At 45.3% G+C, this 72,089-nt stretch overlaps 1 long non-coding RNA gene across 1 annotated transcript; it reads left to right on the top strand.

The window, feature by feature from the left end:
- The first annotated feature begins 30,356 nt into the window (after window positions 1–30,356).
- On the top strand, window positions 30,357–55,615 carry LOC120999969. Its single transcript, XR_005778706.1, has 4 exons — window positions 30,357–30,368; window positions 33,866–33,870; window positions 41,787–41,792; window positions 55,491–55,615. It is a non-coding gene; the product is annotated as an uncharacterized LOC120999969 (long non-coding RNA).
- The last annotated feature ends 16,474 nt before the right edge of the window (window positions 55,616–72,089 follow it).

Below are 72,089 nucleotides of genomic sequence, written 5' to 3'. Positions count from 1 at the left end.
TAAAACTGTTGACATGTCCAGTCAAGGTCTGAGTCTGGGAAGTCCAGCTCCACAGTGGAACGTCTGTGCTCTGTATACTCTTATGTGTGAACTGATCTCTATGTGTTGTTGCTGTTTTGTTGCCGGACCAAATAAAGCCAAGTTGTATTTTTATACCTCTGAATTTTGTCATTGCTAACCCCCATCCCATATATACCGATCCCAACAATATCTACGCCATTGGTTGGAAAATGGAATGATCCATCTGGAATCAGTGACTGGATCTGTTACTTAGTCCATACAAGCAGTACAGCAGGACCTACTGACATAAATAGGAGATCGGCTACTAGCAGGGGCGGACTGACAACTCATGGGGCCCCCCGGGCAATAGGAGATTATGGAGCCCCTGTGTCCTGCCCACCCTCAAGTCACACCCACACACAGCCCCAACCACATATTGCGCTGCCCACATCAACTACACTTGGTACAGAATTTCTCTTTACAAGCCCCCTCCCCCTTCTCCAACCACCCAGCACCCTTACTCACATAAAACAAGTAATTTATATATATAGCTTACAGTGAATTACTGTAAATACTTACAGTTCTGAAGACTCTAGTAGGCTCAGGATCAGTGCTCTGGGTAGGGGGTAGTTGGGCTCAGGGCTGGAAGTGGGCATCGCTCTGCAGTTCAGGAAAACTATAAGAGGCACCTAGGTTTTAGAGGGGGACAATAAGAAAAAAATATGTTTTCATTACAAATCAGGTAAGACCACCAACTAGACCCCCAATGTTAAACAGACCTAAGCTGACATCCCCAATCAGACCCCCAATGTAAATAAGACCCAATAAGACCTCAAATCAGACCTCAGCTCAGACCCCAATGTAAATTACCCCCAATCAGACCTCAGATGAGAGCCCCATGCCTCTCATCAGCCCCCATTATCAGCCCTTATGCCTCTCATCAGCCCCCTATTATGCCTCTCAGCCCCCATTTTGCGCCTCTCAGCCGCCATTATGCCTTTCAGCCCCCATTATGAGCCTCTCAGCCCCCATTATACCTCTCAGCCGACCGCCATTATGTCTCTCAGTCCCCAGATTATGTGCCCCCAACAGTAGATATGCCCAGATATGTGCACCCTAACGGTAGTTATGCCAGATTATGTGCCTCCTCACAGTAGTTATGCCAGATTATGTGCCCCTGACAGTAGTTATGCCCAGATATGTGCCCCCTCAGTAGCTATGTCAGATTATGTGCCCCCTCACAGTAGTTATGCCAGATTATGTGCCCCTCACAGTAGATATGCCCAGATATGTGCCCCCTCACAGTAGTTATGTCAGATTATGTGCCCCTCACAGTAGTTATGCCAGATTATGTGCCTCCTCACAGTAGCTATGCCAGATTATGTGCCCCTCACAGTAGTTATGTCCATATATGTGCCTCCCTCACAGTAGATATGCCCAGATATGTGCCCCCTCAGTAGCTATGTCAGATTATGTGCCCCCTCACAGTAGTTATGCCAGATTATGTGCCTCCTCACAGTAGTTATGCCAGATTATGTGCCCCTCACAGTAGTTATGCCCAGATATGTGTCTCCCTCACCGTAGTTATGCCAGATATGTGCCCCTCACAGTAGATATACCCAGATATGTGCCCCCTCAGAAGCTATGTCAGATTATGTGCCCCCTCACCGTAGTTATGCCAGATTATGTGCCTCCTCACAGAAGTTATGCCAGATTATGTGCCCCTCACAGTAGTTATGCCAGATTATGTGCCCCTCACAGTAGTTATGCCCAGATATGTGACTCCCTCACAGTATTTTTGACAGATATGTGCCCCTCACAGTAGAAATGCGCAGATATGTGCCCCTAACAGTAGTTATGTCAGATTATGTGCCCCTCACAGTAGTTATGCCAGATTATGTGCCTCTTCACAGTAATTATGCCAGATTGTGTGCCCCTCACAGTAGTTATGCCCAGATATGTGCCTCCCTCACAGGAATTATGCAGGATATGTGCCCCTCTCAGTAGTTATGACCAGGTATGTGCCCCTCACAGTAGATATGCCCAGATATGTGCCCCTCACAGTATATATGCCTAGATATGTGCCCACTCACAGTGGTTCTGCCAAGTTATGTGCCTCTTCACAGTAGTTATGCTAGATTATGTGCCTCTCGCAGTAGATATTCCCAGATTATGTGCCCCTTCACAGTGGTTATGCCAGATTATGTGCCCCCTCCCAGTAGTTATGCCGCCCAGATATGTGCCCCTCACAGTAGATATGCCCAGATATGTGCCCCATATCTGTATATATTGTATATAGAGTATAATGGGATTGTATATAATCCCATCAACTGGTCGTAAGTGTACTATTATATCGGGCATTTACTGCCCGTGGCTTATCTAAGGATGCCCGATTTAAGGTGGAGCATTATCTAGCACTTCATATAATAGTCCACTTACGAACAGTTGATGGGATTATATTTGCCATCACTGGATCGTTAGAAGTCTTTAGAGTCCTACACATCTCCCCTGATAATGTTATCTTGCTGAAACCTGCATGTAGGGAGCGGGACTAGAATAGGGCCATTCAGGGCCAGGCGACAGGGCAAGGTTTCGGACGGGGTCGCCCTTCCAAGGGCGAGTGCCCTGTGGTTAGGCTTCTACCCCCCAATAGTATCAGGGCAAGCCACAGACCACTTTATAGGGCCAACCAGGGCCTCAGCTGCACCCCGCCGTCCCTACAGCAGATGAGCGTCTACTTAGGAGTCCAACATCGTGGCATCATTTGGACGCATTCTGCACCCTGGACGCAGACTACAGAGCGGTAGGAGTACGGGTTTCTTTTAGGTGCCGCCGAGTACCCTCTTTAATTTATCTTTGGGTGCCGCCGTGCACGATAACCTGTCATACCGTCGCTCTGATCACCAATTGTTTGTATATATCTATGTATTTTTGGGCCTATTTTTTTAAATTCCAAAGTAAAAGTTATGTTTTAATGTAACTAAGAAATAACTAACCCTGTAACTTATGATATTTAATAGATAGTGATTATTACAATAGGACTTAGTCCACATAACTGTTTAACACAAAGGACTTTTACAAACTTTTGAACCCCTGGTCTAATTTGTGCCATTTGGGATATGTTAAATGTCTATGTGTACTGTAAAGAGTGGGACATTGTATATTTGAGTAGTGATGTCTGTCCTATTGTCTCCACGTGTGTATTGGTGATTTCCCTTTTTCTTGAGAGATAATTGACTTACTCCTTGGTTGTCTCCAGGACAGAAGGCACTGTGTATTCTCCTGCCTGTAATACAATTGCATCAACCCATTGTGTGAGGTAATTGTATCACAGGCAGAGGGGAGGATTTTGTGTGGGAGTGTCTGAGTGTATTGTACGTGTTTATTGGTTGTTTTTACAAAACCCTGTGGGTGGTAACCTTGTTGGAAAATGTGTATAAGTCAATTCTTGTGTGTTCAATAAAGAGTTCTATTTGTACCCGTCTTCTTGACTTCGGCTGATGTTTGGGGATTCGCATGCTTTATTAACGGAATCATCTTAAAAAGTTATTGGCATTTCGTATGGAATTCGTCTACTTCAACTGCCGAACGGAGCGCTATATTCACCTGGCTCGGGCGGTTCGGGAGGAAACCACTGAATGTGGTTTAAATATACTTGGTTTCCTTACAGGCATCAACACCAAGATTCGGGACCGGCTACTACTAGCCAAACCCGAATGCAGTGATATGTCCATGTCTGCAATTTTGTCCACTCTCTCCGCTATAGAGAGAGAGGGATAGAAGGAAGCAGGACAAGGCGGCTAAGGTCCTTGTATCACAGGAGCCTGAGAGAGAATGGAAGAGAAGGGATGCTCAGAGGCAAAGGTTTAGTAACTACAAGTGCCATAACTGTGGTCGAGAGGGCCACATCCGAAAGCACTGCCCGAAGCTTGTCGATAAACCAGGAGGCAGATAGCAGTTCATCCCAGACAACCCTTCCACGCCTGTCATAGGAATGGTAAGTGATGCCTATGAGTCATCATAGGACATCGGCAACTTAGTGTCAGCACACATCAACCTTTTTCTTGAGGAACTAAAACACCCCCTCCCTTGCCTCATTGACATCGGTGCAGCTAGAGATCTCAGGATCTTCGAGGCAATGTTCCCCTCTCTGGGGAGAGCACACCAACAGTAGGTCTCACAGGTCAGACAGTGTCATTACAGACCACCAAACCACTCCATTGCAGATTAGGTCAGCACACAGAAGCTATCCAGTCAGTATTGGTCTTGGATGACGTTCCCATCAACTTGCTATCGGAAATTCAGGTAATGATTGAGTATACTCCAATGGACGTTGTGGTGAGTAGTGCACTATCTAAAGAAAGATTGTGTACCATGGTAGCTTTATCCTACCTCACTGAGCCAACATGTTTTCTGGAGCTGGATGTATTGGCAGAGATTGATCCCAAAATCTGTGCGGTTGACAAATACGATGTGGGTCTCATGCTGGTGCCACCGGCTACAGTCAACATTAGGCCAGGGAGCGTTTTGCCCAGACTTCCACAATACCCTTTGAGCGTGGCCGAAATGGACAGTCTGAAAATCCAGATAGACCGTTATCTACAGATAGGGGTCCTCACACCAACAAAATCGCCCTGTAACACCCCACTGTTCCCAGTAGCCAAAAAGACAGCCAAAGGCCAGAAAACGACATACCGAATAGTACATGACCTAAGAGCTGTAAACAAGATCATCATCAGCGATGCTCCCATGGTGCCCAACCCACACACTCTACTGGCCTGAATACCACCAAATGCAAAATATTTCTCTGTCATTGATCTAACAAACACATTTTTTTTCGGTACCACTGGATCCCCAGTGCCAATACCTTTATGCCTTTTCATTCCAGGGTCAGCAACTCACTTGGACATGTCTCCCTCAAGGGTCAGTGACCAGACCCTCGGAATACAGCTTCAAATGAAAAATCGTTTTGGATCAGTGGACCCCAATGAATCCAGGGGTGACGTTGCTACAGTATGTGGACGACTTGCTAATTTGCTCTCCCACCTCAGAGGATTGTTATCAACATACTGTGTCACTGCTCAACCACCTGGCGGCAACAGGAAACAAGGCCAGTAAGGAAAAACTACAGTTTTGCAGGGAGAAATTTATCTTTTTGGGGCACTGTGTCTCTCAGGGAACCCGACACCTGATCACCCAGAGAGTCCAGACTCTGAAAGATCTGCAGAGACCGAAAAATCACCGGCAACTGAGGGCTGTCCTCGGACTGGTCAACTATTGCAGGGACTGGATACTAAACATCTCTTCTAAACTGGAACCCCTCTACGAGCTGACATCTAAAACACATTTCCAAATGTCAGACAACAACGGGTCAATCCTCCAGGATCTGACCCAAAAACTTTCTAAAGCACCGGCTTTAGGTCTGCCCAACTATGATCTACCCTTTTACCTGCGAAAGCAAGGGCCACGCAACAGGAGTATTGACGCAACTACATGTGTCCAGGTACCGACCCATCATGTACCTGTCAACTGCCTTAGATCCAGTTATCCGAGAGTCACCAGGTTGTGTAAAGGCTGTGGCCGCCTGTGCTGTACTAGTACAGAATGTTGGCAACATAGTTCTGGACTCCCCTCTCACTCTCTATACTCCCCATTCGGTGCAAGAGATCCTGAACCAAGTCCAAACCAAACATCTCTCTGCAGCCAGACTGACCAAGTACGAGGTAGCCCTCTTCACTTCTACCAACTTGACGATTAGACAGTGCACCATTTTGAATCTGGCTTCTCTTCTTCCTATTACCGAGGACAAAAAGAAGGGGGGGATAGTGGTGCTAATGACTGACTCATGACCGACGGGACAAATCTTTTTTCAGGTAACTACGTCGAAGAAAATCCCGACTGTCTTTCTCTGATGGAACTCGAGTCAGTATCAGTCCGGTAAAGGAGACAGCGATCCCAGATGCCAAAACGCTTTTGTCGATGGTTCCAGGTATTACACCCCAGACGGTAAGCTACACACAGGGTCTGCGGTGACAACAGTTAGTGAAGTGATGGAAAAAGTCTCTTTGAGCTCACACATGTTGGCACAGGAAGCAGAGCTGTGGGCTTTGGCAAGGGCATGTGAGTTCCACCGAGGCCAGAGGATTAATGTCTATATGGATTCGAGATATGCTTACTGGATAGCTCATGACTTTCGGCCTATCTGGAGGGCAAGAGGGTTTCTGACCAGTTCAGGTAAGCCAGTAAAGCACGCAGAACTGATTGATAGGTTGTTCATTGCTTTTAGCCTGCCGCACGAAATGGCCATTTTGAAGAATAAGGCCCATACTATGGAGATGACCATGGAGGCCACTGGGAACGCCTTGGCATATCGGGCTGCTAAGGAGGGTGCTTTGGATCCAGGGGGTGGGACCCCAATGCTTGCCATCCCTTCTTTTGTACCATTAGAGGAGTTTAAAAAACTGCAGTCTAAGGCAGAGATGCAGGAAAAGAGGAGATGGACGGCATTGGGGGCCATCCTGAGACACGATGATATTTGGGGCCTTGATGGCAAATGGTGCCTGCCAAAGTCACTTTTTCCTATGATGGCCCACTCATCCCATTACCCTGGGCACCTGTCAAAAGCGGCTATGTGTGCGCAGGTGGAAGAGCATTGGATTGCACCTGGGTTCTGCACTGTGGCCACCACGTTTGCAGCATCTTGCCTGGTGTGTGCTCTGCACAACCCCGGTAGGACTGTAAAGCCACCACAGCGGCACTCACCCAAACCAGATTACCCTTTCCAGCGAATCCAGATAGACTACATTACGTTAACAAGGAGTGGGCCGTACGAGCACGTCCTCGTCTGTGTAGACATGTTCTCTGGTTGGTCGGAAGCGTGGCCCGTCAAATGCGCCAATGCCACGACCACCGCAAAGAAGATCCTGTCTGAGATTGTGTGCCGTTGGGTCCTTCCTGAGAGTATCGAGTCGGATCGCGGCTCTCACTTCACCGGGCAGATCTTTGCAGAGGTGATTGGGTCGTTAACAAGAAACATCAGAGGATGGGACTAGAACCGAGATATTTTGGGCCGTTCCAGGTACAGCTGACGATGCCAACCTCACTGAAGCTCGAAGGACGAGACAACTGGGTTCACGCCAGTCATTGCAAGAAGCTGCTGAACCACAGGCCAGAATGAGGTGTATCGTTTTTACTATCTTGTATTTTATCAAGGGTAGTGATTATAAGCATCCTAATCTATTGTTTAAAATGCACCTCCAATTAGCTAAGGCAGCAAATAGGACCAATTGCTGGGTATGCTCGAAACCCCCTCCTAGTCACTACACCCCAGCCATGGCAGCAGTTTATGCCATATATGACGTCCGTATTGGCATGAAAAAGGACGAGAAGCTTGCCAAAACCACTAGAAGACATTTATCTATAGAATTTAACGACACATTCCTGGAAGGGAACATCAGCTATAGTTTTAATGTTAGCTCTGAATCCTGCTTGTTGTTAGACAAACCTATATGGGTATCAGGAGAGTGAGGCAGTCCCCAGATGTGCTCAACCTTAAGTTTGGCACAGAGAGTAAATTCATAGGGACCACTACCTGTGAGATAGGTATAACAGTCAACCTGACCAATGAAACTCCCAAGCGCCACAATGACACTAATAGGCCAGACTACATTTGATAGAAGGAAGGCTGTGATGTCCAGACCAAGAGAGCAATTCCCCAATCGATCATGCTCCTACTCAGCGCCCATGACTGTCAGAAAAATTCATCATGTGCAGTGCTGACAGGTCCCTGCTACTTTTTGTGTGGCTCTGCAGCTTACAAGGTGATTCCCCGTAATGCAAGAGGTTCATGTGTGTTAGTGAAACTCGTACCCGCTTTATATATTGCCGCTGATCGAGAGGATCTGCTATTGCGGAGGAGGGCAAGGATGCAGGCCAGGAATTGCAGAGAGCTGTTTTCCTCCCATGATCAGGTGTGGGCATGGTTCCCAGCTTGGACTGGGTGGGGTATCGAGTTAATGAAGCTACTGAACAACTTCTCGTCCATTGTGGATGAGACCGTTGCAGCAGTGCGGGAGATCACTGAAGAACAAAAGCAGATGAAAACCCTCGTCTTACAGGAGAATATGGCGCTGGATTATCTTTTAGCTTCTAAGGGGGGTTTCTGTGAGTTTATAGGAGAGGACTGCTGTACTTGGATCACAGATACCATTGATAAGGTCCAGGCCCATATGGATAAGGTCACTGTACTTCAGGGCAGAGCTAGCGCTATTGCTAATGAGGGATGGAATCCTTTCACGGCTTTGGGTGGTTTTGGGAATTTCCTGTTTTCCATAGGGAACTGGTTGAAGGAAGTAGGAGTATATATTCTCATGTTGTTCCTCTTTCTCTTTATCCTATATATCCTAGTGAGATGTTCCTGCTGTTTGATCGATCGGATTGCCCAGGCACGTGCAGATGATCACATCCTTATCGCAGCTCCCGGATACATTTCGGAACAATCTATATCTTTGTTGGAAAGGATGTCCAACTAAACGTCCATTGCCACGCCACACCTCCCCACATCAGGACCTCCCTCAGAGTCAACTCCCCGAAGAATCGAGCCGACGGATGGAGCATCATCATGGAGACAATGACGAGGACAAGCTGAGGAAACCAAAGATTCAGCAAGAGATTTAAAGAACACAGGGGACATATTACAAAGAGGAGGGAACTGTCGTGGAAATTTTTATTAGCATAGGATGACTATAATGGACTTTCTCTTTAGCTTAGGAATGTTATGTAGGTTTATTTTTTATATGCCTCCCTGTGTAAAGTCTGACCGGATTACGGTTATAAGAGAGTGTGATCGGGTCAGGACGTTACAAGGGAAATTCGATAGATCAGCACTCGGGTTCCTACTCCGCCATGTGAAAGCCGCCACCGTTGGTTTGAGGGGGATCTAATGGCTGCTGGCTCTGAGAGCAATGTTCTTAGTGAAAGCTACCAGCGGGTCCTCATCAGCAAAGGTGGGGTATAGCATGCTGATGCTGGTCTCACTGAACCATGGAGGCCCCAACATGCTGCGAAACATTGGTTGGTGGGACTGGTGTCCATGTGAATGTTATATCACCTTTCTTGATCGACCCTGTTTTAAAAGACCTTCCTCAGGGACTGATCCCCCCTTTCGGAACCATGTCTAACAGAGGTTCACTTTGTGTCAGTAGGAAATTTGTACTGGAATAAATGGATGTTGTCCGATTAGGGCCATATCTGTTTAAGTAAAGGCTGATTCATTTGGAAGCATTTGCACATGTTCTGGTGTGGTAGTGGATTGTGAGCATGTTTGAGCTCCACCCACCGACACTCTCAGGAAGTGTGCAAATGTGTACCTTCCAGTTCTGAAATGTATTCCTATTTGTCAAGGCATGATGTGGATTGTACCTGCCTATATGTAATATTATTGGGCGGCGATATGCAATGGAGGGCGGGATTAGCCTAGAAAAAGGTCTAACACATGTTAACAGAGACACAGAATTTCTTGGAAACTAAGCAGATTGTACGCGAGTCTTCGTTCATCGGTGATGGTTGCTTACATTTGCAAGTCTCCATATATCTAAAAGAGCTAATAGTACTTCACAAGGATCAGGATTTGACGGTACCAGGGACCTGGCCCACTACTACATTACCTAGATCTAACTGTTCAGTCACATAGCGATTCCATCTAGAAGCCACTTCTTCAGGTAGCTTAGTTAGCATCCTGTGATTTTCTAGATAATTGTTCAGTACTTCTAGTCCTCGTACATGTGGGATGGCATTACTGCATGCTTGCAGGAAGTCACCATACTTTTGGAGTTTGAAGTGTTCTTTAGGACCTATTTTAGACCAGTTATTCAGTTTCTCTCTAAAGGCTCCTTGTACTAAGAAAGGACGACCATATCTTGCATTAAATTTTTCCCAAGCTTGCTTGTAGGCTTCTTTGTCTTTTCTATAAAAGTTACCGTCAAGAACTTCCTTGGCCCACCAACATATCTCTGAAGTTAGAATAACTTGTCAACTGGACTAAAGCAATGATGATTAATGATCATTTCAAAACTTGCCTTCCACTCTATGAACTTCAGTACGTCTCCTGAAAATACAGTAGGTTCCGGAATGGGAAGTCTAGCTAGGACTGTTCTCTGTGGTCTTGCTAGGACAGTTGTTGTAACATTCTCCTGAGCATTGCCGTGGCATCTAGGAATAGAATCATCAGGATCTATTTTCTCACTTAGTTCTGAATTAAATTCTGAGTCCCTTTCTTGTTCTTTTCCAGTAGAGATAGAGGGTAAATCCACACACTTTTTTCCTAACACTGGATTAGGCCTCTCTTTGTCTTTCTGAGCGGGGATGGAAGGATAATGACTTATTTCTTCACTACATGCTGTAGACTTCCTTTCAATCTCTTGAGCGGATGAAGGAAAATAGAAGTCTTGTACACCCATCCCCCTGGAATCAATTCAATCAAATTAGACTGTATGACTCTACTTTCTAACAAAGTGACTTACAGGTGACAGTTGTTGAGATTCTTGTCTTCTCCTTTTGGTCCAGACCATCATGTGCATATGTCTTTAGTCAGGAGTGTGACACCTCCCCTGTCATATAAGAAGACACCAGGATTAATAGATGGCACACTATAGATGGGACTATTACAGATTTTACATTAGGGACAAGGAGACCAGGTTAAATAACTGACTTCACTCATTGCTTCTGCAGTCAATCCCCACCCTCTATAACAAAGAACCCCCCATCCACCTGCCCCTTTCACACTGCCATCCTGCAGTGTTTTCTAATACTGTGTCCATTTTGGCGCCAAAAATACTGTACTGCCAAGATAAAAGTACAAAAAGAAGCAGCTACAGAACTAGAAAATGATGAGACCTAATGCAGACTTTAGGCATCAAACCTCAGAGCAGATCCCACCCCAGGTTAGCCTCGAATAAATGTGGCTATCTACAATCCCCACCCCTCCATCCTTTAAATTAGATCTCAGATCAGATCAGAAAATTCATAGCTCCTATAACCGCCACTCCTCAATCCCTTAAATCAGACCTCAAAGTCATGGCCCTATATTAGACCCCCCTTTCATCAATCAGACCTCAGATCAGTCCTTAAATCATGACTTCTATATAACACCCCTTTCAATCACACCTCAGATCAGACCCCAAAGTAATAGTCACTATAACACTCCCCCCTCCATCAATCAGACCTCAGATTAGACCCCAATATCATGGCCCCTTTAACACTTCCCCTTATCAATCAAAACTCAGATTAAACCCCAAAGTAATGCCCCCTGTAACATCCCCTTCATAAATCAGACTTTAGAGCAAACCCCAAAGTAATGGCCCCTATAACATCTGCACTCTATCAATCAGACCTCAGGTTAGACTCCAAAGTAATGGCCCACTAAGGGCTCTTTCACACCTGCGTTATTGTCTTCCGGCATAGAGTTCCGTCGTCGGGACTCTATTCCGGAAGAATACTGATCAGGATTATCCTAATGCATTCTGAATGGAGAGAAATCCGTTCAGGATGCATCAGGATGTCTTCAGTTCCGGTACGGAACGTTTTTTGGCCGGAGAAAATACCGCAGCATGCTGCGCTTTTTGCTCCGGCCAAAAATCCTGAAGACTTGATCCGGACCCGGCCTTAAGCTAAACGTCGTTTCGGCGCATTGCCGGACCCAACATTTAGCTTTTTCAGAGTGGTTACCATGGCTGCCGGGACGCTAAAGTCCTGACAGCCATGGTAAGTGTAGCGGGGAGCGGGGGAGCAGCATACTTACCGTCCGTGCGGCTCCCCGGGCGCTCCAGAGTGACGTCAGGGCGCCCCAAGCGCATGGATCACGTGATCACATGGATCACGTCATCCATGCGCATGGGGCGCTCTGACGTCATTCTGGAGCGCCCGGGGAGCCGCACGGACTGTAAGTATACCGCTCCCCCGCTCCACGCTCCTACTATGGCAACCAGGACTTTAATAGCGTCCTGGGTGCCATAGTAACACTGAAAGCATTTGGAAGACGGTTCCGTCTTCAAATGCTTTCAGTACACTTGCGTTGTTACGGATCCGGCAGGCACCTCCGGCAACGGAAGTGCATGCAGGATCCCAACAACGCAAGTGTGAAAGAGGCCTAAAACAGATTTCTACCTCCATTGCATAAATCAGACCTGAGATCAGACAAAAAATAAATAAATAAAACCTACCTTTCCTGTTCCAGAAAGCACCAACACTCTGGAGATCCGGCACATTCCTCTTGTAGCTCTGTACTGACCAGGCGCCGTTCAGAGTGAGGTCACAGTGCATGACTGTGAGTACAACAACCTTACGCTGAATGCTGTCAGGACACAGAGGGCGCCCGGAGCATAAGACCAAGGAGCGGTAAGTAAGAACAGCCCTAGCAGAGTTACAGTAACCTCTCCCCGGCCTGTCCTGTCCATACGGACCATAAAAAAACACACATATAAACACTGAAATAAAGTTTAAGTATGCCCCCTACTTTAAAAATGCCGGACATTCCTGGCCGTTTTAAATATCATTGCTGGACTTTTTTTTAAACCTGAACAAGTTGACATGTGCAGGAAAAGGGTAAGTCTCATTGCTACCTGGGGTTCAGTGAAGTGATGTGAAGGAACCATGGAGCGATTATTTATTTTAAGTGCAAAAAATAAATAGCAGCAGATGCAGCCGCAGTTCATAACAAAGTGCAATTTCTACTCCCAGATCATAGTGGCAGGAGATGACAATCAGAAGGTAACTAGCTAACAATGTCTCTCTTTCCTGATTCCCTTTCCTACAGCTGTACTCTGGTACCTACATGTTTCCCATCACCTTGCAGCAGAGTCTGTATAGATTCCTTGCTTGGTCATTCTGTGGTCCTCATGGCCTAGAGGAGCATGAGATAGATCATTCCTCACTCTCTTTTTTTTTAACTGCTCTAACTAACTCTGCTCCTCCATTGGCATAAATTTGGACCAGCCAAGTTCTACCAATAGGGGAGGAACGGGATGGTAAGTCCCATTTCTGTTGCCAAACACTGCTAATAATACCCTATCGGCTGGTGTACAAGATGTATAACATGTCATTACATTACATTGCATTACACTACAACCATTTACAGTACTAGTACTCCCAAGTCTCGGAAACTACACCTGGACCATTTCCAGGTGCTTATCAGAAGGAAGTTTGGAGTCAAAACTCCCTTTACATGTCCTGCCACCACCAGATAGCCACCATCGCTTTGTTTGCATTAATAAGAAAACTGTACTGCTATGGACTGGAACTGTATCATCTGGTTACCAGTGAACCAGGTTCTGTTTGAGAACCCACGATAGTTGAGTTTGAGTATGGAGGCCTCATGGTTAACTCTTCAATCCTGCCTTTGCTGTGGAGCAACACACTGTCCCAATTGCTGGTGTGATGATCTGAAGAGCCACCGCATACGACAGTCACCCTTGCAGTGATACGAGGGACACTAATAGCAGAGCGATATGTGCAGGACATCCAGCGGACACATGTGTTCCTCTCTTGGCAAGGCTTCCAACTGCCATTTTTCAGCAGGATAATGCCAGCACACAGCAAGGGTTTCCCAGGAAAGTCTCCTCCAGATGACAACACTTACTTGTCCTGCCCTGTCACCAGATTTATCAAGAATTTATTGGACCTGCTGAGATGTCAGCTTCAGCAACCTACATACAGTCAGGTCCATAAATATTGGGACAGCGACACAATTCTAAATTATTTGGCTCTATACACCACCACAATGGATTTGAAATAAAAAAAAAACAAGATGTGCTTTAACTGCAGACTGTCAGCTTTAATTTGAGGGTATTTACATCCAAATCAGGCGAACGGTGTAGGAATTACAACAGTTTGCATATGTGCCTCCCACTTGTTCAGGGACCAAAAGTAATGGGACAATTGGCTTCTCAGCTGTTCCATGGCCAGGTGTGTGTTATTCCCTCATTATCCCAATTACAATGAGCAGATAAAAGGTCCAGAGTTCATTTCAAGTGTGCTATTTGCATTTGCAATCTGTTGCTGTCAACTCTCAAGATGAGATCCAAAGAGCTGTCACTATCAGTGAAGCAAGCCATCATTAGGCTGAAAAAACAAAACAAACCTATCAGAGAGATAGCAAAAACATTAGGCTTGTCCAAAACAACAGTTTCGAACATTCTTAAAAAGAAGGAACGCATCAGTGAGCTCAGCAACACCAAAAGACCCAGAAGACAATGGAAAACAACTGTGGTGGATGACCGAAGAATTCTTTCCCTGGTGAAGAAAACACCCTTCACAACAGTTGGCCAGATCAAGAACACTCTCCAGGAGGTATGTGTATGTGTGTCAAAGTCAACAATCAAGAGAAGACTTCACCAGAGTGAATACAGAGGGTTCACCACAAGATGTAAACCATTGGTCAGCCTCAAAAACAGGAAAGCCAGATTAGAGTTTGCCAAACGACATCTAAAAAAGCCTTCACAGTTCTGGAACAACATCCTATGGACAGATGAGACCAAGATCAACTTGTACCAGAGTGATGGGAAGAGAAGAGTATGGAGAAGGAAAGGAACTGCTCATGATCCTAAGCATATCACCTCATCAGTGAAGCATGGTGGTGGTAGTGTCATGGCGTGGGCATGTATGGCTGCTAATGGAATTGGTTCTCTTGTATTTATTGATGATGTGACTGCTGACAAAAGCAGCAGGATGAATTCTGAAGTGTTTCGGGCAATATTATCTGTTTATATTCAGCCAAATGCTTCAGAACTCATTGGACGGCGCTTCACAGTGCAGATGGACAATGACCCAAAGCATACTGCAAAAGCAACCAAAGAGTTTTTTAAGGGAAAGAAGTGAAATGTTATGCAATGTCCAAGTCAATCACCTGACCTGAATCCGATTGAGCATGCATTTCACTTGCTGAAGACAAAACTGAAGGGAAAATGCCCCAAGAACAAGCAGGAACTGAAGACAGTTGCAGTAGAGGCCTGGCAGAGCATCACCAGGGATGAAACCCAGCTTCTGGTGATGTCTATGCGTTCCAGACTTTAGGCTGTAATTGACTGCAAAGGATTTGCAACCAAGTATTAAAAAGTGAAAGTTTGATTTATGATTATTATTCTGTCCCATTACTTGTGGTCCCTTAACAAGCGGGAGGCACATATGCAAATTGTTGTAATTCCTACACCGTTTACCTGATTTGGATGTAAATACCCTCAAATTAAAGCTGACAATCTTCAGTTAAAGTACATCTTGTTTGTTTCATTTCAAATCCATTGTGGTGGTGTATAGAGCCCAAAATTTTAGAATCATGTCGATGTCCCAATATTTATGGACCTGACTGTATGTGCAGGATTTACAGGCCCAGCCGCTATATCTGTAGGTAAATGAGCAGCATCTGTATGCCTCCATACACAACTGTATGCCTCCATACACAACTGTGTATCTCATCTTGTATCCAGGCTAGAGTAAGTCCAACAGGGTCCTAGAGTCTGCTCTTCCACAATAAAGTTATCCTTTCCTTCTAATATTGTGATCACTTACATTTATCATCATTCCATTCCAACAACTCCTTTTTGGTGCACTATATATTTTTTTAGCAATGAGTATATTTTTATTTCATGTATATTGAGGTACTATTTGAAATGTCCTATATATTGCATAGTAATATTTTGGCACGACAACATATTTCTAGTTTTATATATGCAGAATAAAAGTTTTAGACTTTGCTTATTCCCTCTTAGGCCCCATGTACACGGCCGTTCCGTGCATGTAGTGCTTAAATTTTTAGTCCCCAATGCACGGGCAACATCCGTGGGGATTCCGCAGACCGATCCAGACGGCCGCAATATGGGCACGGCCGGACAACGGCCGTGTGCATTAGGCGTTAGGCTACTTTCACACTCGTGTTTTGGGCGGATACCTCATGGATCTGCACAAACGGATCCGTTACAATAATACAACCGCATGCATCCGTCTTGAACTGATCCGTTTGTATTATCTGTAACATAGCCAAAACAGATCCGTCATGAACGCCATTGAAAGTAAATGGGAGACAGATCCGTTTTCTATTGTGCCAGATTGTGTCAGAGAAAACGGATAATAACCCCCAATATCCTTATAACTTTATTAAAGGTTTACCAAAGCGGCATTCCTCTTTAAACATCACTGCTCTATATACATTTCTTTATTCAGACTAGATCTCTGATGACATCATCAGCATCCAGAAGCCCCGCCCCCTTAGAATACTGAAGCTGTGTGACATCACAATGCTGTGTCCAGGCTTCTCTGTGTTGGGGTGCACTGGATTCTTTTGAGGGTTAGTTGTTGGAGACAATGGATTTAAGAAAAATTGCTCTTGCATTTCTATTATTTTCTACATTTTCTGTACACAGAAAGCCCACAAAAACACCTGCAGGTAATGGATATTATCACCGGCGGTTTATCTTACGGAAAGGGGTCTAAATATTGTATTTATCCTTACATGATTACGGGTCCTAGAGGCAAACCTGGCTGGTATCTCTGTGGCTTGGAGCTCAGGTTATAGGAGAGTGGGCTGTGCGGCATTGTAGCTGAGACCCATTTACTTGGATGGCGCTGAACTTCAATATCATACACAACCTCTGGAACAAGAGGGAGGATATTTCAGAAAGAAAGCTGCAAGGTTTCTAATCTCTTACAATGCCTTAAATGATGACATTTTGTCTGTAGTGACCACTAGTGGGCACTTACTAAATACTGATTTATTGTTATCTTCTGTCTCCTCGTGTCCCCGTTTTGGGGCTCAGCTGCCGCTATCATTGATTTCATGTCTTTATTTTCCTTCATTCTTTCATGGACAGTGACTTTCCAAGGATCTGGGAGGACAACCCCAGGTCCAAACAGCGCGGGTGCAAATAACAGTGAGTAGTCAATTCCTTCCTCTCCTAATTCTACTCTCATTATCCTCTATCAAGCCCTGACTGTAGTGGAGGAGAACAGCCATTAAGCTGCTCTTTTGGCGATTGATCCTCTAAAGTGATTCTGGAACATATAATGATGTGCCCCTTATCCAGACGTTACCAGCCCACTGTCCAGCAATTACCCCCTCCATGCCCAGCCAAGCTGCCAGTGCCTACCTGCTGCTGTCCTCATGAAGGGCACTGCTGGCACCAGGAGGATCTAGAGATGTTGGACAATGTCTTGTAGAATATGTTCTCTATGATAAGAATTGATAACGAGCATCTTGTGTCTTTAGTACCAGTCATGTACCGCGTTGTCCTGCCGATATGCGTATTTCTATTGGTTGCAGCCGTGATTACCATCTTTTGCTGGTGAGTTTCCAATTTTCTTCTACTCTACACATCACATTATTCTCTATACACTGTACTGTCTGACCTACAGGAGGCGCAGTAACTACTGCTTTCAGGTTATAATACAGGGGCCAGATCGGGCAGGGATATAATCAGGTAACCACTGTCCCCCCTATCTCGGTGCTGTATTATGATATAACATAGACTACAGCACTATATCCTTCCTGCCTGTTACATACTGCACCTTTATAGCTCACACCCTGTAGTGGGGGAGGATGGGGGTCATAGGTATATTCTGATGGGGAACTGAAGATTGTCATCTGTAAAGGCTCATGTCAGGACATTTCTCTGTCTCACAGTCACAGGTACATGGCATGGCGCCGGCGTGAAAAAAAACAGGCAACTGATCTACAAATGATTCATGTGGAGAAGCCAGGTAATAATTTCTATATAATAACATATATAAGCGGGGTACAGGCAGAGATAACGGTTAACTACCATATCTGCTGATCACACACATTGGGGGTCCTTCTATTACCCCAGAATTCAGCAGAATTCAGAGATGAGACAGCTTATGTCTGCTGATTAGCTGCATCGCTATATTACTGCACTGCTCATAATATTAAAAGCATAGATTCTGTTATATCTACTACATGCTGATGGTTTCATTTTCATATTGTAGTTGTTCAAAAGCCAGTAGTAAACATTAAGAAAGATAACATCAGACCAGCCAAAGATAAGATCAAGAAAGAAAGGCCAATTATTGAACAACTAAAAGCTGCAAAAAAAGAGGAGGAGAAGATCACGAAAACAACATCCAAAACAGAGGAGGAGAACATCACAAAGATAACATGCAAAACAGAGAAGGAGATCATGAAGAGACCATCCCGCCTGAAACGCTTCCGTAAATGGATTAAAAAAAGGACCCAGAAAAATAACACCTGATGCAGCTGCCGGTCCATGGACTAAATGGATTTCATACCATCATGCCAATTAGTCCTAAAGCCCTGGAACACGATCTACAGTGGCCATATCTGTCTGTCTGTCCCTCTGTCTGTCTATCTGTATGTCTGTCTTTAGCCCTGTCTGTCTGTCTGTCTATCTATCGTAGAATACATAGGTAGATTGAAGACATCTGGAAGGGGTGTACATCTCACCCACATTTTTTAATGTAGGTGAGATGAAAAATCCAGGAAAGTTGGGTTTCCTCAGTAAAATGTTTTTGCTGAGGTTTTTAGTAACTTTGTTTTCCGGGCCTGAATTTTTTTGGAATGGTAGATAGGTTGGTAGTGGGATCTGCCATTCCCTCCCCCTCCAGTGCATCCCCCCCCCCCCCCCACCAATTAGCCCAGGTGATGCTGTTGCTGGGGCATAAAACTAATGACAAGTCCAGTCAAGGTCTGAGTCTGGGAAGGCACAGTAGCCACAGTGGAACGTCTGTGCTCTGTATACTCTTATGTATGAACTGATCTCTATGTGATGTCGCTGTTTCGTTGCCGGACCAAATAAAGCCAAATTGTATTTTTAACCTCTGAATTTTTTCATTGCTAACCCCCATCCCATATATACCGATCCCAACAATATCTATACGAATAAAGCAAGATGGGGAGCGGCACCACTGCACCGGCTGGGCGCACACAGAACACAACGCTGGCGTGGCTAAAAGAGGACACACACGTATGGAGGTGCTCAGCTGGACAAGGCAAATAAGATAGAATGCGTACTCAATATAGAAGTGAAGATAAGTAGCGGCACTCACCCGTGCGTTTAGAACAGCTTTATTGTTCAGAATTCACATGAGGCAGGGGGCGGACAGATCCAGAGCAAGCATTGAACAGCGGCGGCCGTTTCGCGCTACATGCGCTTCTTCAAACAGCCAGAAGAAGCACATGTAGAGCGAAACGGCCGCCGCTGTTCAATGCTTGCTCTGGATCTGTCCGCCCCCTGCCTCATGTGAATTCTGAACAATAAAGCTGTTCTAAACGCACGGGTGAGTGCCGCTACTTATCTTCACTTCTATATTGAGTACGCCAACAATATCTATGCCATTGGTCGGAAATTGGAATGATCCATCCGGAATCAGTGACTGGATCTGTTACTTAGTCCATACAAGCAGTACAGCAGGACCTACTGACATGAATAAGAGATCGGCTTCTTGCCGGGGCGGACTGACAACTCATGGGGCCCCCGGGCAATAGGAGATTATGGGGCCCCTGTGTCCTGCCCACCCTCAAGTTACACCCACACACAGCCCCAACCACATATTGCGCCGCCCACATCACCTACACTTGGTACAGAATTTCTCTTTACAATCCCCCTCCCCCTTCTCCAACCACCCAGCACCCTTACTCACATAAAACAAGAAATTTAAAAATATATATATATATATATATATATATATATATATATCTTACAGTCAATTACTGTAAATACTTACAGTTCTGAAGACTGTAGTAGGCTCAGGATCAGTGCTTTGGGCAGGGGGCAGTTGGGCTCAGGGCAGGATGTGGGCATCGCTCTGCAGTTCAGGAGAACAATAAGAGGCACCTAGGTTTTAGAGGGGGACAATAAGAAAAAAAAAAATCATTACACCTAAGGTCAGACCACCAATCAGACCCCCAATGTTAATCAGACCTAAGCTGACATCCCCAATCAGACCCCCAATGTAAATAAGACCCCAATAAGACCTCAAATCAGACCTCAGCTCAGACCCCAATATAAATTACCCCCAATCAGACCTCAGATGAGAGCCCCATGCCTCTCATCAGCCCCCATTATCAGCCCTTATGCCTCTCAACAGCCCCCATTATGCCTCTCAGCCCTTATTATGCGCCTCTCAGCCCCCATTATGCCTCTCATCCCTCATTATGCGCCTCTCAGCCCACATTATACCTCTCAGCCCCATTATGCCTCTCAGCCCCCATTATGCCTCTCAGCCAAACGCCATTATGTCTCTCAGTCCCCAGATTATGTGCCCCTAACGGTAGTTATGCCAGATTATGTGCCTCCTCACAGTAGTTATGCCATATTATGTGCCCCTCACAGTAGTTATGCCCATATATGTGCCTCCTTCACAGTAGTTACGTCAGATATGTGCCCTTCACAGTAGATATGCCCAGATATGTGCCCCCTCATAGTAGTTGTCAGATTATGTGCCCCCTCACAGTAGTTATGCCAGATTATGTGCCCCTCAGTAGTTATGCCCAGATATGTGCCTCACTCACAGTAGTTATGTCAGATATGTGCCCCTCACAGTAGATATGCCCAGATATGTGCCCCGTCGCAGTAGATATGCCCAGATATGTGCCCCCTCACAGTAGTTATGCCAGATTATGTGTCTTCTCACAGTATTTATGCCAGATTATGTGCCCCTCACAGTAGTTATGCCCATATATGTGCCTCCTTCACAGTAGTTATGCCAGAAATGTGCCCCTCACAGTAGATATGCCCAGATATGTGCCCCCTCACAGCAGTTATGTCAGATTATGTGATTCCTCACAGTAGTTATGCTAGATTATGTGCCTCCTCACAGTAGTTATGCCAGATTATGTGCCCCTTAGTAGTTATGCCCAGATATGTGCCTCCCTCACAGTAGTTATGTCAGATATGTGCCCCTCACAGTGGATATGCCCCGATATGTGCCCCGTCGCAGTAGTTATGCCAGATTATGTGCCTCCTCACAGTAGTTATGCCAGATTATGTGCCCCTCACAGTAGTTATGCCAGATTATGTGCCCATCACAGTAGTTATGCCCAGATATGTGCCTCCCTCACAGAAGTTATGCCAGATATGTGCCCCTCACAGTAGATATGCCTAGATTTGTGCTCCCTCACAGTTGTTATGTCAGATTATGTGCCTCCTCCCAGTAGTTATGCCAGATTATGTGCTTCTCACAGTAGTTATGCCAGATTATGTGCCCCTCACAGTAGTTATGACCATATATGTGCCTTCCTTTAGAGTAGTTATGCCAGATATGTGCCCCTCACAGTAGATATGCTCAGATATGTGCCCCCTCAGTAGCTATGTCAGATTATGTGCCCCCTCACAGTAGTTATTCCAGATTATGTGCCTCCTTTACAGTAGTTATGCCAGATTATGTGCTTCTCACAGTAGTTATTAACATAGTAACATAGCAAATAAGGCCGAAAAAAGACATTTGTCTATCCAGTTCGGCCTATTATCCTGCAAGTTGATCCAGAGGAAGGCAAAAAAAAACTGTGAGGTAGAAGCTAATTTCCCCCACTTTAGGGGAATAAAAAATTCCTTCCCGACTCCAATCAGGCAATCAGAATAACTCCCTGGATCAACGACCCCTCTCTAGTAACCATAGCCTGTAATATTATTACGCTCCAGAAATACATCCAGGCCCCTCTTGAATTCCTTTATTGTACTCACCATCACCACCTCCTCAGGCAGAGAGTTCCATAGTCTCAGTGCTCTTACCGTAAAGAATCCTTTTCTATGTTTGTGTACAAACCTTCTTTCCTCCAGACGCAGAGGATGTCCCCTCGTCACAGTCACAGTTCTCGGGATAAATAGCTGATGGGATAGAGCTCTGTACTGACCCCTGATATATTTATACATATTAATTAGATCTCCCCTCGTATCGTCTTTTTTCTAAAGTGAATAACCCTAATTTTGATAATCTTTCAGGGTACTGTAGTTGCCCCATTCCAGTTATTACTTTAGTTGCCCTCCTCTGGACCCTCTCCAGCTCTGCTATGTCTGCTATGTCTGCCTTGTTTACAGTTATGCCAGATTATGTGCCCCTAACAGTAGTTATGCCCAGATATGTGCCTCCCTCACAGTAGTTATGCCAGATATGTGCCCCTCACATTAGATATGCGCAGATATGTGCCCCCTCACAGTAGTTATGTCAGATTATGTGCCCCCTCACAGTAGTTATGCCAGATTATGTGCCTCCTCACAGTAATTATGCCAGATTATGTGCCCCTTACAGTAATTATGCCCAGATATGTGCCTCCCTCACAGTAGTTATGCAGGATATGTGCCTCTCACAGTAGTTATGTCCAGATATGTGCCCCTCACAGTAGATATGCCCAGATATGTGCCCCTCACAGTAGATTTGCCCATATATGTGCCCACTCACAGTAGTACTGCCAAATATGTACCTCTTCACAGTAATTATGCTAAATTATGTGCCTCTCGCAGTAGATATCCCCAGATACGGTATGTGCCCCCTCACATTGGTTATGCCAGATTATGTGCACCCTCACAGTAGTTATGCCCAGATATGTGCCCTTCACAGTAGATATGCCCAGATATGTGCCCCCTCACAGTAGATATGCCCAGTGTTGTGGAAAAATTATTGTTAGCCGTATGGTCGCCACACTGCTTCATATTATGAAATTCCCCCCCCCCCCCCCCACCTTGTACTTGTCCGCTGATCTGCTAGGCTGCTGCGCGGGCATGAGTTCAACTTCAGTCACTTGACAGCGCAACCCCATTCTGTGGCGCATAATCCTGCGAGACCCATGACCTCCCGCCGGTCTCGCGGGATTACGCACCGCACGACTGGGTTGCGCTGTCAAGTGACTGAATTCATGACCGCGCAGCAGCCTAGCAGATTAGTGGACAGACAAGTACAAGGGGGGTGGGGAATAGCATCCGGGGCCTGAAATGTTTTGACCTAAGGACGCTCCCACCCGACACCGCCGCAAGTACTTGGGGCGGTGTCGGGTGGGAGCCAGAGCGAGGCCCCCACCTGCGCGAGGCCTTAGGTGGTGGCCTAAGTGGCCTAATGGAAGAGCCGCCTCTGAACAAGCTGTACAGAGGACCACTGCCCCAGACCTTAAAGGGGTTTTCCAGCTTTAACCCCCTTTATAATTAGGCTCTGGAATATGGCATTTATGTAACAAGAAACACACTCATCTGCTCCCTTCTGCTCACTTCCAGTACTAAGGCTCCATTCACGTGTGCATATACCGATCCTTCTTGATATAGACATGTGACCACGGCAGCCAATCACCAGCTGTCACATGTTTGTATAGAGATGTGCCAAGAAGCAAAGACCGGCGGAAAATCCAGGAAGCATCAGAACTGGGATATTACTCACTCCTTATGTAAGTATTACTTTGTGTATTTTTCAAGCATTCTAAGTGGTTTTTAAATAACTAAACATCAGGGACCCAATGTAACACGAATGTTCCAGAGTAGGCATTTCTGGGATGTATTGTGGAAGATGCTGAGGAGAACGGGACTTGACTTATTAATGGAGAGTGAAATATTTTGAGGTATGGTGACTCCGTGGCTGGTATGTGTGATTTACAGGATGTTTTTGCTCCTGTTGCAGGCTGTGAATATATTATATATCTGCAGGGTGTATAAGCCTATCACAGCTGATTCCGCCTCACAGTAGCATGTAGAGCAGTGGTCTCCAAACAGAGCCACGTGTGACTTGCAAATCATGGCAGAACTATTATGTGTAGAAGCCTTGAATTATGACCATAAGCGACTATAATATTTGCAGACATATCCTAACCCCCAATAACATATTCTGTCCTAGTTCCTTAAAGGGGCTGTTCACCTTTGGAGGCCTTTCTGTCAGACAACTTCTCTCCATCCCCACATAACCTGGACCTGCAGAGGGAAGTGTACTTACCTGCTCCCCACTAGGTTTCACCTCCTTTGGTCCGTCTCGTGACATGGGGGTCACGGCACTGATGTTCAGTAATGTGAAGAGTGTTTCTGATTTTTTTTTTTATTATTATTATTATTAAAAAAAACTGAGTTCTCGTCTTTTCACCCAGAACACATTTGATTTTGCACTAAATGGGAACATATTCATATCTAGGCTATATCTGCTTTATTTGGAACCCCTATATTGAAAGGAGAATCATAGAGCATCTCAGTAAAAACCCACAGACTTCAATGGGAGTGTTTGTTCTGCATGAGAGACCAAAGCAGTGCAAGTCTCTAAGGTTTTTCCCATTGATCCATGGTCAGTAGAAAAACAAGGATGTGTGAATAGACACATTAAATCAATGGATACATGTGCTGTTTATGAAGAAGCGATATGTAAATTAGGGCTAATCCGAGGTTCAGGGGCGTGGATTAGGCCCCCCTACCTTCCCTCAAAGCTTTGTGAAGGGTCAGAGGTGCTCCAAGCCTTTCTGCTGCCTGAGGTAAAAATTGAAACAACCCCCCCATACCAAATTCTCAATCTAACCCCTGGGCCGGTTTTAGACAAAGTGTGGCTCTGGGCAAAATTGAAAGTGGGGCCCCAAATCCTGAAATATTGGACTAGCAGCATGACAGGACTTTGTAGGCATGGACAGCGGTTGCAACCACAGCAGCTGAGTGTAGAATGCCACATTATCTCTCTTTAGCCTTTCCACTGTAAACTGCTGATCCTGCAGCCTCTTTGGGTATGTTCACACAGAGTATTTTCTGTGCTTAAAAAAAAATGATGCAGAATCCGCATCAGGTTATTTTGTGTGTGTTTTTTTTAAACGCATTTTATAAAACACATTTTGATGTAGTTTTGGTGTGGATTTTCATTCCTTTCCAATTTCAATGGGAATTCTGGACATGGACCCCGCATTATGAATGGCCAGGGCACTTCTGTTTTTCCATGGTGCAGTTTATAAAACCACAAGTTGAAAAAAAGGGTCTGTCCCATCCAGGCCCCTGAAGTGAAGGGTGAAGGGAGAGCACAGTGCACATGCACGGTCATCCTCCATTATACTATGAGTGTTCTGGTAATAGCTGATATCCAGGGATATGTGGATAACACACTGTTATGGGAATCTGTAGATGACACACTGTTATGAGGGACCTGTGGATGACACACTGTTATGGGGGACCTATGGATGACACACTGTTATGGGGGACCTGTGGATGACACACTGTTATGGGGGACCTGTGGATAACACACTGTTATAGGGAACATGTGGATGACACACTGTTATGGGGGATCTGTGGATGACACACTGTTATGGGGGACCTGTGGATGACACACTGTTATGGGGGACCTGTGGATAACACACTGTTATAGGGAACATGTGGATGACACACTTTTATAAGGGACATGTGGATAACACACTGTTATGGGAATCTGTAGATGACACACTGTTATTGGGGACCTATGGATGACACACTGTTATGGGGGACCTGTGGATAACACACTGTTATAGGGAACATGTGGATGACACACTTTTATAAGGGACATGTGGATAACACACTGTTATGGGAATCTGTAGATGACACACTGTTATTGGGGACCTGTGGATGACACACTGTTATGTGGATCTGTGGATGACACACTGTTATGGGGACCTGTGGATGACACACTGTTATGAGGGACCTGTGGGTGACACACTGTTATGGGGGACCTGTGGATGACACACTGTTATGTGGATCTGTGGATGACACACTGTTATGTGGATCTGTGGATGACACACTGTTATGGGGACCTGTGGATGACACACTGTTATGGGGGACCTGTGGATGACACACTGTTATGGGGGACCTGTGGATGACACACTGTTATGGGGGACCTGTGGATGACACACTGTTATAGAGAACATGTGGATGACACACTATTATAAGGGATATGTGGATAACACACTGTTATGGGAATCTGTAGATGACACACTGTTATGAGGGACCTGTGGATGACACACTGTTATGGGGGACCTATGGATGACACACTGTTATGGGGGACCTGTGGATGACACACTGTTATGGGGGACCTGTGGATAACACACTGTTATAGGGAACATGTGGATGACACACTTTTATGGGGATCTGTGGATGACACTGTTATGGGGTATCTGTGGATGACACACTTATGGGGGATCTGTGGATGACACTGTTATGGGTGATCTGTGGATGACACACTAATGGGGGATCTGTGGATGACACACTGTTAAGGGAGTTCTTACTGTGATACGGCCACAATGTGGGACATAACTTTACAGATTCCTTTATTAGCAGCCCTGGTCTGCTTCCCCCAAGTACTGAAAAAACAAAACAAAAAAACACTGCAAATTTGGACTCAGAATCTAAATCTATACTCCAATGCCCCCCCCCCCTTCATTAACAATGCAGACCACCTAAACAATTCCGCCTTTATTAGTTTAACTAGAGCCCTCTATGGTCCAGACAGCCATGCGGTTATTGAACGCAGATTGGCCACGTCAAAAGCACCACACAAGCATGCCGTTTGGTTGTGCCCTCGAGTCCCATGGAGCCCACAGGACACATGGAGCTCACACAGGAGCACAGGAAGCTTACATACGAATCACAGAGAGCTCTCACAGGGGGCACAGTGAACGCACACAGCGGGCTCACACTGGAAGGGCACAGGAAGCACACACAGCGGGTACAGGGATCACACACAGGGAGCACACAGATGGGGCATAGGGAGCTCACACCGCGAGCACAGGAGAGTGCTCACAGAGGGGAAACAGGGAGCACACTTGGGGCAAAGGGAGCACAGACAGCGGGCAGAGGGGTGCACACAGACAGCGGGCACAGGGAGTGCACACAGCGGGCATAGGGAGCTCACACAGCGGGATCACACACTGAGGGGCATAGGAAGCACACACAGGGAGCACACAAAGGGGACATAGGGAGCGAACATGCAGTGGGCACAGTGAGCTCACACAGCAGGCACAGGGGAGCACACACACAGTAGGCCCAGGGAGCGCACACAGCGGGTACAGGGATCTCACACAGCGGGCACAGGGGAGCGCACACACAGAGGGAACAGGGAGCACACACAGCAGGTACAGGGGAGCGCACACAGAGGAGGCAAAGGGAGCTCACACAGCATGCACAGGGAGCACACACAGCGGGCACAGGGAAGCCCAAACACAGTGGGCACTTGGAGTGCACACAACAGGCACAGGGAGCGCACACAGCGTGCACAGGGAACTCACACGGCGGGCTCACCCGAAGGGGCACAGGACACACACACAGCAGGCACACAGATGGGACATAGGGAGCTTACACAGCGGGTACAGGGAGCTAAACAGCAGGCACAGGGAGCGCAGACAGCGGGCACAGGGGAGCACACCCACAGCGGGCACAGGTAGTGCAAACACAACGGGCACAAGATGCTCACACAGTGGGCACAGAGAGCTCACACAGCGGGCACAGAGAGCACACACAGCGGGCACAGAGAGCACACACAGAGGGCACAGAGAGCACACACAGAGGGCACAGAGACACAGACAGCAGGCACAGGAAGCTCACACAGCGGGCACATTGGAGCACACACACAGTAGGCACAGGGTGTGGCAGGCGCAGCACTATGAAGTGCCTTTTGCGCTGTGGCATTAGAAGAATTTTGATATCTCAGACTTTTAGTCTAACCAGACTGTCTGTTACTCTGTAATTCCTCTAGTGCCGTTCTATGGAAACAGTAGGTTTAGAGGGAACCTGTCAGTGGCAAAAACGACCCCAAACCGCCAGCAGTACTTTCAAGTAGCCGGCAGTGTGTTTCTAATGATGATTTTCTTTCTGCAGTCAGATGCGGTTAAAGCAGGAAAAAATGATCTTTTATCCCCTGAGTGCGCTATTTTCGAGTCAATCTTGAAGTCAAGCGGGCAGCGTCCTCCTTGCTTCAAATTAAGATAACTGCACCCCCTTCCCTGTCCCTTCGCTGTGACTGACAACACTTATGCCCGACAGCCGACTGGCTATGCCGAACAGCCGGCTGTTAGTCGGCTGTTGGTCATTGAGCTTAACTTACATTATACAATGAATTTTAAAGGCATATTATCTTTTCTACTTCTAGGAACACAATAAATAACAGTTGTGGTCGGGACTACTGATGACGAAAAACGTTGGGACATCTTGAAAGATCCGTGGACCTGACATGGCTGAAGTGTGCCCTTAGCCACGTGCGGGGTAAGCCTATAAGGGGGCAAAAAACAGACCAGTCAGGTAAAGAAGTGTTCTTTAAAGATTTATTATACATCGCAAACAACTTACAGCATGAGAGTGCGAAAGCCTTTTGAAATTTCAGACTGAGGATTGGGTACATAACGATTAAAACAGCATTGGCTACAGCATTGGATTTTAGATACAGCATTGGATACAGTCCGTCAATTAGATCGGAAAACTTTTTTTGACACAAAAATAAAAACAGATCAGCAAGATAAGGGTGACAATATGAGGATAATTTTACCATTTAACACACAACACAAAAAAGTAAGATATATTATTAATATCCAGCAGGACTGAACGCTGAGATTGAAATCTATGGTTTTCTTTAGGGTGGTGGGGCCCCCCATCGGGAGGGACCCGTGAGCTATCATTAGCGCGGGTCCTCCCCCGGTGAGCGGTCTTACTGCTCTACTCAGCCCACTATCTTATCTATCCCATGATGTATCGTGCTCTATTTTACAATATATGAATCAGAAGAATTGTCTAAGATATTAGACAAAATTAAATTAAAATAAAAAATAAAAATAAAAGAATGAGAAATGCAGGTACACTTTTTCTCCATAAAAATAATGCCAACTACGACTGAGAGTCAATATAACACATAGCTCTCATTCAATTTGAAAAGAAAAAAAGAAAAAAGATTTAAAACCACATGGAAACGATAAAAAAAACGCAACAATACCGCTCTTATACAGAAAAAACGCAACATTATCGCAAGTGTCGAATGTGTTTGGATTTTAGAATATAAATGAAGATGAGAGACATTACAATTTAGTATATTTATGATGCGATTAAAACTAAATTATGCACAGTGATAGGGATATATTGTGATATTTTTATATAGGATTTTAATTGTGATATTTTTATATAGGATTTCAATTGTATCACATTTTATACTTTCTTTGCAAATTTTTTTCATGCAATTTTTTTCATATACAGTAGTTGTTTTAACAATGTAACATTTTAATATTATATTTGGATATTGTTCCCTATAATTTAGGTATATATATATATATATATAGAGGAGATATAGATGTCTGGTACACAGCACTGTGAGCTCCCAAGGATTCCATTCCACGACTTCAGTATAGCACAATTTAATCAGAATGAAATACACCTGGATAGCTATGTATAAATTTGATCAGTTTTCATGGGAACATTAGCCACTGAGGAAGGAGTCTTAGTTAACTCCGAAACGCGTATGGTGAAGGATAACCCCATGAAATCATATATAGGATTGGGACACTGAAGCGCTTCAAGCTGAATACAAGGAAAGCAATCGGTATCGATACTTTTAAAGGAGAAATAAAAAATCGACAGCCGCAGTGAAACCTGACCTGCCGCTTAATTAAAACATCTGTGCAGGAACCATTTCAGGAAAACCACTAACACGGCACTCCTACAAGTGATCACCGAGGATCCCTAAACCTACAGAGAAACCTCCTGGTAGCCACACCACTGCCTGCAGTAACCGGACTACACGTGGGACGCCACGGTAGCTGCAGTATAACCGGCAAAGATTCAACAAACTGTGAGTAAACTTAAATGCCGAGTCAGTGTATGTGTGGACAGGGGTATCTGATACACTAACCATTTAAACAAAGAAATACAAGTGACTATACTACAATAGACTCTATCTGACTATACTGAAGTCCGTTCATGAGTTCTTCTCCTTAACCCCAGCATTGCCAACCGCGATTTGTATCTGGGCCATCTGCTGGATGAATAATACAATACATCTATACAGAGTTATAGAAAGCTACAATTAAATTGAGGAACTCACCAGAACTTATTCATCTACAAACCGGATTCCAAAAAAGTTGGGACACTAAACAAATTGTGAATAAAAACTGAATGCAATGATGTGGAGATGGCAAATGTCAATATTTTATTTGTAATAGAACGTAGATGACAGATCAAACGTTTAATCCGAGTAAATGTATCATTTTAAAGGAAAAATACGTTGATTCCAATTTTCACGGTGTCAACAAAGTTGGGATAAGTAGCAATAAGAGGCTGGAAAAAGTAAATTTGAGCATAACGAAGAGCTGGAAGACCAATTAACACTAATTAGGTCAATTGGCAACATGATTGGGTATAAAAAGAGCTTCTCAGAGTGGCAGTGTCTCTCAGAAGCCAAGATGGGTAGAGGATCAACAATTCCCACAATGTTGCGCAGAAAGATAGTGGAGCAATATCAGAAAGGTGTTACCCAGCGAAAAATTGCAAAGACTTTGCATCTATCATCATCAACTGTGCATAACATCATCCGAAGATTCAGAGAATCTGGAACAATCTTTGTGCGTAAGGGTCAAGGCCGTAAAACCATACTGGATGCACGTGATCTCCGGGCCCTTAAACGACACTGCACCACAAACAGGAATGCTACTGTAAAGGAAATCACAGAATGGGCTCAGGAATACTTCCAGAAACCATTGTGTGGCAAACCCAGCCACTGTATATTGTCATTCCTGTATGTACGATGTTATTGCATATGTGTATGCCACTTTAAAGAACCAAGCGTATATATGTTTTGTGTAATATGGTTCAGGTGGGCTGTAACGTTCCTATGCTGGCTGCATGAAAACCGCCAGCATTCATGCAATTGTATTGTATGTTATGTGAGGGTACCCAGTTAGCTCATTTTATTGTATTCATGTTGTCTGAGTGCCATTCACCTAATGATATGCACTCAGACTTGAGCTGTCTGGGAATGTGTTAAATGTCTATGTGTATTGTAAAGGGTGGGACATTGTATGTTTGTGTCATCAACCCAGTGTGAGGTAATTCTATCACGGACAGAGGGGAGGATTTTGTGTGGGAGTGTCTGAGTGTATTGTACGTGGTTATTGGCTGTTTTTACAAAACCCTGGGGTGGTAACTTTGTTGGAAGATGTGTATAAAATGCTTGTGTGTTAAAATAAAGAGAGTTCCTGTTTTACATTCAACATAGAGCCTCGTCTCATGTGTGTGGGGATTGCTATACGCTGTATACTCCCCTGGCTATAACTCCTAGCTCTTGTAAGAGCTTGCTCCTGGTTCCTGCCTCTGGATATAGGAGAGGTTCACCCACTGGAGCCTTGTCATAGGTCCAGGGTGGGTAGGAGACGGCGAGACCTCCACCAAGCTTCGGCGGTTCGTGGGGTCTGCAGTGCTGACGGGGTCAAGTGGAGTGCTTGGAGTCCTCTGGAAGCACTTGGAGCAACTATCGACGGAGGTACCCGGTCGGGGTGCTAGGCGTTCCGTTACAGTTCTTGGGAGGGAAGGATTGTATGCTGTACCGGCCTATTTGGATCATTGCCTGCTTTTCCTGTCTACCAGCGGAGACCTTGTGGATCGTGCTACCCCTCCGCTACACATTGTCAGTGAACACAATGCACCGTGCCATCCGCCGTTGCCAGCTGAAACTCTACAGTGCAAAGAAGAAGCCATTTCTAAGCAAGATCCACAAGCGCAGGCGTTTTCACTGGGCCAGGGATCATTTAAAATGTAGTGTGGCAAAATGGAAGACTGTTCTGTGGTCAGACGAGTCACGATTCGAAGTTCTTTTTGGAAATCTGGGACGCCATGTCATCCGGACCAAAGAGGACAAGGACAACCCAAGTTGTTATCAACGCTCAGTTCAGAAGCCTGCATCTCTGATGGTATGGGGTTGCATAAGTGCGTGTGGCATGGGCAGCTTGCATGTCTGGAAAGGCACCATCAATGCAGAAAAATATATTCAGTTTCTAGAACAACATATGTTCCCATCCAGACGTCATCTCTTTCAGGGAAGACCCTGCATTTTTCAACAAGATAATGCCAGACCACATTCTGCATCAATCACAACATCATGGCTGCGTAGGAGAAGGATCCGGGTACTGAAATGGCCAGTCTGCAGTCCAGATCTTTCACCTATAGAGAACATTTGGCGCATCATAAAGAGGAAGGTGCAACAAAGAAGGCCCAAGACGATTGAACAGTTAGAGGCCTGTATTAGACAAGAATGGGAGAGCATTCCTATTTCTAAACTTGAGAAACTGGTCTCCTCGGTCCCCAGACGTCTGTTGAGTGTTGTAAGAAGAAGGGGAGATGCCACACAGTGATGAAAATGGCCTTGTCCCAACTTTTTGGGGATTTGTTGACACCATGAAATTCTGATTCAACATATTTTTCCCTTAAAATGGTACATTTTCTCAGTTTAAACTTTTGTTCCGTGATTTATGTTCTATTCTGAATAAAATATTAGAAGTTGGCACCTCCACATCATTGCATTCAGTTTTTATTCACGATTTGTATAGTGTCCCAACTTTTTTGGAATCCGGTTTGTATAATTTTATTTCATTCATTGATCTTATTGATTTTATATGTATTATTTTATTTTATAGTATATATAGCATGCTAAATATATATGTTTAATAATGATTTTATGTAATACTATACACAATTTAGTTTAAATAAAATACACTGTTTGCATAAATTTTTTTCCATGTGTAGCTGATTGTAGGTGTGTCCTACTATTTCCTAAATTATTTTGTTATATGTCCCAATATTTTGGGGGATACCCCAATTTAAAAATAAAAAATAACACAAATCAGTGTTGGCTACCTATTCCTCCTTCACCGCCGCTTCCACCTACACCGCCATGTCAACCTACACCGCCACATCCACCCATCCACCGCCTCCTCAACCTCCTACTCCTAGATCCAGATTGTTATTTTTAATTTTTCTGTATTTTATGTTATTTTAAGTCATTTCCCTATCCACATTTGTTTGCAGAACAGTTGCCATGCTCTTAAGCACATTTTGATGCCTTTTGCAGCCCTCTAGCCCTTTCCAGGACTATTTTAGAGCCATTTTAGTGCCCAAAAGTTCGGGTCCCCACTGACTTCAATGGGGTTCGGGGTAAAGTTCGGGTCAAGTTCGGGTCCCGAACCTGAACCTTTTTTTTCAAGTTCGACTGAACTCGTCGAACCCGGTGTCCGCTCAACTCTATTTCTAAGGTTTTTTGTTTTTTTGTATTTGAGTTTCGGTTTTTATGTTAACATTTACTATTTACTTTTTACTGAATTTCAATGTATATAGCAAGACTTCCTGCAACTGAAGTTTTCTATGTTGTTTTTTTTCTCTCCTTTTTACAGGTCTTCTAACCCATATTTATTTTTCGGTTTTATTGTTGTAATCAATTTTTTTCCTTTTTCATATTTTGGCATCTTTTTTTTTTTTTGTCATTTTTGTCTATTTTTGTTTGGGTATTTCTTTGATTAATTTATATTTACATTTTTCTGCAGCTCTATATTCAATCTTAGCATACTTTTTTCTTCTATTTCTCTTTTCCAAGTGACGGTTTTACACTCCAGGACTCTTCTCTCTTTAACAACCAGAGGTTAACCCTGTATTTCATTTTACTTTATCAGCAGGAGATTGACTGGAGGAGCCACATTGAGCTGGAAAAAAGCGGGTCTTATTTATTGGGTAGCCGTTGCTGCCCAAACACAGGTGTAGCTTAGCTGTATGTATAGCCCTTTAGGAGGCATACTGGGAATCCAGCAAAAGGAGCTCTGGCTTAAAGGCCCTGTGGGAGTGGAAATAGCATTGAGAGTAGCAATAGGCCGCTCTCAGTGCACAAGATTTCTAGCTGTCCGATATAGGCTGTGTAAAAGTCGGGGTCGGACAGACGTACCGTAAGAAGGAGCCGGGCGGTACCCTCCGTGTATGGTCAAAAGCGTGACGCAGGCAACACTGGTAAGGCTTGGTTAACCAAGGATGGGTTGTGGCAAATCCATGTTCCGGGGGGGGGGGGGGAAATAGTCCCCTCGTGGGGTCAGACGGCTGCTCAGTACATTAGATCTAGTTATGGGGTGAAGGCTCTTAAAGAACAGAGTAGGTGGTCCAAGGGAACTAATTGGAGTAGCGCAATGGTGGCTGCAAAAGTCAATCATGGTAATTAAACAGGGCGTACAGAACCCGGTTTAAATCCGGAAGAACCGAGTGATGTACTCTTGGCCTGAGGGGTAAACTGAGTTTAGGGATCTGATGCAGGAAGCAGAGGAGGCTCTATCTGGGCTGACTTTTTTTTTTTAAATTCTGTTTATTTGGAGCAGATTCACAAAATACAAGGCAAGGGTCATGAACCCGCATAACATACATTAAGCACGCTTTCCCCCCCTGGCTTCTGAAGGAAGTCAGGGAGTCACATACAGTAACTTAAGGAACATGAATTTAATATACATGAATCTGACTGCATTTTTTATTTTAATTTAAAAGTAGTAGGAAACAGAAATAATAAAGAAAAGAAAGGGAAGAGGGGTAAGGGAGAGAGATATAGGGGGGAAGGGAGGCAGGACTATACTGCCAGGGGTCCCAGAGTATTACTTAGAGATGCTTTAAGATACCATGAAGTGTACTGAAAGGGTTTAACCAATTCTCTAATTTCTACCATATTAAAGTGTGTCATAACAAAAGTGCGCCACTTATTAAAGAATTTGGAAGCTGAACTTTCTTTGTGCCTAGATGCTTCAATCCTTTCATATCCCAAAAGTACTTTCAATTCAGAGATCACAGCAGGAATGTCCGGCATGGCATCTGTGAGCCATCTCTGGAGCAAGACCCTTTTGGCTACTAACAAAACCGAGTGTAATAAAATCGGTATCTTAGTTGGGTTCTCCAGACGGATATAATGGAAAACCAAGGTCTGGGGTTCCATAGGTAACTCCACCAAACAGTTAGTCTTGATATACTCAATCACAGCGACCCAAAATTTGACTACCTCAGGACATGTCCAAATGCCATGCCAGAAATCCGTAGCAGCCAATTTACAATTAGGACAATGTGTGATACGGTCTGGAAACTGGGGAGAGGCTGGAAAGTTAAATCCATAGATTGCCCGATGCATCATTCTAAAAAACGTTTCACGCCAAATCTCACCAATCACGCACTGACGTACCTTACTCCAACCTTCCAGGATCTTTACCCCAATCTCATCATCCATAGTGATGTGCTCCCACTTCTTAAAAAGAGTGGAAACCTTGGCTTTCGTAAATTTCCTGAAAAGGCCCTATACAACCTAGAGAGGGAAACTGTTTGGGGAGAGAAACTAAGGATCTCATCAAAGGAGTTTTTGGTCACCTCCCTCGATAGATCACGCAATCTATGCGAGCAGAAACCCACAATCTGCATTATTTGCAAGAAATGGGAATCCGGTAAGGCATATTTTTCCTTCAGTTCTTTTGGAGTTAGCCAACGTTTTTCCCCTTGATGCATCAGATGTTCCGCCCTAGTCAAACCCCTAGATATCCACAACTCAGAAGGTCTCAGACTAGTTCCTGACGAAAATTCTGGATGACCCCATAGCGGCATCCATTTAGAGATTGCATGAGGCAGATTTACTGTCTTCCTAACCGCCTTCCAGGTTGCTATCGTATCTCTCAATAAAAGCGAGGATTTAATTTCCCCGGGTAATGCGGCCAAATTAGAGTGGAGGCACGCTACCAGGTTCCATGGAGCTACCAGGTTTTGCTCTACTTCCCTATTAGAGAAAATATCAGTATCATGCACCCAATCCGAAACATGACGCATAAGACATGCCAGATTGTAACCCCGTACATTCGGGAATTTCACTCCTCCTTCAGGTTTCCATAACATAAGCTTCGAAAGAGAGATACGAGGGCGTCTGCCTGACCACAAAAACGTGGTAAAAGCCTTGTTTAGAGCAGTGACATCGGTATGTTTCAGTAGAATCGGAAGCGTTTGGAGGGGGTAGAGTAACTTAGAAAAACTCATCATCTTAATGAGCTGGCACCTTCCTAGCAAAGATAAGGGAAGTGAATGCCATTTCTGTAGTTCAGATATTATTTTCGCTATGAGGGGAGGATAGTTTAGTGAGTACAATGACCCCGGAAGCTTACCAATTTTAACCCCTAGGTACGTGACATATTTCTTAACAGCAGATAAAGAGAGACCTATATCCTGCCAAAACTGCGGTGGGTTAGCGGCGTGAAGCTCTAGAATCTCACTTTTAGACAAATTTATTTTATATCCTGATAAGGACCCAAAAAAACTCAAAAACTCCATTAGGGGGCCTAAGTGTCGCTGTGGAGTGTCCATGAAAATCAAAAGATCATCCGCATATAAAGTTAGTTTGACCTCTTTCTTGCCTATGGTAATACCCGTATATAAGTCAGAATCCTCTAAAAATCTAGCTAAGGGCTCGATGGCTAGGTCGAAGAGGAGGGGGGAAAGCGGACAACCCTGTCTAGTCCCTCTCTGGAGGGGGAACACCCGAGACAGGAAACCTCCCGTATGTATGCGCGCCGCTGAGCTGGAATAGAGACCCTTCAAAAATGTACGGATATCCCCCAAAATCTTGAATTTATCGAGCACCGCCCCCAGCCAGTCCCAACGCAGTGAGTCAAAAGCTTTTTCCGCATCTAAAGCCAACAAAATAGGGGTTCCGGCTGGCTGAGGGCGGCGCCGGACCCAATCCAAGGTTGCCAACACCTTCCTAATATTTGCCACCCCCGACCTCCCTTTAATGAAACCCACCTGGGAGGGCCCTATCAGGGTAGGCATTAATAGGCTCAGTCTGTCAGCCAGTATTTTAGTCAATATCTTGAGATCCTGATTGATGAGCGAGATCGGGCGGTACGAACCTGGATCTTGTGGGTCCTTATTTGGTTTAAGTATCAATTTAATGTGGGCAACATTAACATGAGCAGGGAAACTACCTGTGTGTAAAAGATGGTTAAAATAGTCCGTCAGTGTGGGGGCAAGATTTTCTTGTAGCACTTTGTAAAATTCTCCTGAGAATCCGTCAGGGCCTGGCGCCTTTCCGTTGTGTAGGGAACGTATTATATGTAGCACTTCCTCAGCCGTTATTTCCGCATTTATAGATCCCTGCTGTTCCTCCGTCAGGGAAGGTAATTTGACGTCTGACAGAAATCTCCTACCCTTTTCAGGGTCTTCTGGGGTGTCGCTATAGAGACGCTCATAATATTTTCCTAGCAAATCATTTATCAACTTAGGATTTGTTTGGACCACTCCCCCCTCCCCTTTCAGAGCTGTGATGACTGTAGGAGTCCTCCTGCCCCGTGCTAAGTTGGCCAACATTTTGCCTGACATATTCCCAAATCTGAACAGATCCGTCTGGAATTCTGACCTATACATTGCCTCCCGTTTATCTACCCAAACTTCAAAGGTATTTCTAGCTGCAATCCAGGCCTCCTTGTGCTGAGTGGTAGCCACCCGGAGAAATTGAGTGTATGCCTGTCTAAGGGCCGAGCTAGCCTCCTGATATTGTTTAGCGACCACCTTGCGTAAATTACTAACATAACTGAGAATTCGACCCCTCAGGACCGCTTTTGCAGCATCCCAATGGGTCGAAACACCTGATGCATCTCGGGGATTGTCACCCTGAAACTCCCACCACCAACCTTGTAGTGTATCTTTGAAATTGTCATCCTTGGCAAGAAAAGAAGGAAAGTGCCATATAAAATCAGTTCCTCTAGGGTAGGTATCCTGCAAGGAAATGGAGACAGGTGAGTGGTCAGAAATAAGTAAGTCATGAATTTCAGCGGAAACCACCCTAGATGACATATGCAAGGGAAGGAAAAGATAGTCAATACGAGACCATACATTATGTGCGTGTGAAAAATGCGTATACTCCCTGTCGTCAGGATGTAGAGAGCGCCAGGTATCATATAAACCTGTAGAAGTTAGAAAGGGAGGTATAACCTTGTCAGAGAGTCTTTGCGAGCTGACCATCCCCTCCTCTCTCTTCCGGTCTTCCAGAACAGAAGCGACTGAGTTAAAATCACCACCCACAATTCTGTTGTGAGTTCCATCCATATGCAGTCTGTTCTCCAGAAGAGCGTAAAAGGGAGCATTATTTTCATTTGGGGCATACACATTATGAATGCTATAAGAGATCCCTCCTATCTCTACCACTAACCTATGCCATCTGCCCTCACTGTCATGAGACTCTGAAAGTATTTTCCCTGAGAAATTTCTATGTACTAAAGTGAGTACTCCGGCTTTGCGCTCCCTGGCTGAGGATCCAACCACAGAACCTACCCAGAATTTTTTCATACGGAAGAAATCTTTATCCTCCAGATGCGTCTCTTGCAGGAGAACTACATCAGGTTGAAGACGCTTCAGGTGACGTAAAATCTTTGACCGCTTCTGCGGGGAGTGTAAGCCCTTGACATTCCAGGAGATAATTTTCATTTCAGTTCCAGTATGTACGGATCCCCAGACAGAGAAAGCCAAGGGGTATATCATGCTGCTCTGAATCAATAATCTCATCTAAGGCCTCCTCTGCCTCAGTGGGAGATCTAAAAGTGATAGTCCCTCCTTGTGCTCTGTGAATCTTTAGAACCGCCGGGAAAAGAAGCTGAAATCTGATGTCCCTTTGGTAGAGTGCAGTGCAGACCGGGCTAAAGGCCTTGCGTTTCTTCGCCACCTCAGCCGAGAAGTCCTCAAACAATAAAATTTTGTGGCCCCTTATAGTTATCTGGTGTCGCCTCCTACGAAAACTGCGGAGTAAAGCCACCTTATCATTGAAATCCAGCAGTTTAAAAATAACTTGGCGAGGTCTCCCATCTCCACTGCGGGGAGACTCCGAATTAGAGTCCCTAGTGGCGCCTCTTTCCGGACCAATCCTGTGGGTCCTCTCCACTCGACAGAAAAACTTTAGGCCCAGGGCCTCTGGCAGTTCTTTCTCACATATATCTAAAAGGTCCAGTTGTTTAATGGACTCAGGCAGCCCAACCACCCTCAGGTTGTTGCGGCGTGACCTGTTTTCCAGGTCATCAACCTTAAACCGCAGGTAATCCAGGGCATGCTGCTGGGATTTCAATACAGACTCAGTGTCCCCCGCTTGCTGCTGCAAGGACCGCAGCTCTTTCTCCAGGGCCCCAACTTGTATGCTGGTCTGGTTTACCTCTTCCCTCAGGGAGTTAAAAGAGGCCAGTATTGTCGTTTCCAGTGTTTTCTGGATGTCCGGCATTATACGCATTGCCACTTCAATGGCTAGTTGTTTATAATCTAATGTGGCCGGGCCACCTAGAGGGGGCCCCTCTCCCTTGGAACTCTGAAAGCCATCTTCCCTGAATACTAGTGGCTGAGTGTCCGCCATTTTTGCCGCGCTCTGTGAGGCTGCTAGCTGCGCACCTGTGATCTTCTGCCCGCTCCGGAGGAGATATCTTTCCATCGGCTCCTTGATGCAGGTAAGTGGTGTCAGTCAGACGTCCTTTAGGGCTGAAAAGCAGTTCCCTGCGCTGCAAAATGACAATGATGTTCGGCGGTATGCAGGAGCTCTGAGCGCTGCGTCCTCACATGGCGGCGCCGGAACCGGAAGTCCTATCTGGGCTGACTTTGTTGAAACAGGCCGGGTCCACTAAACCCGGGCCTACTGAAACAAAACCAGTTCCCGAGGTAAGTCAGTCCCCAACTGTCCCTTCCACATCCACTACTGATAGGGTCGCTTTTCTCTTTCTCTCTCTCTCTCTCTCTCATCCCTCCCTCATCTCTCCATCTAACCTTGAGACGATGCACCATGTTGAATCCAGCTTCTCTTCTTCCTGGTTTTAAGGACGATGAGAAGGGGGGAAAGTGGTGCAGAAAACAACAATCTTCAAACTTTTTACTAACCATTCTAACCTCTCAACTGTCAATCAATTTTCTAACCTAGTAACCTAGTAGGGAATTACGTTGAGAACCATCACGACTGCCTTTTCTTTGACAGTACTTGGGTCAGATTTTTGCAAAGAAGGTAAAAATCACGGCCGATCCATGGCCTGAATGTTCCGCTGTAACCCTTTATTCCATCAGGTATGCCCCCAGGCAGCCCCCCGGGTTATCACCCGATGTCAACCACCAGGTTCGGGAGTCTCTCCTGGACCCAGACTCAATAACCAGTGTTCATTCTAGTCAACCAGGTGATTTGGTCGTGCTAAAGAAACATCCGAGGACGGGATTAGAGCTGAAATATCTTGGGCCATTCCAGGTGCTGCTGATGACGCCAACCTCTCTGAAGTTGGAGGGATGAGACAACTTGATCCACACCGGTCACTGCAAGAAGCTGCTCAACTACGTCAAAGAATGAAGAGTATCACTTTTGTTTATTTGTTTAGTTTAATTTTTAGGGAGGGAAACGCACCTCAAACTAGCCAGGGCCACAAGGAGACATTTGTTGATAGCACTGGTTTTACATTCCTAGAGGGTAATATCAGCTATAGGTTTAATAATAGCTCTGGCTCCTGCTCCTTGCTTGTTAATCCTGTATGGGTGTCCGGGCAGCTAGGCGGCCCATAGATGTGCTAAAGGTGATAAGTTTGTGGGATCCTCCAGTTGTGAGGAAGGTATAATGGTCAACCTTACTAATGAAACCCCCGATCTCTTTAATAACACCCATAGACCAGATTATATCTGCTGTAAAGAAGGGTGTGACGTTCAGACTCAGGGAGCAATCCCTCAGTCTATTCAGTTATTACTGGAGGCCTGTGACCGTTAGAAGTTCTTGTGTGGAGTTGACGGGTCCATACTATTTCCTATGCGGGTTAGCCGCTTATAAGGTAATTCCCCCTAATGCCAGAGGTTCATGTGTCCTGGTGAAGCTTGTCCCTACATCTTACGTTGCAGACGATTGGGAGGAACTGATGGTGTGGAAGGAGGTAAGAAGGGCAGGGAGAGCTGGAAGGGAGTTGTTTTCTGGCTGGACGGGATGGGGAGTTGGACTTATGAAGTGATTGAACAATTTCTCGTCCATGGTGGATGAGATGTTCAATGAAACCGTTGAGGCAGTGAGAGAGATCACCGAGAAACATCAGTAGAGCGTCCAGAGGAGGGTTTCTGTGAATTAGATGACGGTCATACCTGGCTAGCAGACACCATTGACAAGGGTCAGGCCCATACTGACAGGAGCAGGGCAGAGGCGGAGCTATGACTAGTGAGGGTTGGAATCCTTTTTAAAGCTTTGGGAGGTCTTGGGGCTCACTTTTTTCTATTGGATCCGGGAGAAAAGGAAATAGGACATGTACTTATGTTTTTTTGTTTCCATTCCTTCTATACGCCGGAGTGAGATGTTCCTGATGTCTAATCGACCGAGTTACCGAAGCCCGAACAGAAAAGACGCCCTGAAGACCAAACCATGGACCAGATGCAGAGGATTCCAAACTAGCCGGCGACCAGCGCGAAACACCACCTCCTGAGTCAGCTCCCAAAGAAAAGAATCTCCGAGTCAAGATTTGTTTTTAAGCTATGTGTCAAGATTGACTTTGTTTTCCATCATCTGTTTTGTTTCATGGATTCAGGACTTTTCGTAGACAAGACTGTTTTTTTCAAAGAAGAAGATCGAGATTCATCGAGGGACACTGGGGAGCATATGACAAAGAGGAGGGACTGTTTTGGAAATTTTATTAGGATGTGTTTTTAATATATTGTGTATTGTCATCATGTCTCTCAGTGTCAGGGTAAACCATTGGAGTGGATATCTTCCTGTGTATGTGGAGACACAACTGCCGGGTGCAGAGGTCTCCGTCGGCGAATGGTCCAATGTGCTATGTTCTGGGCTGTGGGCCGGGGGAGACTGATGTGTTCAGCAGAGCAGTGTTTTCTTGGCTGATGTATGGACGCTGGCTAAGGCCCCCGCGCAAGACGTGGATTTATTGGCTTGGCGCGGATGCATTTATTAGGAGAACAATATATGAAAGGAACGTGCGTTTGTTGTCTCTAGTGCGCCTGATCAGCCGTTGGAGATAATGACGTTGTCCTGTAAATAAACATGCATGAGGATCATAGTAACTTTATTTGGCATTGATCACTGAGCAAGGCTGGATAAAGTTCACTCCAGTGGTAATGGGAGGTTATGGTATACATGTGTTTGTTAGCTGGCTATGTTATTTTAAATGCTTATCTTCCTATGTCATCACTTTCTGTATGTTATCACTTCCTGCATCCTTGTTACATGAAGTAAGTGGTCGGGGGACGGGCCAGCCCCTTTTCTATTGTTACACCTTTTGTGAGTGAGAAATAAAAGTGAAAGAGACTGGGCAGGAGCTAGGGAGGTGCTCAGCAGGACTCAACATGAAAACACCTTTGTCTGTGTCATGAAGAGATTTACCTTTCCTTACACAAAATCTGATGCGAGCGGATTTCTACTATAAATATTTCTGTTACAATAGGAACTGTATTAGGTTATTTGAAGGTCTAGCTGTATATACCTATAAGCAATATTAGCAACCTAGGACAGGTCTTAGCTGGCCAGCTACACAGGGAGGGCACACAGCGGGCACAAAAAGCTTACAAAGTGGGCAGAGGAGAGCGCACACACAGTGGGCACAGGGAGCACACACAGCGGGCACAGGGAGCTCACACAGCGGGCACAGGGGAGCACATACACAGTAGGAACAGGAAGCGCACACAACGGGCACAGGGAGCTCACACAGCGGGCACAGGGGAGCGCACACACAGCGGGCACAGGGAGCACATACAGCAGGCACAGGGAGCTCACACAGTGGGCACAGGGGAGCACACACACAGAAGGCACAGGGAGCGCACAAAGGTGATTCCCCGTAATGCTAGAGGTTCATGTGTGTTAGTGAAACTCGTACCCGCTTCATATATTGCCGCTGATCGAGAGGATCTGCTATTGCGGAGGAGGGCAAGGATGTAGGCCAAGAATCACAGAGAGCTGTTTTCCTCCCATGATCAGGTGTGGGCATGGTTCCCAGCTTGGACTGGGTGGGGTATCGAGTTAATGAAGCTACTGAACAACTTCTCGTCCATTGTGGATGAGATGTTCAACGAGACAGTTGCAGCAGTGCGGGAGATCACTAAAGAACAAAAGCAGATGAAAACGCTCGTCTTACAGGAGAACATGGCGCTGGATTATCTTTTAGCTTCTAAGGGGGGTTTCTGTGAGTTTATAGGAGAGGACTGCTGTACTTGGATCACAGATACCAGTGATAAGGTCCAGGCCCATATGGATAAGGTCACTGTACTTCAGGGCAGAGCTATGGCTATTGCTAATGAGGGATGAATCCTTTCACGGCTTTGGGTGGTTTTGGGGATTTCCTGTTTTCCATAGGTAACTGGTTGAAGGAAGTAGGAGTATATATACTCATGTTGTTCCATTTTATCTTTTTCCTATATATCCTGGTGAGATGTTCCTGCTGTTTAATCGATCGGATCGCCCAGGCACGTGCAAATGAACACATTCTTATCGCAGCTCCCGGATATAGTACGGATCAATCTATGTCTTTGATGGAAAGGATGTCCAACTAAACGTCTATTGCCACGCCACACCTCCCCACATCAGGACCTCCCTCAGAGTCAACTCCCCGAAAAATCGAGCCGACGGATGGAGCATCATCATGGAGTCAATGACACCCAAGGAGCACCACAACCGACGAGGGCAAGTTGAGGAAACCAACGATTCAGTAAGAGATTCAAAGAACACAGGGGACATATTACAAAGAGGAGGGAACTGTCCTGGAAATTTTTATTAGCATAGGATGACTGTAGTGGACTTTCTCTTTAGCTTAGGAATGTTATGTAGGTTTATTTTGTATATGCATCCCTGTGTTAAGTATGACTGGATTACGGTTATAAGAGAGTGTGCTCGGGTTAGGACATTACAAGAGAAAATCTATAGATCAGCACTTGGGTTCATACTCCCCATGTGAAAGCCGCCACCGTTGGTTTGAGGGGGATCTAATGGCTGCTGGCTCTAAGAGCAATGTTCTTAGTGAAAGCTACCAGCGGGTCCTCATCAGCAACGGTGGGGTATAGCACGTTGATGCCGGTCTGACTGAACCATGGGGGCACCAACATGCTGCGAAACATTGGTTGGTGGGACTGGTGTCCATGTAAATGCTATATCGCCTTTCTTGGTCGACCCTGTTTTAAAAGACCTTCCTCAGGGACTGATCCCCCCCCCTTTCGGAACCATGTCTAAAAGAGGTTCACTTTGGGTCAGTAGGAGATTTGTACTGGATTAAATAGATGTTGTCCGATTAAAGCTATATCTGTTTAAGTAAAGGCTGATTCATTTGGAAGCATTTGCACATGTTCTGGGTGTGGTAGTGGATTGTGAGCATGTTTGAGCTCCACCCATTGACACACTCAGGAAGTGTGCAAATGTGTACCTTCCAGTTCTGAAATGTATTCCTATTTGTCAAGGCATGAGGTGGATTGTACCTGCCTATCTGTAATATTATTGGGCGGCCATGTGCCATGGAGGGCGGGGTTAGCCCAGTAAAAGGTCTAACACATGTTTAATGATCATTTCAAAACTTGCCTTCCACTCTATGAAGTTCAGTACATCTCCTGAAAATACAGTAGGTTCTTTAACGGCAAGTCTAGCTATGACTGTTCTCTGTGGTCTTGCTGTGACAATCGTTGTAACATTCTCCTGAGCATTGCCGTGGCATCTAGGAATAGAATCATCCGTTTCTATTTCTCACTTAGTTCTGAATTAGATGAGTCCCTTTCTTATTCTTTTCCGGTAGAGATAGAGGGTAAATCCACACACTTTTTTCCTAACACTGGACTAGGCCTCTCTTTGTCTTTCTGAGCGGGGATGGAAGGATAATGACTTATTTCTTCACTACATGCTGTAGACTTCCTTTCAATCTCTTGAGCGGATGAAGGAAAATAGAAGTCTTGTATACCCATCCCCCCCGGAATCAATTCAATCAAATTAGACTGTATGACTCTACTTTCTAACAAAGATTTCAGTTGTTGAGATTCTTGTCTTCTCCTTTTGGTCCAGACCATTATGTGCATATGTCTTTGGTCAGGAGTGTGCCACCTCCTCTGCTATATAAGAAGACACCAGGATTAATAGATGGCACTCTATAGATGGGACAATTACAGATTTTACATTAGGGACAAGGAGACCAGGTTAAATATCTGACTTCACTCATTGCTTCTGCAGTCAATCCCCACCCTCTGTAACAAAGGACCCCCCATCCACCTGCCCCTTTCACACTGCCATCCTCTAGTGTTTTCTAATACTATGTCCATTTCGGGGCCAAAAATACTGTACTGCCAAGATAAAAGTACAAAAAGAAGCAGCTACAGAACTAAAAAACGATGGGGCCTATTGCAGACTTCAGGCATCAAACCTCAGACCAGATCCCACCCCAGGTTAGCCCCGAATTAATGTGACTATCTACAATCCCCACCCCTCCATCCTTTAAATTAGATCTCAGATCAGACCAGAAAATTCATAGCTCCTATAACCGCTACTCCTCAATCCCTTAAATCAGACCTTAAAGTCATGGCCCTATATTAGACCCCCCTTCATCAATCAGACCTCAGATCAGTCCTTAAATCATGACTTCTATATAACACCTCTTTCAATCACACCTCAGATCAGACCCCAATGTAATAGTCACCACAACACTCCCCCCTCCATCAATCAGACCTCAGATTAGACCCCAATATCATGGCCCCTTTAATACTTCCCCTTATCAATCAAAACTCAGATTAAACCCCAAAGTAATGCCCCCTGTAACATCCCCTTCATAAATCAGACTTTAGAGCAAACCCCAAAGTAATGGCCCCTATAACATCTGCACTCTATCAATCAGACCTCAGGTTAGACTCCAAAGTAATGGCCCCCTAAAACAGATCTCTTCCTCCATTGCATAAATCAGACCTGAGATCAGACAAAAAAAATAATAAATAAAACTTACCTTTCCTGTTCCAGAAAGCACCAACACTCTGGAGATCCGGCACATTCCTCTTGTAGCTCTGTACTGACCAGTAGAGATGGCCCGAATAGTTCCCGGCGAACATATGCGATGTTCGGTCCGCCCCCTATACATCATCATTGAGTAAACTTTGACCCTGTACCTCACAGTCAGCAGACACATTCCAGCCAATCAGCAGCAGACCCTCCCTCCCAGACCCTCCCACCTCCTGGACAGCATCCATTTTAGATTCATTCGGAATCTGCATTCTCAGTGAGAGGAGGGACAGTGCTGCTGCTGCTGCTGATTCAATAGGGAAAGCGTTAGCTAGGGCATTGTTCTGTGTCCACAGACTCATCTGCTGTAAGGACAGCGTCCTGACAGCACCCCAAAAAGCCCTTTTCAGGGCTGGTACATCAGTCTGCTTTTTTTTAAATATATACATATATTGAAGTTGCCTGCCCGTGTGTGAGAGGAGGGACAGTGCTGCTGCTGATTCAATAGGGAAAGCGTTAGCTAGGGCAGTGTTCTGTGTCCACGGACTCATCTGCTGTAAGGACAGCGTCCTGACAGCACCCCAAAAAGCCCTTTTCAGGGCTAGTACATCAGTCTGCTTTTTTTATTTTATTTTATATATACATATATTGCAGTTGCCTGCCCGTGTGTGAGAGGCTGCAGGCTCAGTCACAGACAGTACTGTGTGCACACCATTCATACAGGGTGTGACAGAAAATACCTTGCAGATAAAAAAAAATCTATTTTATATTTTTCTGTGATCTAATTCCATTTGCAAGCCCGTGTGTGTCAGGCCCACACAGACTGTATTGTGGCCACTGGCTAGTGGCTAGACCTCCACTTATATCGTTACAGGGTGTCACTCACTCACAAATACCTCGCAGATAAAAAAAAATAATATTTAATATTTTTCTGTGATCTAATTCCATTTGCAAGCCCGTGTGTGTCAGGCCCACACAGACTGTATTAATTGTGGCCACTGGCTAGTGGCTAGACCTCCACTTATACCGTTACAGGGTGTCACTCACTCACAAATACCTTGCAGATAAATAAAAATTCTATTTAATATTTTTCTGTGATATAATCACAGTTGCAAGCCCGTGTGTGTCAGGCCCACACAGACTGTATTGTGGCCACTGGCTAGTGGCTAGGCCTCCACTTATACCATTACAGGGTGTCACTCACTCACAAATACCTCGCAGATAAAAGAAATTCTATTTAATATTTTTCTGTGATCTAATCAAATTTGCAAGCCCGTGTGTGTCAGGCCCACACAGATTTATTATTTTTCTGTGATATAATTACAGTTGCAAGCCAGTGTGTGTCAGGCCCACACAGACTGTATTGTGTCCACTGGCTAGTGGCTAGACCTCCACTTATACCGTTACAGGGTGTCACTCACTCACAAATACCTTGCAGATAAAAAAAAATTATATTTAATATTTTTCTGTGATATAATCACAGTTGCAAGCCAGTGTGTGTCAGGCCCACACAGACTGTACTGTGTCCACTGCCCACCACTTATATAGGGTGGCACAGTACCTTGCACGCATAGTAACACTTATCTAAAAAAAAATGACAGGCAGAGGCAGGCCACGCCGCAGGGGCCGTCGTGTTCGTGGTGCTGTGATTTCCACTGGCCCTGGGATAATGCCCAGTGTTCAGAGGCCACGTACCCTGAACCCAAAAAATTCTGGGAAAATAGTTGACTGGCTTACACAGGACACCCAATCTTCAACAGCTTCCGCTAAGAACCTTGACGCACCATCCTCCTCCAGCTCAGCTTTGGTCACCTGCTCTCAAGTTACCACTCTCCCGCCCGCCGCCACCACCACCACTACCACCACAGCCACCACAGCCGCTTCACTTGATCCCTCAGAGGAGTTATTTACACATCATTTGGATGAAATTTGTGATGCGCAACCATTATTGCCAGAGGATGGAGATAACAGGGATATGTCTCAGTCAGGCAGCATTACACACATGGACGTACAGTGTGATGATGATGATGATTTTGTACCCGCTGCTGCTTCCTTTGCTGAGGTGTCAGATACAAGTGAAGTGGTTGATGATGACGATGTGTCCGTGGATGCCACGTGGGTGCCTGCTCGAAGAGAAGAAGAAGAGGGGGAAAGTTCAGAAGGGGAGACAGAGAGAAGGAGGAGACGAGTTGGAAGCAGAGGGAGGTCGTCGCAAGGAGCTAGTGGCACAGTCAGACAGCATGTATCAGCACCCGAGGTCAGCCAGACAGCACGCCAATCAACACATGCTGCGGCCACCACCAGAATGCCGTCATTGCAAAGCTCAGCAGTGTGGCATTTTTTTTGTGTGTCTGCCTCTGACAACAGCGATGCCATTTGCAACCTGTGCCAAAAGAAACTGAGTCGTGGGAAATCCAACACCCACCTAGGTACAACTGCTTTGCGAAGGCACATGATCGCACATCACAAACGCCTATGGGATCAACACATGATGACGAGTAGAAGCAGCACACAACCTCAAAGCTACCATCCTCCTCCTGGTCCAGCATCTTCAGCCACGTCAACCACTGCTGTCCTCCTTGCCCCCTCTCAACCACCCGCCACTCCGCCTCTCACCTTCAGCAGTTCCATCTCATCTGCCCACAGTCAGGTGTCTGTAAAGGAAATGTTTGAGCGTAGGAAGCCAATGTCCCAGAGTCACCTCCTTGCCCGGCGTCTGACAGCTGGCTTGACGGAACTCTTAGCCCGCCAGCTTTTACCATACCAGCTGGTGGAGTCTGAGGCCTTCAAAAAATGTATTGCTATTGGGACACCACAGTGGAAGGTACCCGGACGATTTTTTTTTTCAAAAAGGCAATCCCAAACCTCTCTCAGTGATTAAAAAGGAAGTCATGGCATCTCTGGCATACAGTGTTGGGGCAAGGGTCCATCTGACCACTGATACCTGGTCTTCAAAGCACGGTCAGGGCAGGTATATCACCTACACTGCGCATTGGGTCAACCTGCTGACGGCTGACAAGCATGGAATGCGTGTCTCTGCAGCAGAGTTGGTGACACCGCCACGACTTGCAGGCAGGCCTACTGCCACCTCCTCTACTCCTCCTACTCCATCCTCTTCCATAACCTCCTCGGCTGAGTCCTCTTCTGCTGCGGCGTCTGGCTGCACATCAACTGAATCCCCCCAGCTCCCCAGGGGCTATTCCACATCCCGGATACGACAGTGTCACGCTGTCTTGGGGTTGACTTGCCTGAAAGCAGAGAGCCACACCGGACCAGCACTTCTGTCCGCCCTGAACGTACAGGTGGATCAGTGGCTGACCCCGCACCAACTGGAGATCGGCAAAGTGGTGTGTGACAATGGAAGCAATTTGTTGGCGGCATTGAATTTGGGCAAGCTGTCACATGTGCCGTGCATGGCACACGTGTTGAATCTCATCGTACAACGCTTTGTGTCTAAGTACCAAGGCTTACAGGACGTCCTCAAGCAGGCCAGGAAGGTGTGTGGCCATTTCAGGCGTTCCTACACGGCCATGGCGCACTTTTCAGACATTCAGCGCCGAAACATGCCAGTGAGGCGCTTGATTTGCGACAGCCCGACACGTTGGAATTCAACACTCCTAATGTTCGACCGCCTGCTCCAACAAGAAAAAGCCGTCAACGAGTATTTGTATGACCGGGGTGCTAGGACAGCCTCTGCGGAGCTGGGAATTTTTTTGCCACGTTACTGGACGCTCATACGCAATGCCTGTAGGCTCATGCGTCCTTTTGAGGAGGTGACAAACCTAGTCAGTCGCACCGAAGGCACCATCAGCAACCTCATCCCATTTGTTTTCTTCCTGGAGCGTGCCCTGCGAAGAGTGCTGGATCAGGCTGTAGATGAGCGTGAAGAGGAAGAGTTGTGGTCACCATCACCACCAGAAACAGCCTTGTCATCATCGCTTGCTGGACCTGCGGCAATGCTGGAAGAGGAGTATGAGGAAGAGGAGTCAGAGGAGGAATGTGGCTTTGAGGAGGAGGAAGACCAACCACAGCAGGCATCCCAGGGTGCTCGTTGTTGTCACCTATCTGGGACCCCTGGTGTTGTACGTGGCTGGGGTGAAGAACAGACCATCAATGACATCAGTGAGGACGAGGAACGGGAAATGAGTAGCTCGGCATCCAACCTTGTGCAAATGGGGTCTTTCATGCTGTCACGTCTGCTGAGGGACCCTCGTATAAAAAGGATGAAGGAGAATGACCTGTACTGGGTGGCCACGCTACTAGACCCCCGGTATAAGCAGAAAGTGGCGGAAATGTTACCAACTTACCGAAAGTCAGAAAGGATGCAGCAGTTCAAAACAAAACTAAAAAATATGCTTTACACAGCTTATAAGGGGGATGTCACAGCACAACGGGAATCTAACAGGGGAAGAGGTGAAAGTAATCCTCCTCCTACCACGACCACGACGGCAAGGACAGGACGCTTTACAGATGTGTTGTTGATGGAGGACATGCGGAGCTTTTTCAGTCCTACACATCGCCACAGCCCTTCAGGATCCAGCCTTAGAGAACGACTCAACCGACAGGTAGCAGACTACCTCGCCTTAACTGCAGATATCGACACTCTGAGGATCGATGAACCCCTTGACTACTGGGTGTGCAGGCTTGACCTGTGGCCTGAGCTATCCCAGTTTGCGATAGAACTTCTGGCCTGCCCCGCTTCAAGTGTCCTGTCAGAAAGGACCTTCAGTGCAGCAGGAGGCATTGTCACTGACAAAAGAAGTCGCCTCGGTCAAAAAAGTGTTGATTACCTCACCTTATTTAAGATGAATGAGGCATGGATCCCGAAGGGACTGACAGTGGGGGATACGTTTGACTAACAAAGGGCCTGATGACATGCCTTGGCCTCAAAATGGTCCCCACGCTGCTGTATTTAATGTCTGCATACCGGATGACTTTTGTGAATTCTCCGCCACCAACTAGGGTTCAAGCCGCAATGTTTTAGTCACCTTTCTGCCTTGAAAACATCAATTTTTCCGGCCGCTGCTACAACAGCGGCTGAAACAATAACATTATTTTTCAGGCATGTGTACATGCCTAATTTTTCTGGCCTCTGGTGCTGCACTGTGGCTGCAAAAACAAAACAAAAAAAAAGGCACATACAAGTGTCAATTCCCCTTCGTGATCGTTACCTTGTTGTGGTGAAGGGGCTTGCATATCACAATGAAGCAATCATCACCTCTATGAGTGTGTTGGCAATGTTGCCACACCCCAGATGATAAGGCCGTTGCTTCATTATGATCAGACCAAAAGCGATCGGCTGGATAATTTTTCATAGAAAAAACATAAATTTTTGTTGTATGGGTGGGTTTTTAATACATAAAATAAAAAAATCACAATAAAGTCTCTTAATAGTTTATTAGAAATAATGCAGACAATTTAATAAATCCCCATCAATTCCAAGTACAAAGCTCAGAACTAAATTATTCCAGGATGTCGTAATGGTTCGTTAATTCGACAATGGTTAATCAATTCGACACACGTCCCCGGATAGGGGACGTAACAGGGATTAAACTGATAGGAATAGTACTAGTTAAGACACCACTCATATAGGGTGTCACAGCACATTGCTCCGTGCACGCGCAGTGCCCCAACTTGGGAGTAAGAGGACCGACCAAGCTGCTTTTTCCATCTCCCGGTTCCTAAAATCAATTCATTTTGGTGTATCAGAGTTTGGTCTGTCACTGTGAAGGCAGTCGAAGGTACCCGGCCTAAATCTTTTTTCACAAAAGGCAATCCCACCCTGATATGGGACGTAGCAGGGATTAAACTGATGAGAATAGTACTACAGAAAATAGCACTCATATCGGGTGTGACAGTAAATTGCACGGCGCAGATGCAGTGACCGTGGCGTGGATTCAAACAAAGAGGAGGGAGCCAGCATTTATTTAACCATCTCCCCGTTCGAAAAATCTATTTAATAAATTAACCCCAGATTGGGGATGTAACAGGGATTAAACGGATGAGAAGAGAGAACTACAGAAAATACCACTCATATCGGGTGGGGCAGTAAATTGCACGGCGCAGACACAGTGACCGTGGAGTGGATTCAAACAAATGGGAGGGAGCCAGCATTTTTTTTAACCATCTCCCCGTTCGAAAAATCTATTTAATAAATTGACCCCAGATTGGGGATGTAACAGGGATTAAACTGATGAGAAGAGAGAACTACAGAAAATACCACTCATATCGGATGGGGCAGTAAATTGCACGGCGCAGACGCAGTGACCATGGCGTGGATTCAAACAAAGGGGAGGGAGCCAGCATTTTTTTAACCATCTCCCCGTTCGAAAAATCTACTTAATAAATTGACCCCAGATTGGGGACGTAACAGGGATTAAACTGATGAGAAGAGAGAACTACAGAAAATACCACTCATATCGGGTGGGGCAGTAAATTGCACGGCGCAGACGCAGTGACCGTGGCGTGGATTCAAACAAAGGGGAGGGAGCCAGCATTTTTTTAACCATCTCCCAGTTCGAAAAATCTATTTAATAAATTGACCCCAGATTGGGGACGTAACAGGGATTAAACTGATGAGAAGAGAGAACTACAGAAAATACCACTCATATCGGGTGGGGCAGTAAATTGCACGGCGCAGACGCAGTGACCGTGGCGTGGATTCAAACAAAGGGGAGGGAGCCAGCATTTTTTTTAACCATCTCCCCGTTCGAAAAATCTATTTAATAAATTGACCCCAGATTGGGGACGTAACAGGGATTAAACTGATGAGAAGAGAGAACTACAGAAAATACCACTCATATTGGGTGGGGCAGTAAATTGCACGGTGCAGACGCAGTGACCGTGGAGTGGATTCAAACAAAGGGGAGGGAGCCAGCATTTTTTTTAACCATCTCCCCGTTCGAAAAATCTATTTCATAAATTGACCCCAGATTGGGGACGTAACAGGGATTAAACTGATGAGAAGAGAGAACTACAGAAAATACCACTCATATCAGATGGGGCAGTAAATTGCACGGCGCAGACGCAATGACCGTGGCGTGGATTCAAACAAAGGGGAGAGAGCCAGCATTTTTTTAACCATCTCCCAGTTCGAAAAATCTATTTAATAAATTGACCCCAGATTGGGGACGTAACAGGGATTAAACTGATGAGAAGAGAGAACAACAGAAAATACCACTCATATCGGGTGGGGCAGTAAATTGCACGGCACAGACGCAGTGACCGTGGATTCAAACAAAGGGGAGGGAGCCAGTGTTTTTTTAACCATCTCCCCGTTCGAAAAATCAATTAAGTTCACCTTTCGGGGACCCTTGGTGTTGTACGTGGCTGGGTGGAGGAAGAAACCTTCAATGACATCAACGGGACATGGCTAGCTTGGTATGCAACCTTGAACAAATGGGGAGTTTGCGGTTGGGCAAATGGACTGTTTGCGGTTGTTTGCGGTGCATTAAAAGGGGAGTTTGCTCTGTCAATGTCTGTGAAGCGGGCGTAACCCTTACACTACCTGATCGATACAACATCATACCTGATCGTATACACACACTGGATGTTTTAAACCACGTTGTTCAAAAAAAATTGGGATTGTTAGGTGATTTATGCCCTATATGGATTAAAATCCAACTCTGCGTCAACTACATAATTTTCCATGGGAGTTTTGCCATGGATCGCCCTCCGGCATGCCAAAGACCAGGTGTTAGTCCCCTTGAAACAACTTTTCCATCACTACTGTGGCTAGAAAGAGTCCCTGTGGGTTTTAAAATTCGCCTGCCTATTGAAGTCTATGGCGGTTCGCCCGGTTCGCCCGTTCGCGAACCTTTGCAGAAATTCGCGTTCGGCGTTCGCGAACGGAAAATTTTATGTTCGCGACATCACTACTGACCAGGCGCCGTTCAGAGTGAGGTCACAGTGCATGACTGTGAGTACAACAACCTCACGCTGAATGCTGTCAGGACACAGAGGGCGCCCGGAGCAGAAGACCAAGGAGCGGTAAGTAAGAACAGCCCTAGCAGAGTTACACTAACCTCTCCCCGGCCTGTCCTGTTCATACTGACCATAAAAAAACACACATATAAACACTGAAATAAAGTTTAAGTATGCCCCCTACTTTAAAAATGCCGGACATTCCTGGCCATTTTAAATATCATTGCTAGACTTTTTTTTTAACCCGAACAAGTTGACATGTGCAGGAAAAGAGTACGTCTCATCACCGTATTTTTTTTTTTCATTTAAATATTTTTTTATTATTATAATACAAAATTTATATCCATATTACATATAAAGTCCATAAGTCCGTCAATTCTAATCTATGGGCATAATTAACAATAATTACATAGAAGTGTCCGTAATTGTGAGAACATTTAAAAATCAAGTGGAGGTCTCCTACTGAGGAGGATGGCAGGGTTCACCCGACATCCAAAACTTAGTAAAACAGATGGATAAAGCATCTAATTTAGCCCAAATTCTCTATAAGCGGCAGGGATAAGAGGCCTGAAATCCAGACAGCCGCCAAGCAGCGAGCGCGCCTCGCGCACGCCCCCCCCCCAGACACGGGCAAGCGCGATCGGCAGAGTTGACACTCATGTGGCCGATCGCTTGATACTCACATGCTGTGAGAGAGGTGAGCTTACAGCGATCTTTAGTCGCAAGCATTTGATAAAACAGAAAACGGGAGGGGGGGTCCAGCAGTCTTTTATCACAGTGGTGGAAAACCCACTCACTTATTTTACTGCCTCATCCCCATGTGGTTGAGTTGAATATCGGTGCCGTGGTTCGCCGTACCTCGCGTATATTCACATTAATATCTCATGTGGCAGAAACTCGAATCGAGTATCACTCGGCAGTCACCGGCAGTTGAAAAGGATATAGACGAGAAGCAGAGCCAGAGACCCGCTCTGACCCATTAAAAGAGCACGTAGTAGCGCGCCCACCACGTGTGTCATATCACTGCCCGCAATCGAACCTCGTGTCTGACGGGAAGAGCCGTACCCCGAGTCGCGCCCGATACCCCGACGCCCCCAGGTCCCGAGCCCCGATCCCTCGCCCATATACCGCTCGATGTTATGAATAATAAGAATTCCGACCTTTATTTAATGCCGGAAGGTCCCCCCATCCTCCAACAGTCCTAGAGATCCTCCTGTGCTCGAGTATACCTTCACATTCTTCACCGATACAATACATATAGAAGAGACCGGACAAATAGGATTTTCCCCAGCTCACCCCACCCACCCACCCCCCCACCTTGCAAGAAAAGGGAAAGAAAAAAAAAATAACAAAAGAGGAAGGGTCCTAATTAATTAACCGTATCCCAATCTTTCCATAAATTATTCCACTTTAAGTAGGATCCTCTTTGTTTGTACAGGATCTTCTCATAACTTTTCACTTTCTCAACCAAGCCCAGCCAGTTATTGCAATCTGGGGCGGAAGAGCAAAACCAAGATCTAGAAATAAGGAGCCTAGCCAAGAACATCACCTTAATTAACAGATGGCATTTTATAGGCTGATAATTAACCTCAGATAAATCTCCCAGGACCCATATCCTGGGGCACAAAGGGACAACAATTTTAAGTTTATGCGCCAGGTTCTTTTGGACCAAGCTCCAATACCTACTCACCATTGGGCAATCCCAGAACAGATGTAAGTGATCTGCCTCGGAATCACCACAACGTGGGCAGTCAGAGGAGGCCCTGAGTCCTCTTCTATATAACCATATGGGTGTCACGTAAATTTTGTGCAAAATATTAAATTGTACAACGGTGTGGTTAAAATTATGTGAAACCAACTTTAAGTTTTCCCCTATGTTCTCCCAGTTTGGAGGGCCCACCTCTGAAAGAAGAGAAGACCAGGCTCTCTGTCCTGGAGAGAGAACATCCAAAAAGAAATTATCCATTAAGTGTCTATAACAATGTGATAGTTTAATTCTCGTGACAATTTTCTTACAAATTAAATCATGTAGAAATACAGGAGTATCTATAATAAAAAAGTGGCTATTCGGAGTGCTAGAAAGTGCTGACCTCAATTGAAAATATGCGTACCAAGCCACCTCCCCTAAATTTGCCCTTAATTCCGTGAGGGGCAAAATTTGTCCACCACTGACTACTTGATGTAAGTACTGAACATTTTTGGTCCTCCAATACTGGCAGCAGCTTAGGTCATTTAAGTTAAAAAGTTTTGGGTTATGCCATAATGGGGTGCAGATAAGTGATGCCTTAACTCCGCACCAACTCCTTATGGCCAGCCAAGTCTTTATAGCCATTCTGCAAAAAAGTGTGTACCCACTTAATGTATTTGATAAGTAGTCAGATTCCAGTACTGTAAAAAAAATCAGAAAGGCCAGAATCTTTCACCACTTTACTACAGAAAGGGCTATTTTCCCAGTCGTTAAAAAGGCAGAGTTGGGAGGCCACAAAATAGCCCCTGAAGTAGGGGATGTTGAGACCTCCCCGATTGTAGGGCATGGAAAAGTAAAGTAGCTTCAGTCTCACGCGCTTCCTCCCCCATAGTAAATCATTGAGCATCCGCTCTATCAATCTGAAATACTTATCTGCGATCCATACAGGCGAGTTGCGCAGGACATAAAGAACCTGGGGCAGCACTACCATTTTTATTAATGAGATTCTGTCCGATCTTGCTGGCAGAATTTTTTGCCATACCCTAATTTTAGCTCTCAACTTCATCAGCAAGGGAATCAGGTTGAGTTGTAAATATTTTTGAGGTTTGGCAGAAACTGTTATCCCCAGGTACTTTATAGAGTCAGAGATCATTAACTGATTTTCCCATTCACCTCGCAACTCATCTATAGGGAGGAGAACGGTCTTATCCCAGTTAATCTCCAATCCAGACGGATCGGAAAAGAGACCAACCAGGTCCATTATACGAGGGAGAGTGGTGTCTGTTTGATGGATGAAAACCAGTATATCATCTGCATAGAGGGATACACGGTCATGCTTCCCCATTGTGCCAAAACCGACCACCCTTGGGTCCTGTCTCATCATAGCCGCTAGAGGTTCAATATAAATATTAAATAGAAGGGGGGAGAGGGGACAGCCTTGACGGGTGCCTCTTCCTAGAATGAAACTCTCTGTCGTCGAATCATTGATCCTAATCCTGGCAGCTGGAGAATTGTAAAGTAACTGGACCATCGTCATAAATCTTGGGCCAAAGCCCATTTTTTTCATTACCTCCCTCTCATCACCGTATTTTAATGCAGGAGGACCCCTGAGAAACTATTATAGAGGATGGGAGTTGTAGTGGCCCTGACAAGATGCTGTTATGTTGTGTCACAGTGTACTCCCTGAGTCAGGGGCGTAGATAAGGGGGGGGGATAGGGGGGTTCAAACCCCTCCAGGCGTGCCGCTGACCCGAACTCCCACATACTGTATTACTGGGGCGGGGCACGGGAGCACATAGCTCCCTCTCCCGTCGCCTATCACCGCCATAGGCTTCAGACCTTGTAGGCCTGAGGCCTATGCGGTAGTGAAATCCCGGCGCAGGCGTGCGTGATGACGTCATCGCGCACCAGTGCCGGGACGCAGCACTGTGACGCGCCTGACTCATCTCGCCTTCCTCTGCGAGCAAACGCCTGGCCCTGGACATAGGTGAGTATTTAGCTTTTCATTTTTTGTTCATTTTTTATTTTTTTTATTTCATGTGCCTACTTTGGGGGACATGTGGGGGGGACACACAGGAGGACATATTAGGGAAGATAAATCGAGTACATGATTGGGGGGAATGTGGGGGCTGTATGGGGCCAAATTATTATGGGAGGGAATACTATGTGGGGGCAAATTATTATGGGAGGGAATACTATGTGGGGACAAATTACTATGTGGGGGCGAATTATTATGAGAGGGACTACTATGTGGTGGCAAATTACTAGATGGGGCAGTGTGGGGGCAAATTATTATGTGGGGGCAGTGTGGGGGCAAATTATTATGGGAGGGACTACTATGTGGGGGCAAATTTCTATATGGGGGCAGTGTGGGGGAAACTATTGTGTGGGGGCAGTGTGAGGGTAATTACTATGTGGGGACAGTGTGGGGTAATTTCTATGTGGGGACAGTGTTGGGAAATTTCTATGTGGGGGCAAATTACTATGTGGGGGCAAATTACTATGTGGGGGCAGTGTGGGGAAATTGCTATGTGGGGGCAAATTACTATGTGGGGGCAAATTACTATGTGGGGGCAGTGTGGGGAAATTGCTATATGGGAAGTGTGGGGAAATTGCTATGTGGGGGCAAATTGCTATGTGGGGGCAAATTACTATGTGGGGGCAAATTACTATGTGGGGGCAGTGTGGGGAAATTGCTATGTGGGAACAGTGTGGGGAAATTGCTATGTGAGGGCAAATTACTATGTGGGGGCAAATTACTATGTGGGGCAGTGTGGTGGAAATTACTATGTCGGGGCAGTGTGGGGCAAATTACTATGTGGGGGCAAACTACTATATGGGGGCAGTTTGGGGGAAATTACTGTGTGGGGGCAAATTACTATGGGGGGATTACTATGTGGGGGCAGTGTGGTGGAAATTACTATATGGGGGTGTTGCTATTGGGGAGGCACTGTAGGGGCAATTCTATTATTTCTGGGGACACTATACAGGGATTATTGCCTGGAGCACAATAGAGGGTGTTATTATTACTGGGGGCACTCTAGGGAACATTCTAGCTGCTGTGGACACTATAGGAACATTTGGGGTAATTTATCAAACTGGTGTAACGCAGAACTGGCTTAGTTGCCCATAGCAGCCAATCAGATTCCACCTTTCATATTTGACAGCTCTTTTGAAAATCCAGTTCTACTTTACACCAGTTTGATAAATTACCCCAATTATGTCTATTAGGGTCACTATTTTTTCAGCAGTATAGTACCTGGGGGATTGGGGGGCACAACAGGCACAGTATTGGGGGTGGCAGGATGACACTGTGGGGACACCAGGATGAGGAGGTTGATGGAAAAATTTAAAAATCTAACGTGTCTGTGTTACAAACTGTAGAGACGAGATGCGGCTGAAAGAATTTGCCATGGTGGTCTGGGTGAAATGGAGGAGAAAAGGAAAAAGAAGGTCTACATGACAGGAGATGTCACTGGATGTAAGAGGTATGTGGTGCTGTATTCTCCTCCATTTTCCAGTCTTTTTTATTACAATTATATGTATTTTAAATTTGGCGACCAAATTTTTCAGTTTAGGACCCAATTTGGGGTATTTTTTTTTAGTCTGAAGATGTCATATGACCTAAGAAGAGACTGTGGCGCTCATGAAGCACCACAGCCTCTTCATACAAAAAAAAAAATAAACTAAAATGGAGCGGGGGGGGGGGGGGCAAGTTGGGTAGACAGCCCCGGGCCTATCATGCACTTAATCCTCCCCTGGGCAGCATAGGCGTGCGCACGGGGTGTGCCGGGTGTGCCTGGGCACACCCTAATCACACCCCTGTGATCCGCCTCCTGCACTGCCGCCTGCCAGCCCCGCACTAGTGTAATTTGAGAAAGCTGAACTTTCCCCAGGAAAAAAAATTATCTACGGCCCTGCCCTGAGTCTATTGCTACCTGGGGTTCAGTGCAGTGAAAAAGTGATATGAAGGAACCATGCATTACTAAGTGCAAAAAATAAATAGCAGCAGATGCAGCCGCAGTTCATAACAAAGTGCAATTTCTCCTCACAGATCATAGTGGCAGGAGATGACAATCAGAAGGTAATTAGCTAACAATGTCTCTCTCTCTCCTGATTCCCTTCCCTACAGCTGTACTCTGGTACCTGTAGCTGTAGGTGTCCAGTGTATGATGCAGGCTTCTAGCTATGCCTGTCCTGCACTGTGGTGGTGCTGTCTTAATGTGTTTCCCCTCATCTTGCAGCAGAGTCTGTATAGTTTCTTTGCTTGGTCATTCTGTAGTCCTCATGGCCTAGAGGAGCAGGGTCATTGCTCACTCTCTTCTTTTTAAACTGCTCTAACTCACTCTGCTCCTCCATTGGCATAAATTTGGATCAGCCAAGTTCTACCAATAGGGGAGGAATGGGATGGTAAGTCCCATTTCTGTTGCCAAACACTGCCAATAATACCCTCTCTGCTGGTGTACAAGATGTATAACATGTCATTACATTACATTGCATTACACTACAGCCATTTAAGATACTAGTACTCCCAGGTACTAGTACTCCCAATAAGAAACCTGTACTGCTATGGACTGGAACTTTATCATCTGTCTTTACCAATGAACCAGGTTCTGTTTGAGAACCCACGATAGTTGAGTTTGAGTATGGAGGCCTCATGGTGAGCTCTTTAATCCTGCCTTTGCTGTGGAGCAACACACTGTCCCAATTGCTGGTGTGATGATCTGAAGAGCCACCGCATACGACAGTCACCCTTGCAGTGATACGAGGGACACTAATAGCAGAGAGATATGTGCAGGACATCCAGCGGACACATGTGTTCCTCTCTTGGCAAGGCTTCCAACTGCCATTTTTCAGCAGGATAATGCCAGCACACAGCAAGGGTTTCCCAGGAAAGTCTCCTCCAGATGACAATACTTATTTGTCCTGCCCTGTCACCAGATTTATATTGGACCTGCTGAGATGTCAGCTTCAACAACCTACATATGTGCAGGATTTACTGGATTCACTTACATTTATCAGCATTCCATTCCAACAACTCCTTTTTGGTGCACTATGTTTTTTTTTAGCAATGAGTATATTTTTATTTCATGTATATTGAGGTACTATTTGAAATGTCCTATATATTGCATAGTAATATTTTGGCACGACAACATATGCTTATTCCATCTTAGGCCCCATGTACACGGCCGTTCCGTGCAAGTAGTGCTTCAATTTTTAGTCCCCAATGCACGGGCAACATCCGTGGGGATTCCGCAGACCGATCCAGACGGCCGCAATATGGGCACGGCCGGACAACGGCCGTGTGCATTAGGCGTTAGGCTACTTTCACACTCGTGTTTTGGGGGCGGATACCTCATGGATCTGCAAAAACGGATCCGTTACAATAATACAACCGCATGCATCCGTCTTGAACTGATCCGTTTGTATTATTTGTAACATAGCCAAAACAGATCCGTCATGAACGCCATTGAAAGTCAATGGGAGACGGATCCGATTTCTATTGTGCCAGATTGTGTCAGAGAAAACGGATAATAACCCCCAATATCCTTATAACTTTATTAAAGGTTTACCAAAGCGGCATTCCTCTTTAAACATCACTGCTCTATATACATTTCTTTATTCAGACTAGATCTCTGATGACATCATCAGCATCCAGAAGCCCCGCCCCCTTAGAATACTGAAGCTGTGTGACATCACAATGCTGTGTCCAGGCTTCTCTGTGTTGGGGTGCACTGGATTCTTTTGAGGGTTAGTTGTTGGAGACAATGGATTTAAGAAGAATTGCTCTTGCATTTCTATTATTTTCTACATTTTCTGTTCACGGAAAGCCCACAAAAACACCTGCAGGTAATAGATATTATCACCGGGGGTTTATCTTACGGAATGGGGTCTAAATATTGTATTTATCCTTACATGATTACGGGTCCTAGAGGTAAACCTGGCTGGTATCTCTGTCCCTTGGAGCTCAGGTTATAGGAGAGTGGGCTGTGCGGCATTGTAGCTGAGACCCATTTACTTGGATGGCGCTGAACTTCAATACCGTACACAACCCCTGGAACAAGAGGGAATATATTTTAGAAAGAAAGCTGCAAGGTTTCTAATCTCATACAATGCCTTAAATGATGACATTTTGTCTGTAGTGACCACTAATGGGCACTTACTATATACTGATTTATTGTTATCTTCTGTCTCCTCGTGTCCCCGTTTTGGGGCTCAGCTGCCGCTATCATTGATTTCATGTCTTTATTTTCCTTCATTCTTTCATGGACAGTGACTTTCCAAGGATCTGGGAGGACAACCCCCGGTCCAAACAGCGCGGGTGCAAATAACAGTGAGTAGTCAATTCCTTCCTCCCCTAATTCTACTATCATTATCCTCTATCAAGCCCTGACTGTAGTGGAGGAGAACAGCCATTAAGCTGCTCTTTTGGGGATCGATCTTCTAAAGTGATTCTGGAACATATAATGATGTGCCCCTTATCCAGACGTTACCAGCCCACTGTCCAGCAATTACCCCCTCCATGCCCAGCCAAGCTGCCAGTGCCTACCTGCTGATGTCCTCATGAAGGGCACTGCTGGCACTAGGAGGATCTAGAGATGTTGGACAATGTCTTGTAGAATATGTTCTCTATGATAAGAATTGATAACGAGCATCTTTTGTCTTTATTACCAGTCATGTACCGCGTTGTCCTGCCGATATGCGTATTTCTATTGGTTGCAGCCGTGATTGCCATCTTTTGCTGGTGAGTTTCCAATTTTTTTCTATTCTACACATCACATTATTCTCTATACACTGTACTGTCTGACCTACAGGAGGCGCAGTAACTACTGCAGCCAGGTTATAATACAGGGGCCAGATCGGGCAGGGATATAATCAGGTAACCACTGTCCCCCCTATCTCGGTGCTGTATTATGATATAACATAGACTACAGCACTATATCCTTCCTGCCTGTTACATACTGCACCTTTATAGCTCACCCCCTGTAGTGGGGGAGGATGGGGGTCATAGGTATATTCTGATGGGGAACTGAAGATTGTCATCTGTAAAGGCTCATGTCAGGACATTTCTCTGTCTCACAGTCACAGGTACATGGCATGGCGCCGGCGTGAAAAAAAACAGGCAACTGATCTACAAATGATTCATGTGGAGAAGCCAGGTAATAATTTCTATATAATAACATATATAAGCGGGGTACAGGCAGAGATAACGGTTAACTACCATATCTGCTGATCACACACATTGGGGGTCCTTCTATTACCCCAGAATTCAGCAGAATTCAGAGATGAGACAGCTTATGTCTGCTGATTAGCTGCATCGCTATATTACTGCATTGCTCATAATATTAAAAGGATAGATTCTGTTATATCTACTACCTGCTGATGGTTTAATTTTCATATTGTAGTTGTTCAAAAGACAGTAGTAAAAATTAAGAAAGATAACATCAGACCAGCCAAAGATAACATCAAGAAAGGCCAATTATTGAACAACTAAAAGCTGCAAAAAAAGAGGAGGAAAAGATCATAAAAACAACATCCAAAACAGAGGAGGAGAACATCATAAAGATAACATGCAAAACAGAGAAGGAGATCATGAAGAGACCATCCCGCCTGAAACGCTTCCGTAAATGGATTAAAAAAAGGACCCAGAAAAATAACACCTGCTGCAGCTGCCGGTCCATGGACTAAATGGATTTCATACCATCATATACCGATCCCAACAATATCTATGCCATTGGTCGGAAATTGGAATGATCCAGTCGGAATCAGTGACTGGATCTGTTACTTAGTCCATACAAGCAGTACATCAGGATCTACTGACATGAATAAGAGATCGGCTACTAGCAGGGGTGGACTGACAACTCGTGGGCCCCCGGGCAATAGGAGATTATGGGGCCCCTGTGTCCTGCCCACTCTCACGTCACACCCACACACAGCCCCAACCACATATTGCGCCGCCCACATCACCTACACTTGGTACAGAATTTCTCTTTACAATCCCCCTCCCCCTTCTCCAACCACCCAGCACCCTTACTCACATAAAACAAGAAATTTATATATATTCAGTACAGACCAAAAGTTTGCACACACCTTCTCATTCAAAGAGTTTTCTTTATTTTCATGACTATGAAAATTGTAGATTTACACTGAAGGCATCAAAACTATGAATTAACACATGTGGAATTATATACATAACAAACAAGTGTGAAACAACTGAAAATATGTCATATTCTAGGTACTTCAAAGTAGCCACCTTTTGCTTTGATTACTGCTTTGCACACTCTTGGCATTCTCTTGATGAGCTTCAAGAGGTAGTCCCCTGAAATGGTTTTCACTTCACAGGTGTGCCCTGTCAGGTTTAATAAGTGGGATTTCTTGCCTTATAAATGGGGTTGGGACCATCAGTGGCGTTGAGAAGTCAGGTGGATACACAGCTACTGAATAGACTGTTAGAATTTGTATTATGGCAAGAAAAAAGCAGCTAAGTAAAGAAAAACGAGTGGCCATCCTTACTTTAAGAAATGAATGTCAGTCAGTCAGCCGAAAAATTGGGAAAACTTTGAAAGTAAGGGCTATTTGACCATGAAGGAGAGTGATGGGGTGCTGCGCCAGATGACCTGGCCTCCACAGTCACCGGACCTGAACCCAATCGAGATGGTTTGGGGTGAGCTGGACCGCAGAGTGAAGGCAAAAGGGCCAACAAGTGCTAAGCATCTCTGGGAACTCCTTCAAGACTGTTGGAAGACCATTTCAGGGGACTACCTCTTGAAGCTCATCAAGAGAATGCCAAGAGTGTGCAAAGCAGTAATCAAAGCAAAAGGTGGCTACTTTGAAGAACCTAGAATATGACATATTTTCAGTTGTTTCACACTTGCTTGTTATGTATATAATTCCACATGTGTTAATTCATAGTTTTGATGCCTTCATAGTCATGAAAATAAAGAAAACTCTTTGAATGAGAAGGTGTGTCCAAACTTTTGGTCTGTACTGTATATTATAACATTGTACAGGGAAAGCAATCCATTAGAATATACATAAAGATAAAACATAACCTTTAATAATGTTACTATGAGGGTCCATTCACACGTCCGTAAGTGTTTTGCGGATCAGAAAAACATGGACACTGGCAATGTGCATTCCGCAATTTGTGGACCGCACATCGCCGGCACTATAATAGAAAATGCCTAATCTTGTCTGCAAATGTGGACAAAAATATGACATGTTCTATTTTTTTGCGGAAGTGCGGATCCACAAATGCGGATGTGGATCCGCAAATGCGGTTGCGGACAGCACATTCCGGCCCCATTGAAAATGAATGGGTTTGCACTCGTTCCACAAAATTGCGGAACGGATGCGGACCCATTTTGCGGACGTGTGAATGGAAAAGATATCCCTCAAAATGAAAATAAATGAAATTATTAAAGTTAAGCAAAAAGCATAGATGTGGTAGGCAATAACAAGTGCTCGGCGGCACTAAATAAGGTGCTCGGCGGCACCAAATCAGAAACCATATGTCCTACCACAATCCGGGGGGTTCCAGTGAACATCCATGAATCCCGGAGGGAAAGAAAAAGCATCTATCCATGGGCTAGATGATGATGTGGTATTGAAGGACAGGGTGGGCAAAGAACTGTCCCTGATATTGCCCTACAGGGGGGTGCTATTCTGGCCCTGATAGCCTAACCACAGACCACCCGCCCTGATAAGAGTGACCCCGTCCGGAACCTTACCCTATATAAAAATGGCCCTAGTAAGCCCCTAGACCAGGGGTCTCCAAACCCCGGCCCGCGGGCCACAACCGGCCCGCTTGTGCGTTCGATCCGGCCCGCCCGCAGCTGACAGGTTGCAGGAACGAAAGCCGCACAACCGCCCATGCTGTCACGCTGTGCTTTTTGATTGGCTGCTGGGACCGCCGATGTCCCGGCAACCAGTGACGTCACAGGTGCGGCACCTCCCCTCTTCCCGCCCGCTGTTTGAAATAACAAATCCACGTGTGTAGCAGCGGGCGGGAGTCGGGACTCAGGAGTCCAAGAAGAAAAAAAAAAGAAGAGGAGCAGAAGCCGGCTACAGCGGAGGCAAGTGTTGCACAACGCTGATGGGGACACAATGGGGAACGCTGACATTGCTGTGCTGCGCTGATGGGGACACAAGCTGCTGAGGACACATACTGATGGGGATATTGCTGTGCTGCTGGGGACACTGCTGATGGGGACTTTGCTGTGCTGATGGGGACATTGCTGTTCTGATGGGGACACCGTTGATGAGGACACGGGTGTCCCCATCAATGGTGTCCCCATCAGCACAGCAATGTCCCCATCAGAGGTGTCCCCATCAGCGATGATGGGCACACTGCTGATGGGGACAATTCTGTTCTGATGGGGACATTGCTGGGGACACCGCTGTTTGGCACACTGCTGATGGGGACATGGGTGTCCACATCAATGGTGTCCCCATCAGGATAGCAATGTCCCCATCAGCGGTAACCCCATAATCGATGTCCCCATCAGCACAGCAATGTCCCCATCAGAGGTGTCCCCATCAGCGGTGATGGGGACACATGCTGCTGGGGACACCGCTGACAGGGACATTGCTGTGCTGATGGGGATGTTGCGGTGGACACTGCTGATGGGGACATTGCTGTTCTGATGGGACATTGCTGGGGACACCGCTGATGGGGACATGGGTATCCCCATCAGCGGTGACCCATCATCGGTTTCCACATCAGCACAGCGGCGTCCCCATCAGCAATGATGGGGACGCTGCTAATGTGGAAACTGCTGATGTGAACATTGCTGTGCTGATGGGGACATTGCTGAGGACACCGCTGATTGGCACACTGCTGATGGGGACAAAGGTGTCCCCATCAATGGTGTCCCCATCAGTACAGCAATGTCCCCATCAGCGTCCCCATTCTGATGGGGACATTGCTGTTCTGATGGGGACACCACTGATAGGGACACGGGTGTCCCCATCAACCGCGTCCCCAAAGGCAGTGTCCCCATCAGTGGTGTCCCCATCAGCTGCTAATGGGGACTCCGCTGATGGGGACATTGCTGTTCTGATGGGGACATCATTAATGGGGACATTGCTGTGCTGATGCTGACATTGCTGTTCTGATGGGGACATTGCTGTGCTGATGGGGACACCGCTGATGGGGACATTGCTGTGCTGATGGGGACACCACTGATGGGGACATTGCTGTGCTGATGGGGACAACGCTGATAGGGACACGGGTGTCCCCATCAATGGTGTCCCCATCAGTGGTGTCCCCATCAGCACAGCAATGTCCCCAACAGCAGCGTCCCCATCAGTGGTGTCCCCATCAGCACAGCAATGTCCCCAACAGCAGCGTCCCCATCAGTGGGTGTCCCCATGATGGGAATATTGTTTTTCTGATGGGAATATTGTTTTTTTGATGGGAATATTTTTTTTTTTTATGGGAATATTGCTTTTCTGATGGGGACATTGCTGTTCTGATTTGGCCATTGCTGTTCTGATGGGGACACCGCTGATAGGGACACGGGTGTCCCCATCAATGGTGTCCCCATCAGCCGCGTCCCCAACAGCAGTGTCCCCATCAGTGGTGGCCCCTATCAGCTGCTAATGGGGACTCCGCTGATGGGGACATTGCTGTTTTGATGGGGACATTGCTGTGCTTAAGGGTGACACGGCTGATGGGGACATTGCTGTGCTGATGCTGACATTGCTGTGCTGATGCTGACATTGCTGTGCTGATGGGGACATTGCTGTGCTGATGGGGACATTGCTGTGCTGATGGGGACATTGTTGTGCTGATGCTGACATTGCTGTGCTGATGCTGACATTGCTGTGCTGATGGGGACATTGCTGTGCTGATGGGGACATTGCTGTGCTGATGGGGACATTGCTGTGCTGATGGGGACATTGTTGTGCTGATGCTGACATTGCTGTGCTGATGCTGACATTGCTGTGCTGATGGGGACATTGCTGTGCTGATGGGGACATTGCTGTGCTGATGCTGACATTGTTGTGCTGATGCTGACATTGCTGTGCTGATGGGGACATTGCTGTGCTGATGGGGACATTGCTGTGCTGATGGGGACATTGCTGTGCTGATGGGGACATTGCTGTGCTGATGGGGACATTGTTGTGCTGATGCTGACATTGCTGTGCTGATGCTGACATTGCTGTGCTGATGCTGACATTGCTGTGCTGATGCTGACATTGCTGTGCTGATGGGGACATTGCTGTGCTGATGGGGACATTGCTGTGCTGATGGGGACATTGCTGTGCTGATGGGGACATTGCTGTGCTGATGGGGACATTGCTGTGCTGATGGGGACATTGCTGTGCTGATGGGGACATTTTTGTGCTGATGGGGACACCGCTGATAGGGACACGGGTGTCTTTGCGTTGTTTTGCTAAAGTTTTTTCTCTTTTGTTCTCAGTCATATCATGCTGATTACAAAAACGATCCATGTAAAATATATACATTTAATTTAATACATAACTGATTTTTTTTTCCGGCCCCCGAATACTTGTAAAATCTTCAATGTGGCCCTCCTGTTGAAAAGTTTGGAGACCCCTGCCCTAGACCCTAGGCCCCTGACTTCCAGGTGATCACTATATAGATCTATGTGTTTTTGACTCATTATAAAAGTATATTATAAGTATATTGCACCCCTCTGTGTATCACACCTATCGATAGCACACCTATACCAGTCCTTAAAATGACTTTTGTGGCCCTATTAGCTAGCGTTTGGTGTCCCTAACAGCCTGTCCCTGCTCCACACAGCAACCTCTCCCTACACTGGCAAAACACTGAATGTAAAATGGCAGCCAGATCAGGTTTATTTATAAGGTAGGGGGTATGTCCATCTGCTGAAACGTCTCAATTGGCTGTCCTGTACCACCTGATGTATGTGTTATGGGTCAAAGTTCTTCACAATGTAAAAGAATATGGCGGGCGCGAATATCTCCATATGTTCGCATGTTCGGCGAACACGCAAAGTTCACCGCAAAACGACCATCGGGCGAACCACAAGGCCATCTCTACTCTCAGTAGGTGAGATTGTACATTTGCTTCCAAGTTCTGAGTCTTGGGTGATTGTAGGTTATACAAGGATTGATAGTATATTCTTTTGAAATTCTTTTTATTAAAATTTTTATAAACAAACAAATAGAACAGAAATTGCTTTCTAAGTCGCGTGGAAGATATGAAGAAATAAACATAAAATTTTTCACAATGTCAAAAGAGAAACATATTATAAGCGATTTGTATAACAGCTTGTATTGTGAAGAAACGATTGTAACCAAGAAGTATTGATTATCAGTAAACATTCTTCCTATAAAAATAGTATATAACCTAAGGATATGAAAACAGAAAAACAAACAAATAACATAACTAACACATCAAAACTATGCAGGAATATCTCTCAAGTTTGAGAGGGATAATAATTACTGTTTAACCATCTGTCCCACCTATAATGAAATGTGGGAGTTTTGTCCTGTATCCTTGCAATTGTCTGTTCAAATGAACAGGTGGTATTTACAGCTTGCCATACTTCTTTTATATGTGGGGTATCTTTTGACTTCCAGTGTCTCGTTATCACTAGTTTCGTAGCCATAGCTACATGAGCCACTATTGACCTGAAGTCGTTCGGAAGATCTTCAAGTCCTAGTAATAACAGAGCCAGTTGTGGTGTTAATGTAAGACGTATGTTCAAGATAGAGTTTAAGACAATTTCCGCCGCTTTCCAAAGTGGCCGTATAGTGGTGCATTCCCAAAGTGTATGTATAAGCGTGCCCTTGGCTCCGCATTGTCTCCAGCATCTATCAGATGTATCAGGAAATATCAAATGTAACTTGCTTGGTGTATGATACCACCTGAGATATGTCTTATATAGCACCTCTTTGTGGTTGGTACTATGGAAAAGTTTGTGTATGTTGGAAAAAGAAGCATGCCAGTCTGACAGCTCTATTTTGATCTGCAGATCCTGCTGCCATTTGTCTAAGTGTTTATTGGTAGATGTATTAAGCGAGTCTGTCAACTGAGTGTAAAATGTGGAAATACCTTTTTTTTTCTTAAACAGCGTCGAAACCATGATCATATGCGGTAAGGGTATCCTATCTGTTATAGAGCGCTTATTAGCAAAATCTCTGACATTCAAAAATCTATAAAAATCGTCTCTTCCAAGATTAAATCGGGATTTAAGGTGCGAGAATGAAGTGAACATCCCATCAGTATAAAAATCCTGAAGGGAATTGATTCCTAAAGCTTTCCATTCTTGAACCAGGATCATATCTACCTGATCTTGTAGGGATTCTAAATTGCATTCAGAAAGTGGCAGATGTATTTTACCTTTTCTCAATCTAATAAATTCTTTCCATATTTCATCTGAGATTTTAATTACTTTGATAGGAGGTGGAGAGGGTGGAAAGCCTAGCATGGGAGCTAGCAGCCTAGTTTTCAACGTGTGGAGACCGCAGATGCTTTTCTCTATTTGAACCCATAATTTCTCTGGATTGTCCGACCACCAGTGGGACAGTTGGTCCAATATAGCTGAAGAATAATAAAATTGTATGTGTGGGACTCCCAAACCGCCCTTTTTCTGGTGTCTAATAATAGTTTTAAATGCCACTCTAGGTTTTTTATAATTCCAGATAAACAACCTAAGCTTGGCGTTCAATGATGTGAAAAATGATTGAGGTATTTCAACTGGCAGTGACCTGAAGAGGTACAATAGCCTCGGCAGAAGCAGCATCTTATATGCCGCTATCCTGCCTAGCCAGGAGATAGTGTTCTTTGAATATTCAGCCATGTCTTTATTCATTTCTGAGGCCAACCTAGGATAATTATTTTCAAATAATTTTGATGAGGGATGTGACACCTGTATGCCCAAGTAAGTTATTTCCGACTGTTGCCAATCAAGTCTATATTTTTGTTTAAGATCTTCTAAAAGAGTTGTGGTGATGCTGAGTGATAAAGCTTGAGACTTATCCTGATTTATTTTATAGTAAGATATCTTTCCAAATAGCTGGGAAGTATCAAAGAAAGCCTTCAATGAGGTTTGAGGGTTGGTTAATGACAATATGATGTCGTCAGCGAATAGAGCTAGTTTATACTCTTGATTACCTAATTTAATACCTTGTATGTCTGGGTGTCGTCTAATTGCCATAGCCAATGGTTCTATCGAGAGTATGAACAGTAAGGGGGAGAAAGGGCAACCTTGCCTAGTGCCATTCGTAATATTGAATGACTCTGATAAGGAGCTGTTCACGTATACATTGGCAGAGGGATTGCTGTAAAGTGCTCCGATGCCAGAATATATAGGCCCGATTATCCCAAATTCCTCCAACACCTTGAAAGCGTAAGACCAATTAATGCGGTCAAACGCTTTCTCTGCGTCTATTGTTAAAAAAATGGACGGTACTTTAAGTTTCTCACAATATTGAAGTAGGGATATGATACGTCTAGTATTGTCAGGCCCTTGCCTATTTTTCAAAAAGCCAACTTGATCTTTATGAATTAGTCCAGGGAGAATATTTTGAAACCTGTCTGCTATGATTTTAGCATAGATTTTAATATCCACATTTAATAAGGATATCGGCCTATAGTTTTTAACATCTGAAGGGTCTTTACCCGGTTTTGGAATTGTCACAATTGTGGCCCTCAGCATGTCTTTAGGGAAATTACCAGATGAAAATGCCATATTATATATTTTATGTAAATAAGGTAGTAGTATATCTATGAATTTTTTATAATATTCGGCTGAAAACCCATCAGGGCCTGGGGACTTCTGGTTGGGGGATGTTTTTACCGCTTTAGAAATCTCAACCAAAGAAATTGGGAGATTTAATTGTTGGAGCTGTTCTGATTTGATTTTTGGCAGATTCAATTTGTTTAGGAAATTTTCAATATCTAATTCATTTACCAATTGTTGTGAGTTAGAAGCTAAATTGTATAAATCTTCATAATAATGTTTGAAAGCGTTTGCAATATCTCTAGGGGCCATTTTTGTCTGTTTGGTACTTGGGTGTATGATATGACGGATTTTAGTCTTTTGAATCCTTGCTTTCAAACGTCTTGCAAGAAGAGCTCCTGCTTTATTATCATGCGAGTAGAAGTTAATTTTAGTCTGTCTGAGAGACTTCTCATACTTGAATAATAATAAATTGTAAAGTTTAAACCTTACTTTTTGTAATTCCTCAGTAACACTATAGGATGGGTTTACTTTATTTTTAGTTTCCAGATTTTTAATTAGTTTCAAAGCTTCATTAATTTCTTTTTCTCTCTGTTTTTTAATATATGAACCAATAGACATGAAAGTGCCTCTGATTTTAGCTTTATGCGCAGACCAGATGATGAAAGGGTCTATGTCAGGGGTATCATTAAGATTAAAATATTCCTTCAGGTCAGATTCAATGGAGTTGGTTGATTTTTCGTTATTTAATATAAATGGGTTAACTCTCCATATATAGTCATTAGTTTGCTGTCGATTTGTGGAAATAGTCAGGGTGATAGGAGCATGGTCAGACCAAACAATATTACCAATTTCAGATTTGGATACTAAATCTATAAGAGGTTTTTCAATTAGAAAATAAT

This window comes from Bufo bufo, chromosome 4 (genome assembly GCF_905171765.1).
Source record: "Bufo bufo chromosome 4, aBufBuf1.1, whole genome shotgun sequence".
Lineage (NCBI taxonomy): Eukaryota > Metazoa > Chordata > Amphibia > Anura > Bufonidae > Bufo > Bufo bufo.
This window is presented reverse-complemented; position numbering and strand designations above follow the sequence as displayed.